Raw genomic sequence first — 72,089 nt, forward strand, 5'->3', positions numbered from 1 at the left:
CCACTCTTGGGGGAAGGATATTGCAAAATCTCCATTCCCACCCCACTCTGGGGCCAGCTAGAGGTGGTATTTGCCAGTTCTCCAAACTACTTAAAATTTCCATTACCGGTTCTCCAGAACCTGTCAGAACCAGCTGAATTTCACCCTTGTTTTAGTCTTTTAATTTAAGACAAAGACGATTCAGTGGTCCCATCCTATTACCAACTTGCTCTCAGACTAAAACTTCTGATTTTTTTTTCATTGATGGGGAGCCTTTTAAGAGGATTGCTCTTAATAGCTGACTGCCGTAAATAGCAACCTTGTGCAAATTGATCCAGTGTTTAGCTCAGTTTTCTCAAACAAACGAAGCTGAAATTGGTTGCATGAGAGTTAAAGGTTGTGAAGGCATTGAGAGTTTCAAACATATTCTAATAAATGGGCCCAATTGCTGATGGTTTTCTGGGATAACGTGAAGTTCTCATAGGGATTGTTTATCATGCATGAGAATATCATCATTTGCTACTAAGACATTTTCTGTAAATATAGCAAATATTTCATTCTTTCTCCATTATCGGCTTATTTCCAATACAGCATGATGGATTGCTCCAAATTAAAGATAATAAATAAAGGCGAAGAAGTAGAGTTTAACAATATGCTCTAAGTCAGCAATTAGGAAGGTGAACAATAATTGGAGCGGGGATTGTTTAATGTGTGGTTTTGTACTTTTTTTAAAAAGTGGTATATACTGACGTGGACTATATTAGAAAAAGCAAGCCACTTTTATAGAAAAAACTTGGAGTCAGCCTTTTTCTAACCCATACCTAGGAGATTTGTAGGTGATGATTATAGCATTCATGTGGAGATGGTCCACCCATCTTAAAATTGCCAAGTTTTTAAAACACTGCTCTGGAATATCCAGTTACATACCATATTTTTGGGAGTATAAGATGCTCCGAAGTATAAGACACACCTAGCTTTTGGGGAGGAAACCAAGGAAAAACAATCTGCCTCTGCCTCCCAGCAATTTGCCTCCTTGCAGCAAACAGTGAACAGCCTGTTTCAGTTTCAGCACAGCCTGATTAGCACAAGCAGCTGATCGTTGGGGCTCCCTATAATCAATTGTTTAAGACTGCAGGGATTGCTATAGCCTATTGCTGACTCCGTGCACCCCATTTTCAGCCTCCGCATGCCCCATTTTTGGTCTCTGCATGCCCCATTTTCTGCCTGTTCCAGACAGGGGAGATTGGAATGGGTGGAAAATTGAGGGTGCTGAGGCCAAAAACGGGGCGTGCAGAGGCAAAAAATGGGACGTGGAGGCCAAAAATGGGGTGCACGGAGGCGGCAATAGGCAATGGCAACCCCTGCAGCCTGAAACAGCTGGTGGTCAGTAGGCCAATCCAATCGACAATCAGCTGCTTGTGCTAATTTGGCTGTGCTGAAGCTGAAACTGAAACAGGCAGTTTGCAGTTTGCTGCAAGGAGGCAAATTGCTGGGAGGCAGAGGCCAAAGAGCGAGGGCTGGCGGGTGGGTGGGGCTACATTCAGTGTATGAGATGCACCCAAAGTTTCATCCCGCTTTGTGGGTGGGGAAGTGAATATTATACTCTGAAAAATATGTTATATCACTGTTAAACTAACTTGTTCTGTAACGTTCTGTAGAATTGTTTGTCTTTAATTCTCAGATTTTCCCAGCCTGACCTCCAGAAAAAGAAAGAAGGGTGAAGGCATGGAGATACTTAGTGCCCCAGAAGATCTGAAGAACTTCTGCTGGGCCAAAGCTCAGCAGAGGAATCCCGTTCTTATCATCTGGTTCTGTTCTCCCATAGCGGATGGGTGTTGTTAGAGCGGGTATTTGTCTGGTAGCTAAATAAGATCTAGATAAGGAAGACTCTGCTAGATGTGATCTACTCACCAACTGTAATTAATTAAGGTCCAAAAGGTTAAAGAAGAGCTGGAATGTGCATGTAATTGTACAGCTTTTTGCAGGTGTCAATGAAGCTCATTTCCTGTCATTCAAGATGCAGCTTATAAGCGCTGTGTGCTTAGAGCTCAAAGCATTGTTAGAGATCCCACACACCCATCTTACAGTCTGCTTCTGTTGCTCCCCTATGAGGGAAGGTTTCAAAGTATTTCTAGCAGGACGACCCGATTCTGTAATAGCTTTGTTCCCTAGGTCATCTGCCTGGTAAGAAGGAAGGAAGGACTGAAGAAGCAACTTGAATAAGGAGCAAAACATTTCAAACCAAAAAAAGACTCATGTTGACATGACTCAACTTCCAGACAGCTTTCTGTTGGGTTAACAATTCCATTCTAGGGTTTCTAGCAACCATTCCATTGTAGGGTATTAGGGTTTATGATTATAGATGAACAATTATTGCTTTCTGGTGATATTTAGCAATATTTCATTTACATATGTTTGCTAGTAACAAATGTTCAGTCTTAGCGCAGGGTAGAGATTAGATAGATACAGATTAACAGAGTTGGAAGGGACCTTGTAGGTCACCTAGTCCGACCCCACCCCCGCCCAAGCAGGAGATGCTATACCATTTCTGACAAATGGCAGTCCAGTCTCTTCTTGAAAGCTTCCAGTGATGAAGTTCCCACAACTTCCTAATGCAACTTCTGTTCCATTGATTAATTGTTCTCACTGTCAGAAAATTTCTTCTTATTTTCAGATTGAATCTCTTCTTGATCAGTTTCCATCCATTATTCCTTGTCTGGCCTTTGGGTGCTTTGGAAAATAGCTTGACCCCCCTCCTGTCTGTGGCAGCCCCTCAAATATTGGAAGACTGCTATCCTGTCTCCCCTGGTCCTTCTCTTCACTAAAGTAGCCATGCCCAGTTCCTGCAACCGTTCATCCTATGTTTTAGCCTTTCGGAAATAGGAAAACTTTTAGTTATTTAACCATCTAAACTCATCTGATTCCCTGCACACATAGACACCATGACTTCTCACCTTGGCTTGCAGCCAATAGGTCGTTGCCACTGAAAGAAGGCACCCATCCAAATGATAATGGTTGGGGGATTTACGTAAGATCTGAGATGAGATCACTGTTGAAAAATTATTGTGCTTCCTTTTGCAACTCCATCAAATTCAGGACTGATTTCATTGCCATCTGTCTTGGCAGTTATTGGACGGATGAATGGAGCTGGCAGGGGGTGGAGTGGGGTGAAGAGAGATGAAGGGACATATTTCTTACAGGAGCTGAACCAATGGTGGGTTTCAAAAATTTTTAGAACCTCTTCTGTAGGTGTGGCCTGCTTTGTGAGAGTGGCTTGCTGGTCATGTGACTGGGTGGGAGTGGCTTGCTGGCCATGTGACTGGGTGGGAGTGGATTGCCAGCCATGTGATTGGGTGGGTGTGGCCAACTTGTAAAATGTGGTGAAACTCTTAACAACGCTCTTGCTTAGCAACCAAAATGTTGGCTCAGAAATTCTGGCATTTGAAGCACGCAAGTCTTAAAGCTGTCCAGTTACAAGACCCTTGCACCCCTAACCCTTTAGAAAAAAAACCCCAGGAGAATTCAATCTTGACAGCTTTAAGACTTGTGGTCTTCAACTTCCAGAATTCCTCCTCTCGCTCTTCATCTTGATGATGTGCAGACGGGCAGGGGGAGGGAGCTGGAACCGGTTTTAAATGGCACTCTAGATTTGTGGAACCTCTTTTATAGAAGAGGTTAGAACTGGCAAGAACCCACCCCTGAGCTGAACTTAACCACTGAGCCACCATGTATTACAATTATGATTACTAACCAACAAATATAAGGTTTTTTAGACCAGGTATTGGCTAATAATTTTGGTCTTCACCAAGAACCTAGATGTCAGGGAAATGTTATGGTAGTGTGCAGGGGTGGGTTGCTGCTGGTTCGGCGCACAAAAATGGGCATGCACATTTGCACCCAAAAAGGCCTGCGCATGTGCAAAATGTTAGAAAAGGGGGGGGAGTACATTTCGGCAAAGAAAATTGTTCTGTACATGCTCAGAACCAAAAATCAAGATCACGGTGCTGTAGGAGAACTGGTTTGGGAGTGTGGCAGGCCTGGGTCGCTGCCGGTCCAGCGACCCAGGCCACCAAGTTACTACCGGTTCGGCTGAATCGGTCCAAACTGGTAGGAACTCACCTCTGGTAGTATGTAGAAAGTTCCAAGCAACTTGTGGGCTTTTCTTCCTTGCAAAGTCAGTGGTCCAGTAAAAATAATGAGAAAAATCAATAGCCATTTTTATTATTTATATGCTTTTACCCAGAGACCGTATAAAGCAAAGCAAACAGAAGAAAAATGTACATTATAATAACTACAAATCAAGCCAATAAAATGAGCTCAGAATGCCGCAAGGACATATTATCTTTAAAACAATCAACCTAGTAACACATTTAAAACAATGCCCTGGCATAGAACCAAATGCATATTCATCCATAATTGTTTTCTGGGGTTAACCTATTATAGGAAACCTCTGGCTTAGCCTACAGTTAGTCAAGAAATACTGTTTTCACTCAGGATTGCAATGATGTCAGTGCATAGCTGGTGTTGGTAGCTGACATGTCATTGCGGTATCGTCCCAAATGGTCTTAGATCATGGATGGCAAGGATCCATGGAAGATTGATTAAAAGAGAAATTCAATGCAAATGAAGCAAGAGCACTTGAAAGTGGACAGAATTTGAGAAAATATTGCCCGAATGAAGTGTAGCGGCATGATGGACCAGAGGTGACATCACTCACCTCCCACTCAAGAGGTTGAGAATTCAATCCTAGATAGCAACAGGTGTTTCTCTATTAGGTCACAAAGAGAAAATATCTGCTGTGAACTCTGCATAGGCATCAGGAAGGGAATCTGGCCAGTAAATGCTCAGTTAAATTGAATTGCCTTGACCCCACCATGAAACAGGATTGTAAAAAGAAAAAAAAGTATTAGAATTAAGTGTGTTTGGTTTTTCTGTTAGACTATTTGTGCTAGTCCCTGAATATGCTGGGTTTGGCTCCAGAATTGAAAGATAATGAGGTCTATGCCCCTGCTAAACCACTAATGTTTAATTCTTTTTTGCATGATGCTCTTCTTACCACTGTTTGTGTAAAAGCAGGACGTCCTCTGGTATAATCTCAGAATGTAAGGAATTCACACTTGGTTAGTCTTAACATAAAAGACTTACAAGAAAAGCTTCTTGGGCTATAGAATAGACTGGGAAATTGAAACTGCCCTCAAAGAAGTGAGAAATTGCAAAGGAAGGCAGACAGATGTGTCCCAGGCTAATGTTGCAGAATCCAATCTGAGTGAGTCACTGGGACCAAAGGTCTATTCTTCCTAGCTTTCAGACTCATCTTGGAGGCCATCCTCAGGGAATGTCTTTCTCCCTCCAGAATGTTCTGGAGAAAGTGAAGGGCTCATATTGGAGGCTATTCTCAGGGAATGTCTCTCTGTCTCCAGAATATTCTGGAGCCCAAAAGCTTGGAGTAGTTGATCCTGGTGGCCAACTCAGATTGGATCCTTCAAGTGAGAAAATACTTGTATCCTTTGGCCAAGAAAACTGTGCAAATGTCTCCAGAAAAAGTGTGTGTGTGGGGGGGGGTCAAAATTGTCTGAAAGGAGACTTAAGTTCATCTAGATGTTCGTCTTATGGCTATTTCTGAGGTCAGGTGAATGACCTTGATGTGACAAAAGTCATGGCAAGTCCTGAAGCTTGAAGGTTCCAACAAAATAGGACACTCAAAGGGTTCTCCTGCAACTATCTGCCTTCAGTATCAACTCTAATGGAAAATAACTGCATCTGCACACAAGTGGATATAGAGGTGAAATGGATCTGTAAAACATGAGGAATGGCATCCGCGGAGCTACATTTTTAGCAACACAGAAGAGGAATGATTGACAGAACAAAGCATATGGAAGCAGAGAAGAATCTAACCCACATTTAGATCTAAGAAAAAAATATTTGCCTAGAGGGAAAATATTAATTAGTTTGTCTACATGCAAGATAAAAGTCTGGGAGACATATCCATCAAAAGGCAACTGAATAAACAGTAAAATGGAAATTATTTGTAAATTGACAGTAAACTTGGCAAACATGGAAGGGGTAAACAACTTATCTGGCATGCAAATCACTCAGAAATCATAGGCTGTGTCAAGAGGCATCTGTGCATTTACTCACTGATTTGACAGAAATTAACATTTTTGCGAGCATCTCTATTGCATGCAAAGGTTTATGTTGCCATCCTTAAACATTTTAATTGCGGCTTCACAATGCTCAATATAAATATGAAAAAGACAATTGAATCAACAGCAGCCAAATCCAGATTATCAATAGTCCACTCCAGCACTGCACAGACGTTAAAATGTAGCCCCAAAGCATAATATTTGTACTTGGGAGAGCTGTTGGCTGGCAGAAACCCACAAATAATTAAACGTGCAGGACTTTTTGTCTCTATTCATGATAATATTAGGGGGAAAGCCTTCAGGTTCCCCAAATGTGTCTTCACCAGCTTTCTTTTTTTCAACCTCATTCTCTGGAACATTATCATTTCTTTTGGGAATAGATTGGTGGGAGAGTTGAGTTTATTTCATTGTAGTGTAGTAAAGTTGCTCTGGTTAAGAGTTAAGACTTAATTCTGGGAGGCAGAATTAAGTGCGTCAGTAGCTTAGAATTGTTACGTACCCACAAATGGTCCAATCCCCCTTGAATACCATTGGCCATTATCTGGTGCCAGATTAGTATTGAACTTCAGTTGACTAGATTCTTGAAAATAGGGTTGAGCCTAAGGTTTGAACCAGTGGTGGGTTGCAGGCGGTATGCCCCGGTATGGGCGTACCGGAGCCTATCCGGAGCACCAGATACCATTCCGGTACAATGCTCTGGAGGGCCCATCCTTCCGCCCGAGCTCCTTACCAGTCTTTTAAGTCTTTGGCACTTCTGCGCATGCGCACGGCGTGCACAGCACCTGCGTGATGCTCCACTGAGCAGCTGGAGCGTCGTGGAGGCTTGCAGAGGCACTAAAATCCATGCATGCACTGTGCGCATCCATGTGGATGCTGCCGGGCCCGTTCCAACTGTACTGGTTGGAACGGGATCCGGAACCTATCACTGGTTTGAACCGTCTGTACTGCAAATTAATATATGGTCCTGATCCTTTGCACCTTACCGATGCAGAAGCTCGGGTGTGCTGTTTTATTTTATTTTGGGGTGATTGCACCTAGAGGTACATAATTGACATCTGGATTCTTGCCCTTTTTGATTGGGATGGCATGCTTATTTCAGAGGAGGCCCATTGTGCACAAGTAGGCTTACTTTCTAATAAAGACCAGACACCTTTCAGTGTACCAATAAAAGAGAATATTTGTAGTTCAGGGTTGAAATGAGGAGTACTTGGTGTCCTCTGACTGGGTTCTTTTCTTGCAGACATTTCCTTACTCAAACTAGGTAACATTATCCAACATTAACCAACCTCAGAGAACACCAAGGACCCTACAGTCCTCCTCCTCCATCATCTCCTCCTCCTCTTTCTCTCCCACCCCCTTCTACCACTGAGGATGTTACCTAGTTTGTGATATGAAACATCTGCAAGGAAGCAACCAAGCTCAGAGAACACCAAGGAACCTCCTCCTCCTCCTCCTCCTCCTCCTCCTCCTCCTCCTCCTCCTCCTCCTCCTCCATCATCATCACCTCCTCCTCCTCCTCTTTCTCTCTCACTCCCTTCTAGCACTGATGATGTTACCTAGTTTGGGATATGAAACATCTGCAAGGAAGCAACTGAGCTCAGAGAACAGCAAGGAACCTCTTCCTCCTCCTCCATCTCCTCCTCCTCCATCACCTCCTCCTCCTCTTTCTCTCCCACTCCCTTCTACCACTGATGATGTTACCTAGGTTGAGATATGAAACATCTGCAAGGAAGCAACCGAGCTCAGAGAACAGCAAGAATCCCTTATTTCAACCCTGAGATACAAATATTCTCCTTTATTGGTAAACATCAAAACTTTTCCTTTTTGTTAAATTTCAAATTAATGATTAAATCCTGGATTCTTATTTTAGACTGGGATATATTTAAACCTCACCATTGAACTCTGCAATTAAAATACAGACACCCAAGATGACAAATTCTGGGTGTATCAGATACTAAACACTGCTGTTTATATCTAATATAGATGCGACACAGAAAATCTTATTCCCCTTAGCCGGGTTAATACTTTTGTTCTGAAACCAGGAGATCTCGTTCCTTTGTTAAAAGAGAAATATTGTAGGCAAACAGAACAATGAAGTCCCCAAGTTTCCCCATTCATTATACACACAACATGACTGGGTGTGTGCATGCATACAAACATATATATTTAGATATTCCATCCCCTTTGATTAAAACAGCGAAGGAAGAAAACTGAATTCAAACATAATTAAAGCTGTAACGAATCTCACGCAAGGCCATGTCAAAAGGCAACACACGCAAACACAAAGGTTAATAATGCAAAAAGGGTGTCTTTTTTTAATATGCTGTGTGATAAGCAAATCATATTATGGCTCAATACGATGGCCTGTTCACAACATGCTAAGACAGGGGATGAATCTACAATATGTCCTGTTCAACCCTATTTTAAACTGACCTAGCTTGTTAAAGGTAAATTTGAAGGTTCCCCTCGCACATATGTACTAGTCGTTCTCGACCCTATGGGGCAGTGCCCAGCTTCGTTTCAAAGCCGAAGAACCAGCGCTGTCCAAAGATGTCTCTGTGGTCATGTGGCCAGCATGACTAAACGCCAAAGGCGCACGGAACGCTGTTACCTTCCCACCAAAGATGGATCCTATTTTTTCTACTTGCATTTTTACATGCTTTCAAACTGCTAGGTTGGCAGAAGCTGGGACAAGTAACGGGAGCTCACTCCGTTATGGGCCGCTAAGGATTCGAACCGCCGAACTGCCAACCTTTCTGATCGACAAGCTCAGCATCTTAGCCACTGAGCGACTGCGTGCCCTGACCTAGCTTGCTATGCAAAGCCAAATTTTTTAAAAAGGCACGATCTTATTTCCAACACATATTAAAGTGCAATTCCTTCTTTTTGTTGTTGTTGAATTGAAAAGGTTTCTGATTTGAAACTCCTCTAACACCAAAATCTCATCCAAGATTTATTATTACTTAGGAAATAAATGATATAATTATTCAGATTTTATTGCGATCTGTGTTGAAAGTATCGTTGGAGTTTCAACAGACCCAGGGCCTCCTGGATTCATCCTCCTTTTTGGTTCTTTAAAATTCATTTGTATTTAAAATAATAATAATAATAATGAAAAAATGTCCAGGATTCTGCCAATCTTTAAATTGACTGGGCAGATGCTACTTGCCAATCAACAAGAAATAACTACTTCAGTGGCATACAGCAGGGATGTGTAGTTCTAATAATCTTATTGAGCATATATCATTGGCTGTGTCAGCAGCCAATCACTGCACCCCTTCTGCTTTCAACAGCCATTTGGCATAACTGTCATAACGCTCAGCTAAATTCCTAGGAGGTATCTTCTCCTCTATCCCAAGATGCAAATAATGGTTTGTTATTTTGGATGTCTGTCTGTCTGTCTGTTGGATCTATCACTAGCAATAGCAGACTTATATACCACTTCATAGTGCTTTTATCACCCTCTCTAAGCGTATTTTCCCCACAATAGGGGTCCTCATTTTACCTTGCTATTGCTATTGTATTTCATTGAGATATTTGAATATTTAATTGTCTCCACCAGAATGCACCTTGCTTTTACAAGAAAATGGAGGAAAATAAGGCCATTAGGATAAACACCAAGGAAACAGCTTTATTCCAGGGATTCCACATCTTTGCATCTGGAACTGAAGAATCTCCTGTTCTCTAACCGCTTTAGAAAGGTTCAGCTGCTGTAGACCTCAGCACAGGTGTTGGGTGCATAGAGTTAATGCGTGCCACTGTACCGCTTTATAAAGCCCACACTTGGAATACTGCATCCAGTTTGGGTCACCTTATAAAAAAAATGTGTTGAGACTCTGGAAAATGCAGAGAAGAGCAACCAAGATGATCAGGGGACATATGAAGAACATTTGCAGGAATTGGGTATGTCCAGTCACCTGAAAAGAAGGCTTAGGGGGGACATGATAGCAGTGTTCCAATATTTGAGGGGCTGCCACAAAAAAGAGGGGGCAACTTATTTCCCAAAGCTCCTGAAGGCAGGACAAGAAGCATTGGATGGGAACTAATCAAGGAGAGAAGCAACCTAGAACCAAGGAGAAATTTCCTGGCAATGAGAACAATTAACCAGTAGAATGGCTTGTCTCTAGAACTTGTGAGTGCTCCATCACTGGAGGGTTTTAAGAAGAGACTGGACAATCATTTGTCTGAAATGGTATAGGGCAGTGTTTCTCAACCTTGGCAACTTGAAGATGTCCAGACTTCAACTTCCAGAATTCCCCAGCCAGCGAATGCTGGCTGGGGAATTCTGGGAGTTGAAGTCCGGACATCTTCAAGTTGCCAAGGTTGAGAAACACTAGTATAGGGTCACCTCCTTGTGCAGGGGGTTGGACTAGAAGGCCTCCAAGATCCCTTCCAGCTCTGTTATTCTCTGATTCTGTTCATATAGGTGAAGTATCTGTTTCTAGGAGGGGAAGGGGAGGGGAGGAAGAGTGCCAGCGATCCACCTCCTGCAATTTTCAAAGAACAAACAAGAGAGAAAGGGCAACCCCATTTTTATGCAAATGTAACCAGCTGTTGGCTGATTCTGCCTTTGCCTTCGGATGTGAGGTCTGCATATAGACTGGAGCAGAGATAGAGAGAAGGGGGGGGGGAGGATGCACCACAAAAATAAAAAGCTAACAATGACATGCAAATCAAAATCAGACACTGGAGAACAGTGGGCTCCTTGTCATCAAAGGAATTAGGTACAGAGGAGAACAAAGCCGGCCTGAGAATGATAAAAGTCATCGTGACAAAAAAGCAAGGTTTTTTTTCCCCCTTCTTCTTCTTTTTTCTTTTCTGGAGCACATCAAGGCAGACGAAATTCACTCTTTCTCCAGAGCACTGGCTTTTCATCTTTTCTTTTCTTTTCAAAGCTTTCTCTTCTTTCCCCCTCTGAGCTGATTTTGGCTAAAGGTAAAGGTTCCCCTTGCACATATGTGCTAGTCGTTCCCGACTCTAGGGGGTGGTGCTCATCTCCGTTTCAAAGCTGAAGAGCCAGCACTGTCCGAAGACGTCTCCGTGGTCACGTGGCCGGCATGGCTAAATGCTGAAGGTGCACGGGACGCTGCTACCTTCCCACCAATGTGGTCCCTATTTTTCTCCTTGCATTTTTTAACATGCTTTTGAGCTGCTAGGATGGCAGAAGCTGGGACAAGTAATGGGAGCTCACTCCGTTATGCTATGCTAGGGATTCGAACTGCGGAACTGCCAACCTTTCTGATTGACAAGCTCAGTGTCTTAGTCCCTGAGCCACCACAGCCCTCTGTTTTTAGCTTATTGCTTTGTAATTAATGGGTCCTTCCTTTGGCATTATTATTTTTTAAGTATGAACATTTTTTAATGACGAAAGGAAGAAGTAATAATTGCACATCTGTTAGAGTGAAAAGTCCTAGGAGGGATAATCAGTGAAGTGTCGCTGAGCTTCAGCAGTATGATCTCAGGGGCTAGGCTCTGGAGATTGCTGAAAAGGGATTAGGAGAATGGATGTAGCCCATGTGCCAAAGATTACTCATCTTTGCTTGAAAAGGCCAAAATCAATGAAAAGTAGAGATGCATGGCAAGCATTTCGCATGTTTTGAGTTGTGAATCTAGACAGCAAATAGGATGAGAATACTGAGTTCTTTGTAACTGAATCTTTGCTAGTTTTAAAGTTCTTTGCTTTCCATGTCATCTCCTAAGACTTTAAAAGATCTTAATCTGTATGAAAGGGGAGAAAACCCCACACCCACTAGCCCTGATGATGTTAACTAGTCAGGTAATGAAATGTCTGCAAGCAAACAACGAAGCTCAGAAAGCACTAAGAGCTCCCCAGTTCAACCCTGAGCTACAAATATTCTCTTCTTATTGGAAGGTCTTCATAATCACCCAGAATATTTCATTTGCTCCCTATCATGTCCTGTTTAGTGCAATAATGACAATGTTTTCGTACATTGTACATGAGCCACCATGGCACAGTGGTTAGAGTGCAGTACTGCAGGCTACTTCTGCTGCCTGATGGCTGCCTGCAATTTGGCAATTTTAGGCTCAAGGTTGGCTCAGACTTCCGTCCTTCCAAGGTGGGTAAAATGAGGACCCAGATTGTTGAGGGGCAATATGCTGACTCTCTAAACCATTTAGAGAGGGCTGTAAAGCACTGTGAAGTGGTATATAAGTCTAAGTGCTATTGCTATCTCTGTCCCTCCCTCTTCCCTTCCTTCCTTTTCTCTCTCTCCCTCCCTCCCTCCTTCCTTCCTTCCTTCCTTCCTTCCTTCCTTCCTTCCTTCCTTCCTTCCTTCCTTCCTTCCTTCCTTCCTTCCTTCCTTCCTTCCTTATCTCTCTCCTCCCTCCCTTCCCAGTGATTAGAATGTAGCATTTCAGGCAGTGGTGGGTTTCAAAAATTGTTTGAACCTACTCTGTGGGTGTGGCCTCCTTTGTGGGAGTGGCTTGCCACCCATGTGACCAGATGGGAGTGGCTTGCTGCCCATGTGACCGGATATGAAGATGCCGACGACACTTGTCAGAACCACCTTAAATTACCTCACACACAGCACTGGCATGCATAAGAATATGATGTAAACTTGTTTTTTAAAAGGCATCTTTGGTTTGCGTTAAAACAACTTCAACACACGCAATGTTCTGATTGCACCACAAACGCAGTAGTCATCCTTACCTTTCACAGAGGCACTGAGTTTTATAAATATGAGCATGATAGTGTAGAATAATCATATCCAAGGACCAGTGGTGGGTTTCAAAAAATTTTGGAACCTCTTCTGTAGGTGTGGCCTGCTTTCCGGGTCCACTGGTGGAACCTCTTCTAACCGGTTCGGTAGATTTGACGAACCGGTTCTACTGAATAGGTGCGAACTGGTAGGAACCCACCTCTGATTTCAGGCTAACTCTGCCCACTGCCAGTGGTTCAATCCTGATCGGCTCAAGATTAACTCAGCTTTCCATCCTTTCGAGGTGGGTAAAATGAGGACCTAAATTGCTTGGGGGCAATAGGCTGACTCTATAATCTGCTTAGAGAGGGCTATAAAGCACTGTGAAGCATACATGTCTAAATGCTATTGCTATTGGTATCTTCTGAACTTCCCAACATGACCCTAATTTCTTCAACTGCAGTCAAAGTATGACTGTGGCCATTTTGAGCTGCAAAATCCAGCTGTTGCTTTGCTTTAGCCTCTTCCCAATGCTGTTCCCCACCTCCAGCATTAAAACAAGAGCTTAGTGCATTTCTGCATGTTTGAGTCTCCTGCACAAACCCTATTATGTTTGAGAATATATATACTGGTATATTTTTAAAAAGCTATTTTAAGGCCTCTCTAGCAGGATGAAAAGGTGGAAAGTCAGGATATTCAACTTCTTTCTCCAGAAGGCAAGCTAGCATGACTCGGGATTGTTACTAATACTTTGGGGAAATAAAACTTGCGCAAAGATTTGCCTCCATTCCTCTGCTTCTCACCCCACCCTTAACAGTATAATTTAAATTTAAATCCTTCGCAAACCGAATGCTTTGTGCTTGTAATATGGGAACAGCGGGCAGCCATGCCCTTGACTAGGGGGCATGTCATCCACTTCTCTCGTTCCTTGCGAAACCATCAGGATGGCAATGGTGACAGATGATCAGCTGAACATTAATTTCTTGGCTTTCATGCCTTCCGTCCAAATGGCACACATGCTCAGCAGGAGGGAGCATCAAGGTCTTTGCCTTGAATTCTCTTGCACGGCTCGCACAGACTTATAAATCAAGGGCCGATAAGAACAGAGAGCCGAGATCAATCTCTCCACCTCTGGCTTCATTATTATTATTATTCATCGCACAGTCAGCCAGATGTTCAGTCTGGGTTTGGCATTTTTGCCTACCTATCGACTCCTTACCAAGGACCTGGGATAGGCAGATGTGGATGTTTGATGCAGGGATGGGTTCCGGGTTCTGTTACTGCTGGTTCACTCAGGGATGTGCTTGATGTGCATTGTACGCGCATTCACAGTAGAAGCAAAAAACAAGATGGTGGTGCCTATAGCGCTGCTGATAAAACTGATTCGGTGGCGTGGCTGGCTGAGTTACTACCTACTCAGCCGAACTGGTCTGAACTGGTAGGAACCCACCCCTGGTTTGATTACGTTACAGATATCGTCGCAGGATAGAAACAGTTCCAAGTAAAGCCGCCTTCTGCAATTGACTGATGGGAAATTTGTCAATGCCCATGGTGTTCAAGTGGCGCTCCAGTTGTTTTGGGACTGCACCCAAGGTGGCCATTACTATTGGTGCTACCCTTGCTTGCCTTTGCCATAGTCGTTCTATTTCTATTTGTAGGTCTTTGTATTTTGCTATCTTCTCCAATTCTTTCTCTTCTATTCTGCTGTCTCTAGGCACTGCCACATCTAATATCCAGACTTTTTTGTCTGTCTTATCGACAACTGTTAAGTCCGGGGTGTTATGTGGCAGGTGCCTGTCTGTCTGGATTCTGAAGTCCCAGAGCAATTTAACTTCTTCATTTTCTATGACATTTTGTCTATTTTATGGTCCCACCAGTTCTTGCTTACAGACAAATGATATTTCTTGCTGATCTTCCAATACAGCACTATTATTATTATATACTTTATTCCTTAAACATGAAACTCAGTCAACTGAACATTCAAAAGTGCATCACAAATACCATTAACTGGTGCTAATGGTTTATACAGGTTGCTGCCAGCGTCCCAGGTATCAGCCAAATACCTTCTTAAAATATACGATGTTCCGAGTAGTGCAGTTTTTTGCAGTTCCGCTGGTGTTATTGCAGGAAGCTAAAATTTGTGGATGTATCTTGTAAAACTCTTGGACATGGTGCCAAGTGCCCCAATGACAATGGGTATCATTGTTACATGTTTCATCCATAATCGGGTAGTTTCAATAGCCAGGTTGCGATATTTTGTGATTTTTTTCCCCAGTTCTTTTTCTTTGACTCTCGCATCTCCTGGTACCACGCTGTCAATAAATTGTACGTTTTGGTTTCCAACAACTGTGATATCTGGCATGTTATGTTCCAAATGATGATTCATCTGTATTCGAAGGTTCCACAAGATCTTAACCTTCTCATTTTTGATAACTTTTTCCACTTTATGTTCCCATGACTTTCTGGATAAAGGTAAATCGTATTTTTTATATAATGACCAGTGGATTAATTTAGCAACTCGGTCTTGTCGAGCTTTGTAATCAGTTTGTACAATTTTGCTGCATTCACATATTAAATGTGAAACAGTTTCGACTTTGTCCTTGCAAAGTTGGCAGTTTGGATTGTCGGTAGAGTTTTGTATCTTTGCTTTCGTGGCATTAGTTTGCAGTTCTTTTCTTGAGCAGTGAGTATTAAACCTTCTGTTTCTTTCTTGATGGTTCCCATATTAAGTCAGATATTCCAATGCAGCAGTATTATTATTGTTGTTGTTGTTGTGGTGATAGTTTGTTGCACAGTCAGCCAGATGCTCAAGCTGGATTTGGCATTTTTATCCACCTATCGAGTCCCTCCCAAGGACCTGGGATAAGTAGATGAAATTCAGATGGTGTTAGAGATATTGTGGCAGGATGTTAGTTGTTCCGGGTAAAGCTGCCTTTTGAAATTGATTGATGGCGAATTTGTCAATGCCAGTTGTGTTCAAGTGGTATTCCAGTTGTTTTGGGGTTGCACCCAAGGTGTCTTATTATTCTTGGGGCTCTCTGAGCTTGCTTGTTTCCTGTTCACTCTTTCCATGCTGTTCATGATTTCTTACACCTTGATGATGTTTTATCTCCAGTTGCTATGTTTGTAAGACAAATCATAGTTCCTTGGTAAAATGTTTCATTTTGGCTGGGTTGCAATATGGTTCTAAAATGGACCAGAGGTGGGTTGCTCCCGGTTCAGATCGGATTGGGCGAACTGGTAGTAGCAGTGGCAGGAGGCTCCACCACGTGCGAACCAGGGTAAAAAAATTGGAAACCCACCACTGAGATGGACTAATAGGTTTTAAGCAAGCTACGTAGACTAATAAGATTGCCTACTTTCATTAGGTCAAACAGTCTAACTTTCAGGAAATCTTAATGTGATTAACAAACATCTTCTGGAGTACAGAATACAGAAAGTTGGAAGGGACCTTGGAGGTCTTCAAATCCAACTCCCTGCTCAGTCAGGAGACCATATACCATTCAGGAGAAATGGCTGTCCAATCTCTTCTTAAAAACCTCCAGTGATGGAGTACTCATAGCTACGGAAGGAAAGCAGTTCCATTAATTAATTGTTCAGGACATTTTGCCTTAGTTCTATGGTAGGTCAGATCTCTCTAATGATCTTCCATCCGTTACTTCTTCTTGTAACCTCAGGTGATTTGGAGAATAAGATTAGATTAGATTAGATTAGATTAACAGGGTTGGAAGGGACCTTGTAGGTCATATAGTCCAATTCCCCACCCAAGCAGGAGACCCTACACCATTTCTGACAAATGGCAGTCCAATCTCTTCTTGAAAGTCTCAGGTCATGAAGCTCCCACATCTTCCAAAGGCAACTTCTGTTCCATTGGTTAATTGTTCTCACTGTCAGAAAACTTCTCCTTATTTCTAGGTTGAATCTCTCCTTGATCAGTTTTCATCCATTATTCCTTGTCTGGCCTTCAGGTGCCTTGGAAAATAGCTTGACCCCCTCTTCTCTGTGGCAGCCCCTCAAATATTGGAAGACTGCTCTCATGTCTCACCTGGTCCTTCTCTTCACTAGATTACCCATGCCCAGTTCCTGTAAATGTTCTTCATATGTTTTAGTCTCCAGTCCCCAATCATCCTGGTTGCTCTTCTCTGCACTTTTTCTAGAGTCTCAACATCTTTTTTTATAGTGTGGTGACCAAAACTGGATGCAGTATTTTAGGTGTGGGCTTACCATGGCTTTATAGAGTGGAATTAGTACCTCTAGAAGTTGACCCCCTCCTGTCTATGACAGCCTCTCAAATACTGGAAGACTGAAATCATATGACTTTTAATTCTTCACTTCATTAGACTAGACATATTGAGTTCCCACAACCATTCATGGTATGGTTTAACCTTCAAAACCCTAATCATAAAGTGGTCATAATGGACCTCCTTCTCTCTCTCTCCCTTCATCCCAAGAATTCTGGCTTTTCAAAGCTCTTTCTTAGAGAGCAATTGTTCCTCAAACGGCGCGCATTGATTTGGTGTGAATGCCACGCATAAAATCATTTGTTGGAGATGCCACAACATTATTACCTCTCAAGGAGAGAGGGAGGGGAGAGGAAAATCCATATTATGATAGTTGTGGACAAACGGTTGGATTTCTTTCCTGCTGAGCAAGGGGAGTTTAAAAATCGCTAAAGAGCTGGAAATGCTGGCATCTGGATAAGGCTCCTGGACATTTGCAGAGGGACCCATCTTGGGACGTAGGGAAGACAGTTCGTTTTCTACATTTTTGTCAAGGCTTTTGGGGTTCCCCCCTCCATAAATTACAACTGAGGACAAAAGTAGGAGCTAACAGTGGAAAATTAGGCCCCCAGGCGAAATAATTACACATACAGCCTTTAGCAATGAGGAAGAGAGCCATCAATCAGTACCCAATTATTCACTAGTTAATCAGCTCTGCCCTTCCTTTATTGAAGGGTTACAGTATAATTAAGTTGGCAGGATCCTTTTAATTCATCAAACATACAACACATGGCAGTATTTGCTACAGTCAGGGGATAGCACCTTTGTGCCTCTGACCCTGAGCACTGCTGTAGGAAACGGAGGAAAAACTTCAGAGGTAGAGGAGAATATTTATGCAAAGGCATGCGACAGCGCACAGAATCTTTGGAGGCACCATTCGGAGTTTCCTTATTATTATTATTATCATTATTATTTTTTTATAAAGAGGCTGGCTGGGGGAGAGATGTGCCTGGCATACTGACAATGGAGCTGGGGGATTGGGTTAAAAAGAATAAGCTATGCAAATGCATCAACAAAATGTGAATGTGTGTGTGTGTGCATGTGCCAGATTACTCAGCAAATTACTCTTCTGTGATTTGAAAAGATAGTTTTGGGGTGAGAGGACTAAAGCCAGAAAGCACCACCCCAAAAGCAGATCATCATCCTCCACTTACAAAAAAAAACATTTAAAAAAAACTAGGCATGGTTCATTTCAGAGGTGGTATTCAGCCAGTTCTGACTGGTTCTGGAAAACCGGTAGCGGAAATTTTTAGTAGTTCGGAGAACCAGCAAATACCACCACTGACTGCCCCCGCTTCTATTCTCTGCCTCCTGAGTCCCAGCTGATTGGCTGGGTCTCCTTCTGTTGCCCTGCAAAGGAGAATGGAGCTAGAAAGCAGGTTAGTGGGGTGGGAAGGAAATGGAAATTTTCAGTATCCTTGCCATGGAGTGGGGTGGAAATGAAGATTTTGCAGTATCCTTGCCCTGGAGTGTGTTTGTGTGTGTGTGTGGGGAGAATGGGGATTTTGCAGTATCCTTTCGCCACCATGCCCACCAAGCCAAGCCACACCCACCAGGCCAAGCCACGCCCACCAAAGCACGCCCACAGAACTGGCAGTACATTTTTTAAAATCCCACCGCTGAAACATTGAATAGGCACCATCCTAAACCGAAGATTGGAATAAATTGACCTTGCCTCATATATTTCAAGGGAAGCCCATGTATAAATTGTGTCTTTAATTTAAAGCAAACACTGTTAAATGTTCAGGCATTGGCTCTCGTGAAGGAATTGGGAATCCACTGATACACCTTTTAGGGACCCTTCTTTTTCTCAGCTTTGCTTATCTTGCACAGAGGATAATCTCACCCATTGTAAGCAGAGGGTGACTGGCCCAAGCTAGTTTCCCTGCCTAAGGAACTCCCAGTCTCCTGGTGATTGGCCCTAAATTATCCACCTAGCATGTGTGCCTAAGGCAGGCCTAGAACTCCCAGTGTCTTGATGATTGGCCCTAAGTCAACCAGCTGGCTTTCATGTCTAAGGCAAGTCTAGAGCTCCCAGTTTCCTGGTGATTGGCCCAAAGTCACTGAGCTGGCTTTCCTACCTAAGGCAAGACTAGAACTCTTAGTCTCTTGATGATTGGCCCCAAAGGTACCCAAGTGGCTTGTGTACCTAAAGCAGGACTAGAACTCCCAGTCTCCTGGTGATTGGCCCTAAGTCAACCAGCTGGCTTTCCTACCTAAGGCAAGACTAGAACTCCCAGTCTCCTGGTGGTTGGCCCAAGGTCAATCAGGCAAGACTAAAACTCCCAGTCTCCTGGTGGTTGGCCCAAGGTCAATCACCAATCTAAGCTGGGACTAGAACTCACAGACTCCTGCTGATTGGCCCTAAATCACTCAGCTGGCTTTCATGGCTAGGGCAGGAATAGAACTCCTAGTCTCCCGGTAATTGGTCCAAAGTCACCCAGGTGGCTTGTGTACCTAAAGCAGGGCTAGAACTCCCAGTCTCATGGTGATTTGCTCAAGGTCAATCACCAAGTTAAGGCAGGACTAAAACTCACAGTCTCCTGCTGATTGGCCCTAAGTCACCCTGCTGGCTTTCATAGCTAAACAGGACTAGAATTCACATTCTCCTGCTTTCTAGCCTGGTATCTTAACCCAGTGGTGGGATTCAAATAATCTAACAACCGGTTCTCTGCCCTAATGATTTCTTCCAACAACCAGTACACCAAACTGCTCAGAAAGTTAGCCACCAGTTCTCCCTGAAGTGGTGCGAACTGGCTGAATCCCACCACTGCTTTAACCACTGGATTAAGCAGTTACCTATCCTTATCCTTGGATGTTCTCCAATAATTGCTAATGGCGATTTTGTCATTTTGTCAGCTGCTGCATGCTTGCATTTTGTTTTTTTACATATTTGTTTTTTATTTAGTGATTAAAATCATAGTGCATTTGGGAAGCCGTATCAAACTGTTGAGTAAAATAAATAAAATAGCAGAGTTTGCTGAGATTAGTGCTTGGAATGTATTAGAAAATTGGGAGCTACCATGTGAAATTGGAAAACGTTTTGGAAAAGGAGATGTCAAATAATGCCCACATTATTGCAGGATGGCGGCATCAAAAGCAGATACAGTCATTGAGGGTCAAGCTTGAGTTGAAGGAATCCTGATGTCAGGTCTGCATTTATATTCCTTTTAGAATTTTGGCCTGCCACACTTTCTCTTATTTCATTATGCTGTTTCTTTAAGTATAGTCAATGGGAGAGGGGATTAGAAGGAGTAGGATTTTGGAATGTATTGTTTTTCATTCTTCGCTAGAAGTCAAGGTCATCCTTTGTCTCCGCACTTTCACACCTGACCGGAAGAAGCTGGGCATGGACTCCAGCATGGAAAGAGAAGATTGGGCCATGTGATGGACTGTGGGTGTGGGGACAAGATCATGAACTTTTAACTGGGTGGGATTCTGATGTAACTTCCAGAGTTGGGATCCCACAGCTATGTGCCAACATGCCTGCTTTATTAAATTGGAACTTTAAGCATAGTTTTGCCTTCGATTCTGATTTGATTCTACATGGTATTTGGAACGCTGACACCTGACTTTACAAAATTTCACCCAAACAGGAATACTTTCTGGATATTGAAATGACTGTAAAATGAATGCCAGCAAATCTTTCTCTGCTGCTTGCTATCATAGAAAAGATCCTTTTTGGGGGGGGTGGGGGGGGTGGGGGAGCCAACCTGTGAATATCCCTCAAAGATGATCCAAATGGGAAGAGACAACTCGTTTCCAAGCTATTAAGGTGGTTGAAGGTCAAATCCAGCGCTTTGGAATTAAATACATTCAGCTCAACAGCTCAGTTTTCAGTAAACACTTGGCCAACGAGTTGTGTTCCGTTTGATCTTCTTTAAACAAATTGATGTGGAATATGGTCAGTGGCAGAGAACCTCCTGCTTTCTCTACAAAAAAAATATCAGAATTGTTGCATGTATTCCCAATGTACCTTTTAACGGGCTCCAATGATCAAATGCACGGTGCATCTGACAGGCAACATCAAAAGGAACCTGAGAGCATGATGCTAATAATCAATTTATTGACAGTAAGTTAATTAAAAGCAGGAATTTAAAACGGACATTCTAACCCACCAGAAAATCTTTTCATTTTTTCCCCTGCCGAACAGCTACTTTTGTTTGCAATTTACAACGATCCCAGAAAAATTTCAGGGCCCGTAATAAGAGCTCATATTTGGGGGTACAGAAAATGGGAATATCGCAAACATTTCCAGCCCAACAAATTGAAGATGGTACTCTTCAACATTACATGCCTATGCTTAGAAAGAGAAAGAAGTAGGCAGTGCCCCTTCCTGTTGCTGTCTCCATATTCCATGGACAACAGATTGATTCAGGGGTGGGCTGCTAGGGGCTTGGAGGGTTTCGGGGGAACCTCTAGCTAAGATTCTGTGTAGTTCAGAGAATCCCCAAATCCCACTCCTGGCTGGCCACACCCACCCTGTCCCACCCCTTCCAGGAGTCCCCACGCAGCCAATTTTGGATGCAGGTAAGTGCAGGGCATGCATGGAGGCTGGGGGAGGGCCCGTTTCCCACCCTCCAGAGCCTGGGGAGGCCATTTTTGCACTCTTGGAGGCTCAAGGAAAGCCACCAGGGCCCAAGGAGGGCATAAATGCCCCCCTGTCATGGAACAGGAGGCTGACATGGTCGCGCCCACCATGGCCATGCCCACCCAGCAACCAGGCAGAGTATCCCTTGCTAAAAATTTTGAAGCTCACCCCTGCATTGATTGATTGATTGATTGATTTTCAATGTCTATGTGGCCACCCAGCTCAAACAACATGACTTTCGATGGTGTACAAAACCATTAAACAAACATACAAAAAGGGGGGGGGAGTAACCCACACCACTGAAGCCGACTAAAATAATTAAATGGCAACCAGCACTAAAAGATATTATGATATACCAACTGGGAACTTTTATCTTCCCGATACAAGTGCCAGGGGGAAAAATTAGAGCTTAACTGCCCTTTTAATGGTCTGCAAGGTCAGGGCCAGCCAAGAGGTCATTCCAAAAGACAGGAGCTTCCCTGGAGAAGACATGCCTCCCTGCTGGAGTGGGTGGGAAGGGGAGACATCACCGGGAGAAGAAGAAAATGCCACCATTTGCAGTTCTTGCAAATTCTCAGGCTCAAAATTTTGGGCTTTGACAACCTGGAACAGACTATGGTCTGACCTAAGCATAGTACACAAAATTGTCTGCTACAATGTTCTACTTGTCAAAGACTACTTCAGCGTCAACCTCACTAATACATGGGCAAACAATTGATACAAACTCAAGGTAAACCTCTCCAAACTCGATTGCAGAAAATACGACTTCAGCAACAGAGTGGTCACCGCCTGGAATGCATTACCTGACTCTGTGGTTTCATTCACAAACCCCCAAAACTTTAACCTTAAACTGTCTACCGTGGACCTCACCCCATTCCTAAGAGGTCCGTAAAGGGGCATGCATAAGCTAAGGTGACCAGACGTCCCGCTTTTGGTGGGACAGTCACGATTTTTAATAATTTGTCCCGTGTCCCGCAGCGTGTTCAAAAAGTCCTGATTTTCCAAAAGAAAGAAAACAATTTTAAAAAGGACGCCATTAAAAAAAATCTTTTATTTCTCTGAAGTGTCGTTCCTGATGTGGCCTTTAGAGGGCAGTGGTTTCCCTCTCTCCACTCAGCTCGCTCGCAGGGCCCAATGAGGGGCGAAGCTCCCTCCCCTCCTGTGCATGCGCGCGCAGACGCACGCCGCTTTTCTGCAGGGAGAGCGACGGTTTTCTGGCAGCGTGGCAAGGAGAAGGCTCGGTCCTGAGCCAAGTGGCTCAGCCGTCGGAAGGTTTTTATTTTCTTTTTTTTGCCTGCTTCTCTCGGGCGCCGCTCTCCCTGTAGCCATTTCTCCCTCTTTCTCCTTTTTGTCCTTTCTCTTCCTTCCCCACAAAAAGAGAACGAGAGGGAGAAAGAGGAGGTTTTCTGAACTTGGTGAGCAAGGATCCCCCACCCAACTTCCTCTTTCAGAAGGAGGAGGTGTGGGGGAGATGTTGGGATCTCGGCTTTCTGAACTTGGTGAGCAAGGATCCCCCACCCCACCTCCTCTTTCAGAAGGAGGAGGTGTGGGGGGAGAGTGGGATCGCTGCTTTCTGAGCTTGGTGCAGCAAGGATCCCACTATCCTACTATTTTATTTTTCTTTATGTACACTGAGAGCATATTCACCAAAGACAAATTCCTTGTGTGTCCAATCACACTTGGCTAATAAACTATTCTATTCTACTTTACTCTATTCATTTCTATTTCAATTCTAACAAGGAGTTTCTCTCTCTTGAAAAAGTAAGCTAGCATAAGGCATTGTAATGCAAGCTAGCCTTAACTTTCAAACAGTTCATTTAGTGACCAAAGTTACAATGGCATTGAAAAAAGTGACTGATGACAATTTTTCACACTTAGCGACCATTTTCACACTTAGCGACCGTTGCAGCATCCTCATGGTCATGTGATCAAAATTTTGATGTTTGGCAACAGATTCATATTTATGATGGTTTCAGTGTCCTGGGGTCATGTTTGACAAAATATAAAATTTTTAATCAACCCCCCCCCCCCCCCCCGGTCAATGGTGTCCCTCTTTACCAATCTGAAAATCTGGTCAACTTAGCATAAGCGCACCAGTGTGTCTTCCATCCCTGTCCCCATTTATTTGTACTTATTTCCTTTGTTCATATCCAAGTTTGTACTTATACCTGTTATCTTGTACGTTTGACAAACTAAATAAATAAAATAAAATAAATAAATAAATAGGACAACCTATTGGTTGGGGCAGTGGTTAGAGTGCTGTACTGCAGCCACTTCAGCTGACTGTTATCTGCAGTTCGATGGTTCAAATCTCACCGGCTCAAGGTTGACTCAGCCTTCCATCCTTCCGAGGTGGGTGAAATGAGGACCCAGACTGTGGGGGCGATATGCTGACTCTGTAAACAGCTTAGAGAGGGCTGAAAGCCCTATGAAGCGGTATATAAGTCTAACTGCTATTGCTAATCTCTCAAGGATGACCAAATTGTTCTGTTTCCTTTCTCTCTCTGCAACCTACAGCCATAGGTCTGGCTTCAAAGAGGAACATTTATCGCAGGACCATGCTTCCAAGTCAACTTTCACAACTGCCTTTTTGCACAGTTGAGAATCTTGACCCTTGGATGCGTCCAGGGTTAAGCTGAAAATCTGGAGCGCTTGCTAGACCAAAATCACCCATTCAACCCATTGGAAAGAATGTTAAAAAAGGAAGAAAGATGAATGGTGGGTTGTCATAACCAGAGCTTTTAGAAGTGCCTTAATGCTGCTGCCCATTAATAAGCCTTTGTGTTTTTTAGAAATTCCTTCTTTTTTTAAAAAAAAAAAACCCCACCAAAGAAGAGGTTTATTGAGGGAGCCAGAAAAATGCAACTTATTCATCAAGGGGGAATTGCAAGGCGGAATTGGTCACGAGCACCAGCACTGGTGGTGTTGGATTCCCACCGCTGGGTGGCGCCAGCAACATTCAGCTCTTGCTGGGACCAAGCTCTGCTGTGCAGGTATATTTTTCCCAGTCCCAATCCTTCCTCCTGCTCAGCTGTGCTCTCCATGTGGCCCCCCGATGCAATGAATTAAGCATTCATAATGCAAACCATCATAAAACTAAACTGTCGGATCAGCAGGAAATGAAACAACCACGGATTAGAGCAAATAAAAATAATACAGTTACTGTCATAGTTTCAAAGTCTTTCAAAAAAGAACTTTGCTTCATTCTGGAAACAATGTGGAAAGCGAAGGTGCCAAGGAGGGAAACCTCCTTCCCCCCCCCACACAAACATGTCTGCTAGAAAAGTTATCTTCACCTCACTAAAGAAGAGCCCGCCTGAATTAAGACTGAGGATTTGTCTAATCCAGCATTCTGTTTCAGTGTGTGGATATCTTAAAAGCCCCATCTTCTTTTTTTTTTTTTTTTAAATTATTTTTATTTTTTGGTTACATAGACAACAATGGGAAAGGGAGAGGATGGAGAGAAAAAAAAGGGGGGGGGAGGGAAAGCCCATCTTCACATACAATATGTCGTTTAATCACAGGTGCATCCCTACTAAGTTTATACATCCCGTATCTCTCTATTGTATATTTAATAAGCACCACAATAAGCTAGGGTTTAAAAAACAAAAAACAACAAAGTAAAACAAGGGAGAGAGGAAGAGGAAAAAAAAAAATAAAGGGTGAGGGAAGGGGGGGAGGCCAAGAAAGGACAAGAAAAAAAAAAGTTCAAAAAGAGAAGGGGAAAAGAAAAAAAAAAGGGTGGGGGGAGGGGGGAAGGCCAAAAAGGACAAAAAAGGTCCAAAAAGGAAGGGGAAAAAAAGACAAAAAAAAAAAAAAAAAAAAACCATCATCACATGCAGCATGTCGTTTGATTACTGTTGTTTTAACATCTACATCTTCAAATAATGTTTACCATCTCAGATATTTCCTCTAATGTAACTAAAGGTCTCATTTTCCTTCTACCATATATATTCAGTTAACATTAGCATTGTTTTCCCCCAGAGAATATACTTCTATTCATTGTTAACCTTGCATTTCATACCTTCAAACAGAGATCTTATTCCTTCATTGTTCAACAAGGCATCGCTGCCTATATATACCAGTTTTCATTTGTTCCCCTACTAGAATTACCTTATCAGCAGCGAAATATCATTATAGTAAGTTCTTAACCTTATACATTATATCACCAGACCTTATATTAGTACTTCCTTATATCATTGTTGAATTATTTCACAGCATAATTATATCATCATTTACTTTTTCCAATTAAAGCATAAGTATATCATTTTTCATTTCCAAAATTTTGTTCTTTTTCCCTTAGCCATTGATAAAACAAGTCCCATATCTTATAAAATTGTTCATCCTCTTGCTCTCTAATTTCAAATGTCAATTTACTCATTTCGGCACAGTCCATTATTTTTCGAATGATTTCTTCCTCTTTTGGTATTGTTTCATTTTTCCAGTTTTTTGCAAATACAATTCTGGCTGCTGTTATAACATTTACAATCAAATATTTTAAGTCTTTGTTGTAGGTTTCTGGTAAAATTCCCAATAAAAAGACCTCTGGTTTAAAGTCTATTTGTTTATGTATCATTTTCTCCAACCACATGTGGATTTTAGTCCAGTATCTTTTGGCTTCAGTGCAAGTCCACCACATGTGGTAGTATGAGCCAGGTATCCCATCTTCTAAGAAGTTCTTACGGTTCTGTCTAAGTGTGAAAGTAATGTTACCTGAAATAAAAGCAAGGACGTAAAAAAAGTTGTGCAGGATCAGGCCAAACTTCTATCTAGTCCAAATTTTGATAAAGAGCCGAGGTGGCGCAGTGGTTAAATGCAGCACTGCAGGCTACTTCAGCTGACTGCAGTTCTGCAGTTCAGCGGTTCAAATCTCACTGGCTCAGGGTTGACTCAGCCTTCCATCCTTCCGAGGTGGGTAAAATGAGGACCCAGATTGTTGTTGGGGGCAATATGCTGACTCTGTAAACCGCTTAGAGAGGGCTGAAAGCCCTATGAAGCGGTATATAAGTCTAACTGCTATTGCTATTGCTATTGCTATTGATCTAGTCCAAACCTCGATCTAGTCCAGTGGTTCTCAACCTGTGGGTCGGGACCCCTTTGGGGGTCGAACGACCCTTTCGCAGAGGTGACCTAAGACCATCGGAAAACACATATTTTCGATGGTCTTAGGAACCGAGACACCAATTTTATGGTTGGGGGTCACCACAACATGAGGAACTGTATTAAAGGGTCGCGGCATTGGGAAGGTTGAGAACCACTGATCGAGTCACTCTAGCACTGCAAGAGTGATTAAGGTTGATTATGTACCATCTAATAGTGGTTTAGAGTAGAGCAGAGCAGAAGCACCAACACCAATACGAACACTGATATAAATGCTATGCTATGCTGTGCTGTGCTATGCTATGCTATGCTATGCTATGCTATGCTATGCTATGCTATGCTATGCTATGCTATGCTACGCTATATTATACTTGGTCAAGTGTGGTTAGCCACACTATGAATTATTCTTCAGTACAGAAGCACTCAGTATATTTGCTAAATAGATTTTCTGTATTTATTAAATTTAAATATAAATATATAAATATACAAATGATGATTTATCCCTAACCCGGTCCTTTAGGTCTTCCAAAGAATTGAATTGAATTGAATTTATTACATTTATATGCCGCCCTTTTCCCCAAAGGGGACTCAGGACGGCTCACAATCCAAGTCAAGGGAAGGGGTACAGAAAAGGAATAAAAAAGACGAACAGAACAATACACCATTTAAAAGCACACAACAACCATACCATTCGAGGGGGGGGGGGCAAAGCTCTTTAGCCCCAGGCCTGTCGGAACAGCCAGGTTTTAAGGGCTTTGCGGAAGGCCTGGAGGGTGGTGAGGGTTCGAATCTCCACGGGGAGCTCGTTCCAGAGAGCCAGAGCAGCCACAGAGAAGGCTCTCCTCCGGGTGGTCGCCAGTCGGCATTGGCCGGCGGATGGAATTCGGAGGAGGCCTAATCTGTGGGATCTAATCGGTCTAGTGGAGATAATTGGCAGCAGGCGGTCTCTAATTTGAACCTCGTCACTTAGGGCTACATTATGAAGACTACAGTAAACTAGATGACCAATAGATGACAGTAAATAGTTCTCGTTTACATTGCTGCTGTCTATTGGTCTGGATTTTTGTATTCCATATATGGTGGCCTTCAAATGCCTCTGAGATGGCTACAAGCAAGATATGAACAAAACAGTATTTCTCACTGATATTGCAAAGGGAGCTTGTTGGTTATCAGACACTTATCAACCCCATTACTAGTAGATTCCAGACTTGGAGAAAAGCTATCTTAACTAAATGTCACCCATAGTATTTTGAATTGTGCTCATAGGTAGACCACTAGATATTGATGTTATGTCAGTAACTGGCAACTACCCGGAGGAGAGCCTTCTCGGTGGCTGCTCCGACCCTCTGGAACGAACTCCCCGTGGAGATTCGGACCCTCACCACCCTCCAGACCTTCCGCGCCGCCCTTAAAATCTGGCTGTCCCGGCTGGCCTGGGGTTAAAGACTCCAACCCCACTCGAATTGGTATGACTGTTGTGTTCTTAAATGATGTAGTGTCTTCATGTTGTAACTTGTTTGTCCTTCCTCCCCCCTTGAACTGTGAGCCGTCCTGAGTCCCCTCAGGGAAAAGGGTGGCATACAAATAAAGTGAAAACTGAAACTGAAAACTGAAACAGTATCAGAGGTGGTATTTATCAGATTCTGACCAGTTCTGGAGAACCAGTAGTGGAAATTTTGAGTAGTTCAGAGAACCAGTAAATACCACCTCTGACTGGCCCCACCCCAATCTATTCTCTGCCTCCTGAGTCCCAGCTGATCAGGAGGGAATAGAGATTTCACAGGATCCTTCCCCTGACATGCCCATCAAGCCATGCTCACCAAGCCACGCCCACAGAACTGGTAGTAAAAAAAAATTGAATCCCACCACTGGTCATTATGAGTAAATTGTGTTTCTCTGCATAGCCCAGTTAAATTTTTTTAGCTTGCAGGCTTTATGATTTCATTGGAGAAGGAATCTTAAGTTATGGAGTAACTTCTATAAGTGGTAGTGGTATCCATTATTTCAAAGCCTAGTTTGGGGAATGGCTAAGGCATCAGGCTAGAAATCAGGAGAGTGGATTACAGTTCTGTTTTAGACACAAAGCCACCTTGGGCCAATCACTTTCTTTCAACCCTAGGAAGGCGGCAATGGCAAACCATAAGAGCCGAGTGGTTAAATGCAGCACTGCAGGCTACTTCAGCTGACTGCAGTTCTGCAGTTCGGCTGTTCAAATCTCACCGGCTCAGGGTTGACTCAGCCTTCCATCCTTCCGAGGTGGGTAAAATGAGGACCCGGATTGTTGGGGGGCAATATGCTGACTTTGTAAACCGCTTAGAGAGGGCTGAAAGCCCTATGAAGCGGTATATAAGTCTAACTGCTATTGCTATTGCTAAACCTCTTCTGAAAAACCTTGCTAATAAAACTGCAGAGACTTCTCCAAGGATTAGACACAAATGAATGGAAGGGGAAAAAAACCCAGTGTTTCACTTTGTTCTTTATTGTGGCTATGCAACCTATTCTTGTTCATTCTGGATACATAGACATTTGCACCTAAATCTTATTGTAAAGGTGCCATTGAGTAGCCACAGCAATGGTGGGATTCCAATATTTTTACTACCGATTCCGTGGGCGTGGCTTGGTTGGAAAGGTGTGGCTTTGTGGGCGTGGCAGGGGAAGGATACTGCAAAATCCCCATTCCCTCCTCACCCCACTAACCTGCTTTTCAGCTCTGTTCTCCTGTTCAGGGCAACAAAAGAAGATTAGTTGGGAGGCTGGGAGGCAGCAGGGGCGGAGCAAGCCTATCTGCCGGTTCACCGAACTACTCAAAATTTCTCCTATTGGTTCTCCAGAACCTGTCAGAACTGGCTGAATGCCACCTGTGAGGTATGATAAAATTACAAAATAGTATTTTAGGATACCCAGGATGTGCAGCTCACTTGCTGTGCAAATCTTGGTTGGAATGATGTGATTCAATCTAATCAAATCACCTTCTTGGAGCCGAGGTGGCGCAGTGGTTAGGGTGCAGTACTGCAAGCCACTTCAGCTGACTGTTATCTGCAGTTCAGTGGTTCTAATCTCACCAGCTCAAGGTTGACTCAGCCTTCCATCCTTCCAAGGTGGGTGAAATGAGGACCCAGACTGTGGGGGCAATATGTTGACTCTGTAAACCGCTTAGAGAGGGCTGAAAGCCCTATGAAGCGGAATATAAGTCTAATTGCTATTAATTGCTATTCTTGGAACAATTCCCCCAATTCTTTGCTTTGAAAGGCAACATGATTTACTCACCAAAAAGTTTTCCAACCAACCAACAAGAGGAAATTTCAGAAGAGGCTTCCTTCCATATGTATCTTCCAGTCAAAGCTTCAGTTGGAACTCAAGTCAAAATTGAGATGTGAAAAGAAGGGTTGCATTGAAATTTCCCCATCCCTCCACCTTATGGGGGTAAATCTAAGCTCCTTTACAGTACTTCAAGTAAGCACAAGAGAGAGCTTATAGCAAAACAAGAGTACCAGGACGTAAGAAGGAGAGGGGTAAGATGGCCCAGCGGTTAAAGATGCTGATGTCAGGGTTCCAAGTAAAACCCCTAACAAAAGAAGACTCCAAGGTGTGAGTTTCCTCAAAGTTCCATTTTATCAGAGATGTCATATTGGCACATCTGGGAAAACCCAAATCTGAACGTTTCCAGGTTTTCCCCACCCAAATGAAAGTCCAAGCCCCTGCCCAGCACCCACATGTCTCATGGCCCAATCAGGCACCCTCCAAAACTGAAGATGCCTCCCAGTCACACCATCAGCAGCTGCCAGGCAAGATGTCCTTGACTCTTTGAGAAAAGAATGTTATTTTGACTATATATCTCCCATACTCCATATAATCCTCCATCCCAGTTTCCCACAGTAGAAAATGTGGCATACCTGAAGGCCCAATGCAAACGATGGCTTCCAGGTCTGACAGCTGAGCTTATCAGCTGGAAAGCTGACAGCCTGAGTTTGAGACCTGAGCACTGGGTGATGGGGTGAGTTCCTGTTCCTTGCCCCAGTTCCTGCCCACCTAGCGGTTTGAAAGCATGCAAATGCAAGTAGATAAATAGGTACCACTTCGGTGGGAAGGTAGCAGCATTCCTTCCACCTTTGGTGTATAGCCATGCTAGCCACATGACCATGGAAGTGTCTTCAGACAATGCTGGATCCCTCGGCTGAGAAATGGAGATGAGCACCATTCCCTAGGGGTGGGCATGAATAGACAGGGGGAACTTTTAATTTTTTTTCTAACAAAAGTACTCATTTAGAGGTGGGCTGTTGGGAGTTCACAGGAGTTTGGGAGAATCTCTAGCTAAGATTTTGTGCAGTTCTGAAAACCCCCCCAAATCCCACTCCTGGCTGGCCATGCCCACCCCACCCCAACCTTCCCAGAAGTCCCCACATAGCCCATTTTTGATGCAGGTAAGTGCAGGGCATGCATGGAGGCTCAGGAAGGGCAAAAACACGCCCACTTGAAGTTTGGGAAGTGGTCCATAGGGCCTTTGGAGCCCAGGGAGCAGGGTTGGTTCCTGCCAGTTCTAACCTCTTCTATAGAAAAGGTTCCACAAATCTACAGTGCTGTTTAGAACCAGTTCCAACTCCCTTCCCGCCTGTCTGCACATCATCAAGATGAAGAGCGAGAGGAGGAATTCTGGGAGTTGAAGTCCACAAGTCTTAAAGCTGTTAAGTTTGAAAACCCCTGGGTTTTTTACCCTAAAGGGTTAGGGGTGGAAGGGTCTTGTAACTTTACAGTTTAAGACTTGTGTGCTTCAAATGCCAGAGTTTCTGAGCCAACATTTTGGTTGCTAAGCAAGAGCGTTGTTAAGTGAATTTCACCATATTTTACAAGTTGGCCATGCCCACCCAGTCACATGACTGGCAAGCCACTCCCACCCAGTCACATGGCCAACAAGTCACTCCCTCCCAGTCACATGGCCAGCAAGCCACTCCCGCAAAGCAGGCCACAGCTACAGAAGAGGTTCTAAAAAAAATTGAAACCCACCACTGCCGGGTGTAGGACAAAAATGCCCCCCTGCCATGGTGCAGGAAGTCACCTAGGCCACACCCTCCATCACCACATCCACCCAGCAACCGGGCAGAGAACTCCTTGCTAAAATTTTTGAAGCCCACCCCTGTTCTCATTTATTACCTCCCTAGGCAACACAAATCCACCTACTCCTGTTTCCCACTCCCTCATTTCTTTCTTTCCTTTTTTTTTCTACTTTGCAGCCTGCGTAGAAAAAGATACTTCTCCATGCTTGGTCTTAATTGTTTTAGCAGCCCTGGATCATGCCTCTCTTTTTCCTCCCTACCCTTCCCTGAGGAGATTGACAAGGGGAGAAAAAGAAGAGGGAGGGAGATGACACAGGCAAATGATTTCCTACTGCCTGAGCTTTGTACGGGGGATATTACCATAGCCAAGGTCAAACATTACAAAAGAGGAAGTTGAGCGAGAGGAAGAAAAGGTTGGGCGTTTGGGGCACCAAAGCAAGACGGGAATCTCAGCAGGAGATCTGGCTTTATTAAAACGGAATACGGAATGACTCGCAGCCGTGCGACTCTGCGCGCATCCCTAACTAGTTTGTTCATTTGGGTGCCTCTGGCTTCTCTTCTGCAGGAAAGGTGAGGGTGAAGCCTTTTGAAATGAGGAAGCTGCCTCGTACCCGATTTCTCATTTGCGGTGGGTGCATCTGGGGTGATGGATACTGAAATATGTATGTGAGAAGAGGAATTTCAATAATTAATTGGATGGGGTTTCTTTTTTTTTTCTTTTCATGCCAAAGAAGGGGATGAGAGAAGAGAATAAAACATATCTCCGTGGGTGAAGGAAGATGTAGCAGAGTCAACAAAAATAATAATAATAATAGGAGTGGTTTAAGAAGACAAAAGTTCTGCATTTGGATCTTTCACCTTTCCCTAGAAATGTGAAGGCTTTCAAGACAAATGGACAGCCATTTGTCTGTAATGTTATAGAGTCTCTTGCTTGAGCAGGGTGTTGGACTAGAAGACCTTCAAGGTCCCTTCCCAACCCTATGATTCCATTCCATGTTCTGTTCTAAAATTGCTAATGCCCTAATTATAACCCTGCAGGACAAAGCGATATCTTTAGTGTCAAAATGTCTATGGAGGACTGAATAGAGTAGAGTAGAGTAGAGTAGAGTAGAGTAGAGTAGAGTAGAGTAGAGTAGAGTAGAGTAGAGTAGAGTAGAGTAGAGTAGAGTAGAATGGGAATAGGGAATAGGGAATAGGGAATAGGGAATAGGGAATAGGGAATAGGGAATAGGGAATAGGGAATAGGGAATAGGGAATAGGGAATAGGGAATAGAATAGTATAGAATAGTATAGAATAGGGAATGGGAATAGGGAATAGAATAGAATAGAATAGGGAATAGGGAATAGGGAATAGGGAATAGGGAATAGGGAATAGGGAATAGGGAATAGGGAATAGGGAATAGGGAATAGGGAATAGGGAATAGTATAGAATAGTATAGAATAGAATAGTATAGAATAGGGAATGGGAATGGGAATGGGGAATAGGGAATAGAATAGAATAGGGAATGGGAATAGGGAATAGGGAATAGGGAATAGAATAGTATAGAATAGAACAGTATAGAATAGAATAGTATAGAATAGAATAGGGAATGGGAATAGGGAATAGGGAATATGGAATATGGAATAGGGAATAGGGAATAGAGAATAGAGAATAGAGAATAGAGAATAGAGAATAGAGAATAGAATAGAATAGGGAATGGGAATAGGGAATAGGGAATAGGGAATAGGGAATAGGGTATATGGAATAGGGAATATGGAATAGGGAATAGGGAATAGGGAATAGAGAATAGAGAATAGAGAATAGAGAATAGAGAATAGAGAATAGAAAATAGAATAGAATAGGGAATGGGAATAGGGAATAGGGAATAGGGAATAGGGAATAGGGAATAGGGAATAGGGAATAGGGAATAGGGAATAGGGAATAGGGAATAGGGAATAGGGAATAGGGAATAGGGAATAGAATAGTATAGAATAGTATAGTATAGAATAGAATAGGGAATGGGAATAGGGAATAGGGAATAGGGAATAGGGAATAGGGAATAGGGAATAGGGAATAGGGAATAGGGAATAGGGAATAGAATAGAATAGAATAGAATAACAGAGTTGGAAGGGACCTTGGAGGTCTTCTAGTCCAACCCCCTGCTTAGACATAAAACCCTACACCACTTCAGACAAATGGTTATCCAATCTATTCTTGAAAACCTCCAGTGTTGGAGCATTCACACCTTCTGGAGGCAGGTTGTTCCCCTGATTAATTGTTCTGTCAGGCTACTTCTCCATTGTTCTAAGTTGTTTCTCTCCTTGATTAGTTTCCACCCATTGCTTCTTGTCCTGCCTTCAGGTGCCTTTTGAGAATAGCTTGACTCCCTCTTCTTTGTAGCAACCCCTGAGATATTGGAACACTGCTATCCTGTCTCCCCTAGTCCTTCTTTTCATTAAACTAGACATACCCAATTCCTGAGTATCAGGTCTACAAATATCAAGATGGCAAACGAGAGCAGCCATCCAAAGTCCTGCCCCCTTCCTACACGTATTGCCACAGGTGTAAAAAGGGGAGGGGCTTGGATTATTTGGTCACAGCTGCCATCTTGCCATGTTTGACCCACTCTTCCGGAGGCCCCCGAATACCGAGTTTTCATAAGAAAAAGAGGATTTTGAAATGATAATAGCTATCTCCATGGTAATTGCTGTATTATATAGGCAAAGACATTTCCCTCCCAGGATAATAACCTCATTAGTCTATAGCTGCAACATCTAGGAAAGTTTTTGTTTAGATTTATCTTATGCCTTTCATCCAGGAAATTAGAACAAATAAAATTAGTTCTCTCCCCACGCATGTTGTTTAAGTCTCATAACAATCCTGTTAAAGATTAGCTCAAAGTGTATTTTAACAGACAATACTTTAAAATGGTTAATTAAAAACATAATGGTTTCATTGGCGCAATGAATAAGCTTGATTATTTTGAACACCATGGGGTTTTTTTGCGGGGGGGGGGGGAGTGATGGTGGCTTAGCATTTGTGTGAAAGCAGCCCAGTTGTTTCCTTGGTATTTAGGATATTGTGTGAACTTAGGAAAATGGACTCATTCTATAACTAAGTTACATGTGTAGAGTTGGGTTAGCAGATAATTCATTAATTAAAAAAGAAAATACGAGTTTGCTCATTTTAATTTTCATCTGACTGCATTCTAAGATACTGCGTCTAATATTGTGCCTCTGTCTATTGTAGAAAGTTATCACCCACCCATCCCTTAGAAAAATGAAATATTTTAGGAAATATTAAAAGGGCAGAATATTTCCCCTAAAAGGGAGGCAGAATCTCAGTCCCCACCTGCTTTGTCAATGGGCCATTAAGGCCTGACCCAGTCTATTCTACATAACAAAGATCTGCCTCCTTCAGGCAGAGCCCTAATAGGAATCCCAAAGCCCTTTAATTACATCATCACCCTGGATAAATTGACCAAGCAAATTCAAGGAAAGGAGGAAACAAAGTACTATTTAATTTGGGAAAAATGGTATAAGTGGCTAGATGATAGAAATAGGGAATAAGACCTTGGAAAATGTACAGTAGTTTGTATTATAGAAGAAGTAGGAATTAGTGATAAGAATGTGTGGAAAGTAGGATGTATAAAAGTAGGAAAAGTTATATATTAGTAGAAGAACAACAAAGACTGTCTGATACAAATAACCAAACATAGACTGATAAGCAAAAGAGTAAGGAATAATAGGATTATAAGTGTAAATGTCAGCGTTCCAAGTATCATGTAGAATTAAATCAGAGTCCAAGGCAAATTGATCCTTAAAGTTCCAATTTAATAAATCAGACATCTTAGCACATCTGTGGAATCCCAATTCTGGATGTTACATCCGATTCCCACCCAGTTGAAAGTTCATGATCTTGTCCCCACACTCACAAATCCATCACATGGTCCAATCGTCATCTTCCACACTGACATCTCCACCTAGCTGGTTCCAGTCAGATGCAGAGGTGCAGAGACAAAAGATGACCTTGGGCTTCTAGAAAGGAATGACAACAACACATTCCACAATCCTTCTCCGTTCTATTCCCCCCTCCCAACTACTACACTAATGAAACAGCATAATGAAATAAAAGAGAGTGTGGCAGGCCAAAGATCCTAAAAGGGATATAACTGCAGACCTGACAGTAAAATTACTTAGAGATGTATTGAGAGGGAAATAGTGTTTATAAAGATGTACCGATAGATATCTGTTGTAAGAAGGAACATGCACTTTTGATGTTATTTGTAAGTGTCGTGTATGTTTTCGTTAATGTATATAAGTGTAAAATATTTTTTTTAAAAAAATTAAAAATAATAATTACGCCATCACCCAGCAAGAGTCAATCAAGCTTGGGACTCAGGACAGCCTACATATTTGCCCCTGCATGGCCCCTGACAACCAATCAGAATACAAGCTCAAATTCAAAGCCCAACACAGGGTATAAATCTACCTCTATCTCTTCAAGCCATGTGCCGAGGTGGCACAGTGGTTAGGGTGCAGTGCTGCAGGCCACTTCAGCTGACTGTTATCTGCAGTTCAGCGGTTGTAATCTCACCGGCTCAAGGTTGACTCAGCCTTCCATCCTTCCAAGGTGGATGAAATGAGGACCCAGACTGTGGGGGCGATATGCTGACTCTGTAAACTGCTTAGAGAGGGCTGAAAGCCCTATGAAGCGGTATATAAGTCTAACTGCTATTGCTATTGCCATGTTTATACGCAGTTCTATTTTTTCTTAAAAGCTCATAACTTAAAAGTTATGGATGTTTAGCTAAAACAGGATATGAGGATTTAATGTTAATGGAGGATTTTACAAATAGGTAAATGAAATGCCAGCATGTGGTTATGTATTGAATCTTGGTATATTTAAGGATGAAGGATGTTTAAATAACTACAGCCAAATAAAAGTGGAGGTATGATGATGCTAATATAGTAAATATTTGAGTTAAGATATTTGAATTAATATGAATTATATTTGATGACGGTGGAAGAGATGCACAAAAGCCTTTTGTAACCAGCTGATACACTTTCTACAATATGTAAAGAAGGAGGATGTTTGTTTTGAAAATAAATAAATAATTTTTTTTAAGTGTGTATAGTCAAGGCTATGGTTTTCCCAGTTGCAATGGATGGCTGTGAAAGTTGGACCATAAGGAAGGCTGAGTGCCAAAGAATGGAGGCCTTTGTATTATGGTGCTGGAGAAGACTCCTGCGAGTCCCTTGGACTGCAAGGCCATCCAACCAGTCAATCCTAGAGAAGATCAACCCTGACTGCTCTTTAGAAGGCCAGATCCTGAAGAGGAAACTCCAATACTTTGGCCACCTAATGAGAAGGACTCACTGGAGAACAGCCTAATGCTGGAAACGATTGAAGGCAAAAGAAGAAGGGAACGACAGAGAAGGAGGTGGCTGGATGGAGTCACAGAAGCAGTAGGCATGAGCTTAAATGGACTCCAGAGGATAGTAGAGGACAGGGAGGCCTGGAGGAATGTTGTCCATGGGGTCACAATAGGTCAGAAACAACTTTGCAACTAACAACAACAACAAGTCAAGGACTACCTATAAATTAAACCGATTACCCTCCAAAAGATTCCCTAGCTTTGTTTCTTAACTTTTCGCTGCAGGTTTTCAAAAAATAATAATAATCCAAAATAGCTTTTCTCTTATTGTTATGACAAGGTGACATTTACCACAACTATCTCAATTCCCAAATGCTGATACTTCTTGCAATGAAGTTTATTAAAATAAACAAAATAAAAAAAAGATAGGGCTGAAAATCAGCATTAAGAAGTGGTTTAACAATCAGTGTAGAATTTCTCAATCCCTGCATGGAAGGTTTTTGTTTTTTTTAAGGGCTTCTATTGGGCAGGAATTCAAATCTCTGATTTGAAAATAAAGATTGTGTTTATTTCCCTCTTTTGTTTCTAGAGAGCCCTTTCCAAATAGTTATCCCCACAATATGGAGAGCAGCTGATGCTTAGATGAGTCGTGAGCGGTAGGTGGCCTAATTTGTATGCCAACATGGCTTGCATTGTCATATCTGCTGCATAAAAATGAATTTGAAAAGCGCTCTAGAAAAATCACTATTGTAAACTCATTCCTAGCCTTGACTGCATCCATCCAAAGGAGGGAACAAGATCGGAGCCAATTCTGGACTGTCAGAACTGCATTTTTGAATCTCTTGAAGCTTGACCCGCCCATCATACAGACTCTTGACAACTCAGGAAGTTGTAGAGCTTTGCAATGCATAGAAAGAATAGAATAGAATAGAAGAAGGAATAGAATAGAATAGAATTCTTTATTGGCCAAGTGTGATTGGACACACAAGGAATTTGTCTTCGGTGCATATGCTCTCAGTGTACATAAGAGAATAAAATACATTCATCAAGAATAAAAGGATACAACACTTAGTGATAGTCATACATTACTAACAAGCTATCAAATCATACTAGGAAATAAATAAAAAGAATATAAATTGAAAGATACAAGCAACATGGGTATAATAATAAGTGTTGAGAGATAGATACTAAGAAGGAAGAGAAGCATAATAGTAATACATTCTTAGTAAATTATGGACAGTGTTGAGGGAATTATTGGTTTAGCAGAGTGATGGCATACGGGGAAAAACTGTTCTTGTGTCTAGTTGTTCTGCAGTGCCCTATAGCGTCGTTTTGAGGGTAGAAGTTGAAACAATTTATGTCCAGGATGTGAAGGGTCTGTAGATGCACAAAGCCCCTCATTAAACCAGCCGTGTCTTTTTCCAAAGCGTGTCTGTTTTAAAAGAGGATCCTGGTTATGTAGTTTATTTGAATGACCATCTTTTCCCAGTTATATCTATCCAACCCACCAGAACATTGAATAATAGGAGACCTTGGAGATCTTCTAGTGTAACCCTTGGCCATTGTAGGAGTTCCTATACCATTCTGGGCTGTCCAGTCCCTATTTCAAAACCTCCAGTGATGGAGCACCCACAACCTCTGAAGGCAAGTTCTTCCACTGATTAATCATTCTCACTGTCAGGAAAATTTTCCTTCATTCTAGATTGAATGTCTCTTTAATGAACTTCCATCCATTATTTCTTCTCCCGTCCTCAGTTGCTTTGGGGAATAAGTTGGCCCTTTCTTCTCTGTGACAGCCCCTAAAGAACTGGAAGATAGTTCTATCCCTCCTAGTCCTTCTTTTTGCTAAACTAGACACATCTAGTTCCTTCAGTCATTCATCATACGGTTTAGCTTCTAAATCTCTTATCATCTTTGTTGGATCTCCTCTGCACTCGTTCTTGGGTCTCAACATCTTTTTTTTTTGGGTCATGTTTATCACCCACAACATGTCAGGCAATACAAAACAGTATAGAGAAAATAGAATAGGCTCTTAAGACCACTGCAAGGAGCAGCCAATACTGCTTAGAAGCGTGATGGCAAACTTATGACACACGTGCTAGAAGTGTCATGCGGAACCATCTCTCCGGGCATGCGAGCTGTCGCCTGTTGCTCTTCTGGGTTCTGGCGCACTGGCCAGCTGGTCTTTGTGCGCACATGTGTGCCAGGAACTGGAAGCCTAGGTGGCCGGTGCAGACACCAGAAGCTGGAAGATCGTCTTCCCGGTGCATGCTTGTGCACTGCTCTTCTTGTTTCCAGCAGACACATGTGCATCAGCCGGCTGGTCTTTGCATGTGCATGCACACCAGAAACTGGAAGACCAGGGAGCCACTGCACATGCTCTTTCAGTTTCCGGCATGCACATGCACGCACAGGCATGCTCCCGTTTTGGCACTTGGTGCCGAAAAGGTTCACCAACACTCCCTTACAAGGCTCTCAGTGAAGGCACTTTTAGAAAATGCTTCAACTTTAAAAAGAAAAATCTGATAAAAGCCAGGTGCAAACCTTCTGGGAACTGGACTGAGCCAAAGAGCCTAAGGATGTATTCTTTAAAAAAAAAAACGCCATGAATTTTTACAGGAATTCATTTGCAAGGTCAGCTAAAGCAGCTTCTTCGTGGCATTAGATGGTGATGCTGAAGAACGTGGAGGCAACTCAACAGAAAATCCAGATCAGGTTGTGAAAAATGACCGTCCAATAAATGCAGTTTCTTTTTTATTTTTTAATTTGGATTGGGGCAGAGTAGAAATGAAACGCATAAATAAAAGTTATTTTTTTAAAAAAGAGCTTACGTTGGAGCAATGTAGAGTTTAGAGTCTCATAAGGACCATGTACAAAGACAAAGACTGAGGCAATTTGCATTTAAGTAAAAGCCTGGGGAGATTCCAGTCAATAGCTCTGTTCTGTATTTTAGGGGAATTTGGTACAGAAGCTCCAGAAATTAAGGAAACTGCAAATGTAACTTCTTAGTTAGACGATTCTGTTCAAAATATTGGACAACAATAGTCCTCTATTAAAGCAGACAAGAAAGTCAATCGTGTCTCTGTTGCTAAATGGACCACTGTTTTATCACCACCTTAATTGTGTTGCTACTTATTTTCACCACTGTTTTATCACCACCTAAATTGTGTTGCTACTTATTTTCAAATGCAATGGTTGTGGGTCCTTTTTCCTATGCATGTTCACATGAGACTTTCTTAGCAAGTGTTATATGTAGGGCTAGCTCTGAACATTTTAGTCCTTGTAGCCACCAAAGTTGTCCTGATCACTTTCCCTTCCTCTTCCCTTCCCTAATTTCTTTCCTTCCCCTCACTTTTCTTCCTTCAAATTTCCTTTCTGTCCCCTCACTTTTCTTCCTTCCCTTCCCGTTCCCTAATTTCTTTCCTTCCCCTCACTTTTTTTCCTTCAAATTTCCTTTCTGTCCCCTCACTTTTCTTCCTTCCCTCACTTTTCTTCCTTCCCTTCCCCAATTTTCTTTCCTTCCCCTCACTTTTCTCTCTTCAAATTTCCTTTCCATCGCTTCATTTTTCTTCCTTCTCCTTCCCCTTCCTTAATTTTCTTTCCTTCCCCTCACTTTCCTTCCTTTCCTTTCCTTTCCTCCCCTTCCCTTCCAAAACCCATTTCAGACAAATAGTTATCCAATCTGTTCTTAAAAATCTCCAGCGTTGCAGCACCCATAACTTCTGGAGGCAAATCATTCCACTGATTAGTTGTTCTCACCCTCAGGAAATTTCTCTTTAGTTCTAGGTTGATCCTCTCCTTGGTTACTTTCTATTTATTGCTTCTTGTTCTGCCCTCAGATGCTTTGATAAATAGGTTGGGCCTTGTGGGTATGGTACAATTTTCATTGTAGGTTGTTGGGGTCATAAGTCGAGTTGGATCTAATTTTGCAAACATGGTTAAAATGGTTGTTAGTTAAACCGGTTCATAATTCTCTTGGGCCACTTTCTGTGATTTCTCCTTAATCATTTCCTTTCTATCAATTTTTTCCCCTCAGTGACTTCCCTTGATTCCAGGGTATCTTAGCCTTCCCTTTCTTCAAATGAAATAAAATAAAATAAAATTTCTCCATCCCTTTCCACCAGCTTTGTTTTCTCAGCCAAAAGAAGAAAAGGGGGACAAAACACCCTCAGAAATGTTATTTTAGCAAAAGGAAAACAAAGAAGGGGTTTTGATCAGCTAGCTGAGTCAACGCGTCTCAGAGTTGGTCTTGAGTACGCTTTACATAAATGTTTCTTTTGAACCTGGAAGTTGAAGGAAATGAAAGAGAACGCGCTTCCAAAGAAAAAAGAAAAAGAAAGAAAGAAAGAAGCATAATAATAACGGTCTGAGCCTTTTTACATATCTGGCTGAGCATACAGGTGGCCAAGCACGCAGAGTTCCTGCCAATTTCTAAAGTTACACTTTTATCCACTAAACAAGCATCCTGATCCGAATTCCTGAACGGGACACTCAATGGGAGATTTCAAAAAGTCCAGATTGAATATCAGTTGTCCCACAACTCCCAGATTCTACTTGGCTGGGGCTTGATCTAACACCGCTTCACCCTTCTTCCTGTGCTCCTCAGCTTTGGGTCTAATGGTCCTTCTCTGGAGATTTAACTTAGAAAGAATCTTCTTGTCCAAGAAGTCACCCCAGATGCTTTGGTTCCTCCCCCCCTCTCTCTCTTCCTCCCTCTCCCTCCTCTCCAATGTTTCTTCCGAAGCCACATGTTCAGCACATTTCACTTTTTTTTTGGTGAAAGGGAATATGGTTTAAGTTTGCTTCAATCAGAGAAGGGTGGGGAAAACATTGGGGGGGGGGTTGGAGAGAGATTTTGTTTTCCGTTGAAAGAAGTTGATGTCAAAGAGCAAAAGGTTTTATACACAGTGAATAGATCTCTCTCCACTTCAACCCCTCCCCATCGCTATGGCCAAGCCTGTCTGGAGAAGCAGTCTAAGACAATCCAAGCAAAAAAAAAAATCTGTGATACACACCAAAGGGTTTTTTTTTCCATGAAAGGGCCCCTGAATCACCTTCCTTTTAGCTGTTTGGAATCAGGCTTGACTGATTGTAAGAGGCACATCAAAAAGACTTCCCTACCTAATCAAGAAAGAGAGTAAACATTTGCAGGAGAGACAGTTTGGTGGCCCTTCTTGAGAAAGTTGCATGTAAAGAGAAAGAAAGAAGCTTTATGGAGTCCCGGGACCAGAGGTGGGTTCCTACCAGTTCGCACCTATTCGGTAGAACCGGTTCATCAAATCTACGGAACCAGTTAGAAGAGGTTCCACCAGTGGACCCGGAAAGCAGGCCACACCTACAGAAGAGGTTCCAAATTTTTTTGAAACCCACCACTGGTCCTTGGATATGATTATTCTACACTATCATGCTCATATTTATAAAACTCAGTGCCTCTGTGAAAGGTAAGGATGACTACTGCGTTTGTGGTGCAATCAGAACATTGCGTGTGTTGAAGTTGTTTTAACGCAAACCAAAGATGCCTTTTAAAAAACAAGTTTACATCCTATTCTTATGCATGCCAGTGCTGTGTGTGAGGTAATTTAAGGTGGTTCTGACAAGTGTCGTCGGCATCTTCATATCCGGTCACATGGGCAGCAAGCCACTCCCATCCGGTCACATGGGCGGCAAGCCACTCCCACAAAGGAGGCCACAACCACAGAGTAGGTTTGAACAATTTTTGAAACCCACCACTGCCCGGGACCACCTTTTTTTCAATTCTGGCCTTGAGGGACTGCAGCTTTGGCTGTCATTTACAGTTTTATTTTGTCACTGCAAAGAGAGTGATAGAAAGGTGGTGAAGTTTCTGGATCACACAAGATTGTTCTGACCAAGGCCTCCCAAGATCATGAAGCAGACTCCTCGTCCTCATTAAACCTCTTTTATTTTGGTTAAAGTGAATTCCTCTCCAGCAAAGTCCCAGCCAACAGTCTTTCAAGAAATGTCACAACTACAGACCTTTATCAGGCTTGGAGAGCTGCCAGGCCGATATCTTCCAAACACCATGCTATAGCAGCAATTACTTGGCAAGAAGTCAGGAACAGATCTTCACCCTAATGAATTGAACCAATTGTCTCCTGCAAACTCCACTCCCCTTTTGCTCCTCTTTATTCCCGATGGGAGGGGCCATTCACCATCCACTTGTGGCTTTACTCCCGGTCAATCCTTGTTCCTTAGCTGTTCTGCGCATGTGCACATAGGGAACACGCTCCAGCTGTTCTTCTGCCCCACTTATATCTGACTCTGAAGGCAGCTGATAACTGTCGGATGGCCCTGGCCCTGTCACTTCTGATGTAGAGCACTCATCAGAGCCTGTCTCAGACTCCAGGACTGGCCCATGTCCACCACCACCCCGCCACAACCTCCTTGCTGTCTGAGTCAGCCACCAGCTCCACTGGCTGCTGGCAGGCCACAACAAAAGTCTCTGTTTTCAGATTCATATTTTTATTATTTTTAGGATATGTCCCTAGGAAAGGAAGGGAAGGAAGGGAAGGAAAGAAAGGAGGGAGTGAGGGAAAGAAGGAGTGAGAGAAGGCATGAGAGAGGAAGGAAAAGAAAGAAGGAAGAAGAGAATGAGGGAGGAAAGGAAGGAGAGTAAGAAAAACAAGGATGGAGGGAAGGTGTGAGAAAGGAAGGAAAGAAAGGAAGGATAGGAGGGAGGGAGGGAGGGACGGGAGGGGAGGGACGGGAGGGAGGGGAGGGAAGGATGAATGAAAGGAGGGAGGGAGGAAGGAAGGAATAAAGGAAAGAAGGGAGGTTGGGGAAAGGAAGGAAAATAAAGGGAGGGAGGGAAGGGGAAGGAAGGGAAAGGAGGAAAGAAAGAAGGAAGGAAGGAAGGAAGGAAGGAAGGAAGGAAGGAAGGAAGGAAGGAAGGAAGGAAGGAAGGAAGGAAGGTAGGTTAATGAAAACTATAGTTCCAATCCTTGGCACATTGAAACAGAAAGGGAAATCTTCAAATTAAAATTCAACACCTAATGACTTCGTCTTTCCCCAAGAACAAGGCTGATATAATTTGCCATTGCCTCTTCCTGGGATATATTTTCACTTTCTCAGTCTAGCCTTCGAATTTCAAGATAATTTGCAACTGTCTCCTCTAACTGTCCTTACCTTCCAAATTTGGGCTGTCAGTTGGATGAGAGGATTATGAATAAAGGCATACGAAACTTCACATCTCTCATCAGAATTTGCCAACATTAATTTTACTTTAAAAAACAACAACAAATCTTTTCACCAAGCTAGATATTCAGACCTGGTTACTTCTTTCTATAGCAGATTCTTTAAAATTTCTTGGGATCAACCTAAGCATCTGACAAGATTATCTGCATGCTGTTCTTACTGGACTTCGACAGAAAAATCCTTCTAGTTTTTAATCAGCGTTGGAGTGAATAAATATCCTTTGGACTGTAGAGCAAGGGTGTCAAACTCAATTTCATTGAGGGCCACGTCAGGGTTGTATTTGATCTTGGGGGGGGGGCAAGGTGGGCATGGTCAGCTCGACGTCACTCATGTTGGGGATACCTGTGGTGGCCAAGTGCTAAGGCAGGACTTTCCTGAGACCCCCCCCCTCACTCTCATTATAACCTCCTTTCTTCTCTCCCTCCCTCCCTCTCTCCCTCCCTCCCTCCTTCCTTCTTTTTCCTTCCCCTTTCCTTCCCCTTTCTTCTTCCTTCCCCTCTTTCCTTCTTCCTTGCTCTCTTCCCATCTCCCTTTCTTTTTTTGATTTTCCTCTTTCCCTTTCTCCTTTCGTGTCCCTTCTCGCACACTCAAATGCAAAAGGGGAAACACTTCTCCTTTTGTTTTGTTTTTAGTTTGTTTTGCTAGCCCTCTGACAGTGAAAACGGAGTTCGGTGTGTGTGCCCCGTTTTCAGCTGCGACAGCCTCCTGCAGCCCTTTGCCAGCAAAAGTGAGCTCCATTTTCACTGGTAGAGGACGGCAGGAGGCAGTCGCAGCTGAAAATGGAGCCGGGGGGTGGGGCTGTATGTGCCCTCCCAAACTCCATTTTCGCTGACAGAGGCACTGGGTCCAGCCCGCGTGTGACTTGAATCTGACACTACTGGTATAGAGAAACATTGTTCTTTGTGAAGCTATGGTTAAAATCAGACAGAATAATGTATAGGGATCTAATTTGCCACGGAATTAATTTAACTTGATTATTTAACTGTTGTGCAACCTGCAGTGACCTTTGGTTTTAAGCAAATAACAATTATACTGGATTGGATTACGCTGCCACTTACTTTACTATATTTATAGAGTGTTTTTTCAGACATGATGACTCCCGGGACAGTTTACAATGAAATCAAATTAAAATAATTCATGTGTCAGAAAAAAAAAATAGCAACAGCCATCATGGAGCAATCAAAACAAAGCTGAGCATTCAAATAAATAAGACAGCCACGAGAAATAAATAAGCAGCTTGTTTTATTTCAATTTCTATAATCATGGGGAGAAAGGGAGACAATTTTCACTCTTTCAAAAAAAAGAAAATTACGGATTTCAAATACCGTATATATATATTGTACGCATAGGCATAGATTTCAAAAACCAAACAACATTTCTGTTCTCCCAGGATGTTGAAAAATGAGAGGCAGGTAGGTTTAAATGTGTTGTGTTGTGTGTAATCATGTAGAATTTAACGATCATCAGTAGAATTTAGCATACATCCAGTTGTATTGTGGTGATATAGAATAGAGTAGAATAAAGCTAGAGGAGACCTTGGAGGTCTTCTAATCCAGCCCTCTGCTCAAGCAGGAGAACCTATAATATTTCAGATAAGTAGCTGTCCAGTCTCTTCTTCAAAACCTCCAATGATGATGCACCTACAATTTCTGGAGGCAAACTTTTCCACTGTATTGTATTGTATTGTATTGTATTGATTTTATTTGTATGGCGCCCTTTTCCCCTGAAGGGGACTCAGGGAGGCTCACAACTCGACCAGGGAAGGGGGATACAAACAAGAATTTAAAAACGACATTAAAAAAATGCATGATTAAAACACAACAGTCATACCAATTCGAGACGGGGAGGGGGGGCAACAGTTCTTTAGCCCCAGGCCTGTCGGAACAGCCAGGTTTTAAGGGCTTTGCGGAAGGCCTGGAGGGTGGTGAGGGTTCGAATCTCCACAGGGAGTTCGTTCCAGAGAGTCGGAGCAGCCACAGAGAAGGCTCTCCTCCGGGTGGTTGCCAGTCGACACTGGCCGGCGGATGTAATTCGGAGGAGGCCTAATCTGTGGGATCTAATCGGTCTAGTGGAGATAATTGGCAGCAGGCGGTCTCTCAAGTACCCAGGTCCAATACCATGAAGGGCTTTATAACTGGTTAATTGTCCTCACTATTAGGAAGTTTGTCCTTAATTTCAGGTTGCTTCTCTCTTTGATCAGTTTCCAACCATTGTTTCTTGTTCTACCCTCTGGTGCTTTGGAGAATAATTTGATCCCTTCTTCTTTGTGGCAGCTCCTCAAATATTGGAATACTGCTATCATGTCACCCCTAATTCTTCTTTTCTTTAAACTAACCAAACCCAAATCTTGCGGCCATTCTTCAAATGGTTTAATCTCTAGGCTTTTGATCATCTTAGTTGCTCTTCTCTGAAAGTCTCAACATCTTTTTTGTAGCATGGGGACCAAAATTGGTTGTGGTATTCTAGGTATGGTCTTACTAGATTTTTGTAAAGAGGCACTAATACTTCATGTGAGCTTGATTCTATGCCTCTGTTTATACAATACACGATTGTATTAGCTTTTTTGGCTGCTGCTGCACATGGCTGGCTCATAGTCAAATGATCATCAACTGGGAGTCCAAATGTCTTTCCCATTGGTTTTTTAAATCTGTCTTTTCAATTGTCCCCCTCCCCATTCTGATCTTCCATCAGACACTTTCTACTATGTGTTGTTTTAGTGTTGCCATAAAGGTGCTAAATGTGAGACAATCAAATCTGTCAAAGATTTTTAAGATGGTCCATTTTTAAATACCACCTTTGAACCAGCCAGATGACCACTAGATGGCAGGAAAGAGACAAGGATAACTCTTTGCTGACCTCTAGTGATCATATGGAAAACTATGATAGCTCCAACTTTTTGAAGCAGGATGCCAGCTTGGTCCATCTCACTATATCATCTGTGATTTTTAATGTTCCCGATACCATGTATCCTGGCTACTTTGAAATCATAAATAGGGAATGATTTATAGCTGTAGGATTTTGTTTTAAGATGCATTCCAAGTACTTCTAAAAATGCCAGGAAGACATCTACCTAAAAACCTGGAGAGCTGTTGTCAGTGCAGTAGCATGATATGGCTAGATGCTAACCATGCATAACTCAGCATCTTATAAAGCTGTGTTTCAGTGGATTGAACTGAACTGGATTCAATCCAGCTGGATTATTATTGGCAGGGCATCAGAACTGAAATACATTTGCCTTTTCCTTTGGAATAAGGCTAAAATACGTTAGAGAATTGTTTGCCATTCCTAAGGAGACCCAAGGAGGTGGGATAGGGGAAAGGGAAGAAAGAAGAGGTCATTTAATTGGCAGTACCATTTCTTGGAAGGGAAAAGTAAAATATTGAAGCTAAGATGACATTGACAAATCACCCCTATTTATTTAAATGGGGTAATGTAATCTACCAGAGTTCAGCAGTCTGTGTTTGAAGCAGTTGACCCATTCTGCTAATATAAACAAATTAGCCTTCTGCGTATTGGGCTACATCCTATCTGCAATTAAAAGGAAGAAGCTACTGTTATTTAATACTATAAAAAGCCTGCCATTTGTGTGTTTCTCTCTCTGTGCCTAAGTGTGTATTGATGTATATTAAAATATACATTGTACTGCTATGAGCTATTTAGAATATCAGGTTAGTGGGGAAAGTCTCCAACTTTTTATTTCTCTTTTTACTCTTTTAACTAATTAACTTTTTATTTCTCTGAAATACATCAGGATAGTTTTTGCCATTGGAATAGTCTCAGAAGTGTTTGGCTGTAGGATAGCAATACCAATAGCACTTAGACTTATATACCGCTTCGTAGTGCTTTGACAACCCACTCTAAGCGGTTTACAGAGTCGTCATATTGCCCCCAACAATCTGGGTCCTCATTTGACCCACCTCGGAAGGATGGAAGACAGGGGTGGGTTGCTGCTGAATTTACTATCGGTTTGCAATCTGCATGTGCCCCAGACGTGCGCTGTTCAATGTAAATGTTTCTTTGTGCATGCACAGAACAGTTCACAGTGAACTACGCATGCACAGTCACTAAAAACCAAAATGGCGGCAGTCCAGAGATAGGGAGGGAACCGGTTTAGGGGCTTGGCAGGGTTGATTCTGCAACCCAGGCCTGAATTCCACTACCGGTTCAGCTGAACCGGGCCAAACCGGGAGCAACCCACCTCTGATGGAAGGCTGAGTCCACCTTGAGCCAGTGAGAGTTGAACTGCTGAATTGCAGCTAGCACTCAGCTAAAGTAGCCTGCAGTACTGCACTCTAACCACTGTGCCACCTCAGCTCTCTAAGGATATAAGTCCAATAACACATCCGGGATCTTAGCTGAGGAACGGGCCAAAGTTGAAATCGAGGCACAATCTAGAACAGTGGTTCTCAACTTTTTCTTGACCATAGACCATCTTTAAATATCTTTTGTGGCCATGGACCACCAAGACGTAACTCAAGATTTAAAGCACTAGAACTTCATCAAGCCTTTGTGGACCCATTGTGATGACATTGAGCCTCCAAGGAGTCCTTGAGAACCACTGATCTAGAAGATTAAACAAAGATGAAGCAATTGATTAGAAATTGGTGTTTACAAAAATATCAGATTTCTTTTGCTCCACCAGGATATACTTTTATAATTCATTCCTGCAAAGGGGGTTTAATATATGGGTCAAATTAGAAATCGGAAAGAACTAAAAGACAGGTTAAATGGCTGCTTCCAAAATCTATGATTCAGCACTGATGTTACTGGAAAAGTTCTGGAGATCTTCCTTTGGGATTGAATGACAACCAGGAAGGCTGGTTGAGGGACAATCATATAATGAAAGACAGGATATCCTTACACAGATATATATCCCTTGGCAAGACAGCCAGTTTGGTTTTGTGGTGAAGGTCCTAGGCTAGAAACCAGGAGACAGTAAATTCTAGTCCCGCCTTTGGCATGAAAGCTGGTTGGGTGATTTTTGGTCAATAACCAGGAGATGGTGAATTCTAGTCCTGCCTTAGGCATGAAAGCCAGGTGGGTGACTTTGGGCCAGTCACCAGGAGATGGTGAATTCTAGTCCTGCCTTAAGTATGAAAGTGATTGGGTGACCAGGAGACTGGGAGTTCTAGTCTTACCTTAGGCATGAAAGCCAGGTGGGTGACTTTGGCCCAGTCACCAGGAGATGGTGAATTCTAGTCCTGCCTTAAGCATGAAAGTCAGTTGAGTGACTTTGGGCCAATCACCAGGAGACTGGGAGTTCTAGTCCTGCCTTAGGCATGAAAGCCAGGTGGGTGATTTTGGCCCAGTGACCAGGAGATGGTGAATTCTAGTCCTGCCTTAAGTATGAAAGTGACTGGGTGACTTTGGACCAAGCATCAGGAGACTGGGAGTTCTAGTCCTGCCTTAGGCATGAAAGCCTGGTGGGTGACTTTGGCCCAGTCACCAGGAGATGGTGAATTCTAGTCCTGCCTTAAGCATGAAAGTCAGTTGAGTGACTTTGGGCCAATCACCAGGAGACTGGGAGTTCTAGTCCTATTTTAGGTATGAAAGCCAGATGGGTGACTTTGGCTAAGTCACCAGGAGATGGTGAATTCTATTCCTGCCTCAAGTATGAAAGTGACTGGGTGACCAGGAGACTGGGCGTTCTAGTCTTACCTTAGACATGAAAGCCAGGTGGGTGACTTTGGCCCAGTCCTTTTCTCTCAGCCCACAAGGTCAGGCTTGGGCAACAAGCCTGTTGCTTAATCCCTTTCACCACCAACTAGCTCGATGCTGCTCTTGTGGGAAGAATTGCTAGGAAGAAAAAGAAAATCATATCTATCTTGACCCTGACATTGCCAAGAGTGCAAGAACATTCCACTTCAACCATGAGAATATCTCCAGGATTCCCTTCCCCTTTGAAGGACCCTTTCAAAGCAACTTCCTTTTCATCCGAATCAAGTGAGGGAGGCCTTTCTTGCTGAAAGAAAGACGCTGAAGATTTTTCTCTGCCTGTTACTCGAGCCAATGGGTGCCTGGGAAAATGCCTCAAAGTGGCGGGTGCCGCTTGAACTGACAAATGGCACAACACAAAACACATTTGTGGCAGAGGAAAATAAAACAAACTTGCATTAGTGTGAGTGATAACATGGGAGGTGTGTTTAAATGAACTTTTAATTAAAACTTAGTAGGATGATAATGTTAATTAAATATCAATTGTTTGCACAGGGCCACTTATTGAGTTTAATAAGTATGTAAGAGATATTAATCTAATTGTCATGCAATTACCTCTTTCGGGTTCAGGGAAGGAGAATGTGGAATAGGAAGGGCTGGTGGTTTTTTTCCCCCCAGACCAGAGTTGAGACTGCGACAAAGGCTAGGGAGGGTTTCATTTGTGTGTATTCCTTTTTCACCATTAAGTGTTCAATAATCCCCATTAATATAGCCAGGTGAATAATAAAAACAAAGAAAGGATGCATTTAAGTAAAATGAAGAAGAAAAGGCAAGGAATGATCAACTTTTCTCAATGCCATTACAACTTCAAATGGTCACTTAGCAAACTGTTTAGAGGTGGTATATTCTGCTGGTTTGCCCCGGTTTGGGCAAAGTGATAGCAGTGGCAGTGGAAGGCTCCACCCACACATCATTGTGGATGCTCTGCGCATGCGCAAAAGGTTCTGCGCATGCACAGAAGCACCGCACACGGTTTCAAACCAGTAGCGAAGGTAGTTAGTTAGCTAGTTTACTTTATTGTCATTGCACCTTGTGCAACGAAATTAAATGCGATCTTCTGTGTACAATGACAATTCAGGTTGTGGTTGTTAAGGAATCATGTGCAGTCATTAAGCACAACATCAGGGGGTGGCTGGTTTCCTCATTGACTTGACTTATTGGAAGCTGGCAGTGAAGATCACAAGTGAGGATGACGTGACTGTGGGAAGCTGTGACCATTGCAACTGTGTGCCGGTTGCCAAGTGCCCCAATCATGATCCTGTGACTATGGGGACACTGCGACAGCCACAACTTCAAGGACTGGCCATAAGTCTTCTTGTGAAGCACTGTTGTAACTTTGAATGGTTGCTGAACAAGAAGTCACTAAGTGGGGACTACCTGTATCGTCAAAAGCCCTTCCCTTTCTTTCATGGTTGACAAAGCATCATGATACCCCTGATGGCAACAATCGGACCAAGCACTTGGTGGGCTCTGTAGTCCTCTGGGATCTCTGGCCTGCTGGCAAAACCATCTCTTTATGCTTTTTGAAAGAATGTTGGGGGGGGGGCTTATTATTTCTGCAAGGATGATGTTCCACATATATCTAGGTAAGAGGCAGGGGTGGGTTCCTGCCAGTTCTAACCTCTTCTATAGAAGAGGTTCCACAAATCTACAGTGCCATTTAGAACCAGTTCCAGCTCCCTCCCCCTCCCCGTCCGCACATCATCAAGATGAAGAGCGAGAGGAGGAATTCTGGGAGTTGAAGTCCACAAGGCTTAAAGCTGTCAAGTTTGAACACCCCTGGGGGTTTTTTTCTAAAGGGTTAGGGGTGGAAGGGTCTTGTAACTTGATAGTTTTAAGACTTGTGTGCTTCAAGTTAGAGCCGAGGTGGCGCAGTGGGTAGAGTGCAGTACTGCAGGCCACTTCAGCTGACTGTTATCTGCAGTTCAGCGGTTCAAATCTCACCGGCTCAGGGTTGACTCAGCCTTCATCCTTCCGAGGTGGGTAAAATGAGGACCCAGATTGTGGGGGCGATATGCTGACTCTGAAAAACAACTTAGAGAGGGCTGAAAGCCCTATGAAGCAGTATATAAGTCTAACTGCTATTGCTATTGCTAAATGCCAGAATGTCTGAGCCAACATTTTGGTTGCTAAGCAAGAGCATTGTTAAGTGAGTTTCACCATATTTTACAAGTTGGCCACGCCCACCCAGTTGCATGACTGCCAAGCCACTCCCACTCAGTCACATGGCTGGCAAGCCACTCCCACCCAGTCACATGGCCGGCAAGCCACTCCCACAAAGCAGGCCACACCTACAGAAGAGGTTCTAAAAAAATTTGAAACCCACCACTGGTAAGAGGATATCATGCCTGAAACTGTTGTAAGTCGAGGGCTACCTGTATGTATCTCGCCCTATTTCATAACAAAGTGAAATTGGTCTCTTTCAGTTATTATGCCAAGTACCCAGATCCATAATAGAGGGAGTTATGGAGTTGCCTCTGCAGTGAAGCATAGCAAATGCGCCTTTATAATTAATACTTTGAAAGTTTAAAGAATGCCTTTGCATTTATTAAGAGTGCTTTAGCAAGTTAGATATCAATTACCACACTTATAAACATCTCTTAGCACTTTAAAGAATTATTTGATATTTAACTTGCCACTGGCAATTGTGTTCATTAAGTGCCTTACTTAAAAAGAAAATCTTTGGGCAATTCTGAGGGATTTACACATTAATGAAAGGCATTTTCGGCTGTGTTTTGTTTTGGGGAAAGAAAGTTGCTTTAAAAAGCCTGCTTTTCTTTGCTTCTGATGCTACCTTTTTGTTTAGAATTCATGCAGAGTGTACATTCTGAAAATGAAACTTGGGATCAAAAGAAGGCTTTAACTCTTTCTCTCTGAACTACCTATGTGGAAAGCTAATCTGTGAAATTGGGTGTCATTTTAAGTCTAACTCCCAAGCTATGATTAGAGCTGCATCTATAGGAGACAACCAAGCTGAGCCTGAGGGTGGGATCAAATGCTGTTAGAAATTCTGGTTATATACAGCACCACAGAGTGAATAAAGCACAGTAACCATGCACTTTACTGCTCAACTGTTTAACTGTAACAGGAAACAGGAAACTGTACTTAGAACAAAAGAGCATAGAGTATATACCATAGATCCAAACTTGTAAACACTGCCATCTATTGGCTGAATACTACTGCGTTGTTGTGTAAAAATATATTCCAACCATGAATTCCAACCCAACCCACACATCATCAGTCTGGAAGTCCCTACAGAGAGACCTAAATCCAGCTCCCCTTGAAGTCTGTCGATTCTTATCTGGCACCAATTCACATTGACCATTAGTAGTTCAGATTCTTGTGTATAGGTTGCATGGAATAAACTGGTAGCACTTTTGAAGTCTGTCCTGACTATTGGTTTCTTTTGCCTGACAATAATTTTCTGATCTCTATGCATCTCTAGAGCCGTGGTGGTTAGAATGCATTACTGCAGGCTATTTCTGCTGCCTGCTGGCTGCCTGCAATTTGGCAGTTTGAATCTCATCAGGCTCAGGGTTGACTCAGCCTCAATAGTAATGTGCTATTGCTATTGCCCTTCCTTCCTTCCTTCCTTCCTTCCTTCCTTCCTTCCTTCCTTCCTTCCTTCCTTCCTTCCCTCCCTCCCTCCCTCCCTCCTTCCTTCCTTTCCTCCCTCCCTCCCTCCCTCCCTCCCTCCCTGTGGTTAGAATGCAGTATTGTAGGCTGACTCTGCCCACTGCTAGCAGTTCGATCCTGACTGGCTCAAGGTTGACTCAACCTCCCTCCTTCCAAGATCGGTAAAATGAGGACCCAGAATGTTGAGGGGCAATAGGCTGACTATTCAGTTTTAAAGATTGCATTTTCCAATCTGAATTTAGAGACCTTCTAAAAGAAGGTAAAACTAGGAAAAATCTATATAGAAAAATCTATATGAGCCGCAGTGGCGCAGTGGTTAGAGTGCAGTACTGCAGGCTACTTCTGTTGACTGCCGGCTGTCTGCAATTTGGCAGTTCAAATCTCACCAGGCTCAAGGTTGACTCAGCCTATCATCCTTCCGAGGTCAGTAAAATGAGGACCCAGATTGTTGGGAGGAAGATGCTGACTCTGCAAACTGCTTCAAGAGGGTTATAAAGCACTATAAAGTGGTATATGTGTAAGTGTTCTTCCTTCCTTCCTTCCTTCCTTCCTTCCTTCCTTCCTTCCTTCCTTCCTTCCTTCCTTCCTTCTTTCTTTCTTTCTTTCTTTCTTTCTTTCTTTCCTGTTAGAATGCAGTGTTGCAAGTTAATTCTGCCCCCTGCCAGCAGTTCAATCTTGAATGGCTCAAAGTTGACTCAGCCTTCTGTCCTTCCAAGGTTGGTAAAATGGGGACCCATATTGTTGGGGGCAATAGGCTGCTTAGAGAGGGCTGTAAAGCACTGCAAAGCGGTATGTAAGTCTTAAGTGCTATTGCTTTCAACCAAAGACTTGAAGAGACACTAACTAAACTCTAACGAACATTAGCAATTATAGCAATTAGACTTATATACCGCTTCATAGGGCTTTCAGCCCTCTCTAAGCGGTTTTACAGAGTCAGCATATTGCCCCCAACAACAATCCGGGTCCTCATTTTACCCACCTCGGAAGGATGGAAGGCTGAGTCAACCTTGAGCCGGTGAGATTTGAACAGCCAAACTGCAGAACTGCAGTCAGCTGAAGTAGCCTGCAGTGCTGCATTTAACCACTGCGCCACCTCGGCTCACATTCCATGCGACCAATTATTAGAAAAATGGGCAAGTATAGATTGGAAGAACAGACATGAGCAATACACCTGAGTCCTAAAAATATTACAGATTTCTCTTGATCTAGAAGATATGACACAACAGGGGGGAAAGAAAATATCCTGGATATGCAGAATGAGGTAAATGGCAAAGACAAACACATGCTCCTACTTATGAATTTTATATAAGTGTTGTTTTTGGCAGAGAAAGAGGAAGCAAACCACTTTTATCAGGAACTCTGGGACCGAGTTTTTGAAGATGATTTTAGGCTTCAGATAAGAACTTTTGAGTAAAGACTTTCAAGTGAGTCCCGGATCATTTGGCTTTCACAATTTCTTTAATGTGGTTGCTGCACTAACTGAAATCTGTCATTGACTGTTTCTTGGATTTATCGAACAGTAAGTTGCATATAAGATTAAATTAAAAATGCTAACCTTGACTGCCAAATGCTTTATGTACTGCTGTGCTATTTTATTTTTAAACAAATGAAGTTTAATTTGATGTTTAGGTTATGAACCACAAATCTTTTTTTTTTTTTGTGGCTGTTGATAGTCTTGCCGATTTCCAATTCTTGTGTATCATATGTTAATCGTAAAAACAAAGTCCATTCGACTCAGGGTTGCTGGTTGAGAGTCGCTGTCTTGAAAAATACATTTCTCTCTCCACAGAGAGAGAACTTTTTGTGCCGTAATGAAAATGAAGTCAAAACAAAACAAAGTATGAAATCTCTCATTTCCATCTGGAAAACCCAAAGAATTATGCTTTGGAAAAACATAGAAAGTGGGGCAGGGCAAATGAGATTTTTCCAGCTCCGGTATGTTTTTCCTTTTGATCTGTCACTTCTTGTTTTTATCACAATTTTATTACCATTTGGGGAGAAAGCTCGGCAAGGTAAGGCATCCTGCTTCACTCAATATCAGACCTGGTTTCCCCAAGTAGGGATGCAAACAAATCAGAGAGAAGCAAGAGGTCAATGATTAAGTGGTTTGAAAATCCAGGAGGACCCATTGGCTCTGATCCCATCAAAGGTCAAGGAGACAGTAGAACACACGTATATATATATATATATCTACAACTCTACTCTTTGCTGTAATATATTGGTTTCTCTTCTCTTCTCTGCTTTCCTCTTCTCTCCTCTTCTCTCCTCCCCTCTTCCTTCCCTTCCCCTCTCCCCTCCTCCCCCTCCCCTCTCCCTCTCCCTTTCCCTCCCCTCCCCCTTCCCTCTCCCCTCTCCCTCTCCCTTTCCTCACCCTTCCTCCCATCTCCTCCCTTCTCCTCTCCCCTCCCTTCCTTCCCCCCTCCTTTCTCTTCTACCTTCCCATCTCCTTCCCTACATACTTTGTAATTCTGCCAAAAAAAAAACTCTCTCCTATCTGAAAATATTTAGATTGTCATTATGGGAAGTTATGATTTTAACACAAAGGAATAATGTGGGTTTAAAAAAAAAACCACACTGGTGGCTAGATGCCTCTCTCTGTTTTGGGGCTTAGGTTCTGCATCCTCTTGGCTGAAGCCGGTTTACTTAAACCAGAGGTGAACAACTTCAGTTCAGCTTAAGAACCATGCCAAACTTTGCACTGTATGGCAGCCAGGTACCATGGTCTAAAAATGTACATTAGGTGGGCCTCACGTTATAAAAGGGCTTGATGGGGAGACCGTCAAGATGAAAAGGGGCTTCAAATCCTCAATCCTCTCCAAATAGAAAAAGGGCCAGTTTTGATCATTCCCATTCCAAGATCCTTCAAGAGGGGCTGAAAGGCTGAGAGTGTTTGCATAGATGGTAGCCAGTGGTGGGATTCAGCCGGTTCGCACCTATTCAGGAAAACCCTTTGTTAACTTTGTAAGCAGTTCGGAGAACCGGTTGTTGAAAGAAATCTCCTTTTGTTTTTCCCCACTTTATAGGACTAATCCTGTAAGGAAGGCAGGAAGGAGACATTCTGGTGTTTTTTCTAGCCTCATCTTTGTTGCCCTGCTTACAGAATCTGCCTCTCCGGTTAACCCTTATTACATTGTAACAACTAAGGCGAAGCGCCCATCGACCTGAGTGATGTTGAGTTGGCCATGCCCACCCAGTCACATGACCATTGGGCCACACCTACCCAGCTGGTCATTAGGGCAAAGAACCAGTTGTTTTTAAATTATTTGAATCACACTACTGATGGCAGCTTTATACCCCTTTCAGGGAAGGCCAAAAGCAAATAATTTTTCTATGAGGATTACAGAGGACAGCCAGTCCTGTTAATGCATCATGATCATAATTGTTTTGGGATTTTTTTTTACTATACGTTTTAATTGCAACTTTTAAAAAAGAAGGTAAGATCTGTTATAAGCTAATCTAAAGTAAGAAAAGGAAAGCAAACATAAAGGAAAAAGTGCAAGAAAAGAAAAGAAAAAAAACAGAAAAAGAAAAAAGACAGCAAGAAGTGGTTTCTAATATTCTTCACAGCATTATAAATAGAATGATATTTAAACCCCGTCTCTAAATTACATCATAATAGTCTTCTTTCCACAATCTATCCTGTCCAATCACCAAAGCCATAAATCACAAATTCATTATATGACATCAGCTTTGGAAGGTATTCCAATATGCAAATCATAGGGGAAAAATCATGCCTCCAATGATACACACCTAAGTTTCTATGCCAGCTAAGGAAATCACGAGGCTTCGATTCAATCCACATCTGACTTGAAGAAAAATAAAATAAAGACAGCTATGAGATCAAATACGAAAGAATGTCAAGAATTCATACAACAGCAATGTGGAATGGGAAAACCAAGATAATAAACGAATCTGATAAAACTGATTATCTTACACAGAAAGTATTGATCCAGCTGATGTTTTCAAATACTGAATTTTTATTTATTGGGTTTATTGAAATATTGAATCTTTTTCCTGTCTCAACTCTTGAAAATGGAGTTGCATTACTGTGAGTTCTTATTCCCCCTGGCATTCTGTGCTCCAAAATGAGACTTGAATCAACAAGCTGTAGAGGCTGAATCAGAAAAATGTACTTTCCGTCCTTCCCCAACTATTGAAATGGTGTTTTTAAAAACCCAAATCCATTTCTTTCCAGCTTGTTGTAGAAAGATCAAGCTTGGGCTGAACAGATCTCCAACCTTGTTCCCTATGTAAAGGTTGAAGTGGAAAGAGAGAAGAGGAGGATACACAACTGGAAAGAGATCAGATTTCTTCCATTTCTCTCTTTAAAAAATGGTCACTGGCAACACACTGGAAGGTGTTGCATATGCAACTTATTTTATACATGAAAATGGGAGAAACTTCAAAAGGGTAAATGTTTATGGAGATTTTCAATCAACCAGTTCATGGTTGTCCCCCAAGACGGTTTTTTCTTTTTTGCAAAAGGCAATTGAACTTTCTTGTCCCCCACCCCACTTGAAAACATTTTGCTTCACATCTAAGAAACTTCTCCAGTTCCAAGTAGAAGGGAAGGAAAAGATTTAACTCAAAAGGGCAAGTGACCATCTTATCTCAATTTACTTGTAGATTACTTTGGCTTCCCACAAAACTAGCAAAAAATGCCTCCTTCTTCCTGAAATAGTAAGACTTCAGTTTACTTGACAGATTAACAGAGTTGGAAGGGACCTTGTGGGTCATCTAGTCCAACCCACCCCCAAGCAGGAGACCTTATCCCATTTCTGACAAATGACAGTCTAGTCTCACCTTGAAAGCTTCCAGTGATGAAGCTCTCACAACTTCTGAAGGAAAGCTGTTCTATTGGTTGATTATTCTCACTGTCAGAAAATGTCTCCTTATTTCCAGGTTGAATCTCTCCTTGGTCAGTTTCCATCCATTATTCCTTGTCTGGCCTTCCGGTGCTATGGAAAATAGCTTGACCCCCTCCTCTCTGTAGCAGCCCCTCAAATATTGGAAGATGTTATCATGTCTCCCCTGGTCCTTCTCTTCACTAGACTAGCCATGCCCAGTTCCTGCAACCATTCATCGTACGTTTAAGCCTCCAGTCCCCTAATCCTCTTGGTTGCTCTTCTCTGCACTCTTTCTAGAGTCTCAACATCTTTTTTATAGTATGGTGACCAAAACTGGATGCAGTGTGTTAGGTGTGGTCTTACTAAGGCTTTATAGAGTGGTATTAGTACTTCCCTTGATCTTGATTGCATCCCTCTGTTAATGTAGCTTAGGATTGCAGTGGATGCAAGGATCCCAGTTTTCTGTGAATGAGTAAAAAGATGCCTCAATTATTTCAACATGGAATGAAGAACTGAAGACATTTCTTGGATGAGAAGCAAAACATCCTTAAGGAAAAGTGAGGAAAGAAAGGAAAATCAAAAGAATCACAGTTGTAAAAGCACTGTCGGTCCAACATGGCACAATTCTTCTTTCACACACACCCTTCTTCTTTCACACCCAACGGGCAATGACCTTTTCTTCTAGAAGTTATTTCCTCCAAAGTTTTTTTTGCAGCAAGTGAAGGGAAGGAATCCTTTTTCAATGCAAACTCTGTATGTTTCTTCCTATTGCCACCCTTTTTGAACAAACGTCCAGGCCATTAGGACGCTGAAACGAGATCTCATTTCCCATCTATTTTCCTGATGAAGGAAGCAGATTTCTCTCCCAGTAGATTCGGGCTCTTTGCTGCACCCCATGTGTCTCCTTCCAAGGTCAAGGCACATCCAGGTTCTCATTTCCAGATGTTTATGGATTCCCTCCCTCACTCTCTCCTTGAAAGGGTTCTTAGTGAACACCAGTCAATAAGGCCACCCACATGGCCACATCCCCATTGTAACATGGGTCATCTATGAGAAATCCACAATTAGTTAAAGAGGGTCGCTGTGGAATTTGCAGATTTTAAAACTTTTAAAATATGAAAACTAAAATGTATGAAGAATGGTTGCAGGAATTGGATACAGCGAGTCTGGAGAAAAGGAAAAAGGGGGTGACATGATAGCTGCATTCTAGCATTTGACGTGGTGGCTCACTGGCTAAGTGGCTTTTCGATCAGAAAGGTTCGGCAGTTCGACCCCCTAGTGCTGCAAAATGGAGTGAGCTTCCGTTACTCGTCCCAGCTTCTGCCAATCTAGCAGTTCAAAAGCATGTAAAAATGCAAGTAGAAAAAATAGGAACCACCTTGCGTTCCGTGTGCCTTCAGCATTTAGTCATGCCGGCCCCGACATGATCATGGAGACGTCTTCGGACAGTGCTGGCTCTTTGACTTTGAAATGGAAATGAGCAACCCCCCCCCCTCCAGAGTCGGGAATGACTAAACACCGAAGGCGCATGGAACATTGTTACCTGCCCATCAAAAGTGGTTCTATTTTTCTACTTGCATTTTAATGTGTTTTCGAACTGCTAGGTTGGCAGAAGCTGGGACAAGGAATGGGAGCTCACTCTGTTATGCGGCGCTAGGGATTCGAACCACTGAACCTCCAACCTTCTAATCAATGACGTCAGCATCTTAGCCACTGAGCCACCGCGTCCCTGGCTTACTGAGTATTGTTGTGTTTTTCAAGCCTTGTGTATTGTTCAAATGTTTATCATGTTGATTAGTTGTTGCTGCACAGCATGTTTTTAATGTTTCAACACCAATTTTGTTGGAAGTGCCAATAAAATAAGTATATGTTTATTTTTTATTTTTTTTATTTACAAACAGGTAAAATACACACACACAAAAGTTAGACGTACATCACATTTACACAGTACAATGCGAACAGGAGCTTCCTATTCTTTCTAATAGCAATTATTAATCGATACCTTATATTATTTCCTCTTCTATTATATTTCATTTGGATTTCACCATTCTTAACCCTCTTATTTTACTCATGAATTTTGAGTTTTGTTGTAGTCCTTCATTGATTCTTGTTTCTTTCCTCCATCCACCTATACCATTTATCCCATATCTGGTAGAATTCTGATTCTTCTTTTCCCTGGATTTGTTTAGTTAGTTTGTCCATTTCAGCACAATCCATTACCTTTCTTATTATTTCATCTTCGCTTGCAGTTAATTTGTTTTTCCATTTCTGAGCAAAGGCAATCCTTGCCGCCATAATTGTATGTAGTATTAAATGCTGGATTTCTTTTTTGTATTTCGCAGACATTATTCTTAATAAAAAAAATTTCAGGTTTCCATTCTATTTTAACCCCCCGTTATTGCCTCCAGCCAATTTTCATCCTTTTCCAAAAAAATTTAGCCTCCTCACAGGTCCACCATAAATGGTAATATGTTCCATGTATTGATTCGCATTTCCAACATTTTGGGGAGGTATTTGTTAGGATTTTAGCTAACCTTGTTGGTGCCAGGTGCCATCTGTGAAACATTTTGTACCGGTTTTCCTTGTATGCAACTGATAGTGTCATTTTTAAGTTTGTTCCCCAAAATTTTTACCATTTGTCTAATTCAATATTATACCCAAAGTTCTGCACCCATTTTATCATTTGTTCTTTCACAATTTCCTCTTCTATTTTATACTTCAGGAGGAATTTATATATTCTCCCTATCATCTTTCTATCTGAGCTTTGAATAATTTTATCCAATTCGTGTGGTTCTGTTTCGATGTCATATAATTTAGTATCATTATTGTATTTAGTTTTGATTTGGAGGTAAGTTAGCCAGTCAATCTTCATGTTCTGTTCTGCCAATTCTTCAACTGTTTTTAAACTTCCCTGTCTATCAAGTAAGTCTCTGTATCTTACCATTTTGTTCATATCTATAAAATTTGGATGGGTCGTCCTTTCTGTCGGTGATAGCCAATTCGGGATTTTCACATAGTGGATTTTTTTTTGATTTTGAGCCAATTTTTCAATAACGCTCTTCTAATTAAATGATTTTGAAAGTATTTGTGCGTTTTAAATATATGTTTAATTTTATCGATCATTTACATTTTGATTCCTGTGAGTAGTTGTCGTAGGGGCCCCTTGTACACTTCTTTGCCCATAATGGGCCCATAATGCTGTTAAGATGGCCCTGCCCTCAAGGTCCCTTCCAGATCTATTCTGATTGATTGATTGATTGATTGATTGATCCTGCGGCATCACAGTAGATTCCCATTAGCTTTTCCCCTCTTTCTGTTGGGCAAAATGTCTTTATTTTGCCAAATAGATGCTTCGTATTTTGTATGACTCAGATGATTCATGTCTGCTAGCCACACTGCAGCCTCCAAAACAAAACACATTTTCCTTCTGATGTTTGCAGAATTGGATCTTTGGGACTTCAGCTGCCGATTGAGTGGGACAGAACCTCCTGCGCTGAGAGGTGGACCAGAATGCAAATTATGCTTCCATTTTTGCAGATGTCTTGAATTATCCAATGCAGGGTTTTCGGGCCTTGAAATAGGAAGTGCGTTTATCAAAGGCTGTGCATATTTTATCCTGATATGCATTTAGGAACGGAAGCAGAGAACTTCTATCTAATAAAGGTGTAAAATGTATTATTTGTTAAGGAAAACATTTAGAAATGATATTCAGCCTGTACTTACATGCAGTTATATCCCATAGATTCTGCAAAATGTAGGTATTAATGCAGAAGTGGGTTGGAACGGAAGACTGAATGTGAGAGAAATAATTAAAGACCGATTTGACCATTTCTACTATTTAAAAAAACTGCCTTTGCATATTCCTAGGTTTCTGACTCAACTATATGATCATTCCAAATGCAGTCTCAAAGATATTCAAATATTTATCCATTCAATCAGATCTTCTGATAATTCTTTTTTCCCCATCTACATTTCCTATCTTTAGCAAGTAGCCCACTTATCCTAAATACATGCATTTTGTAGACTATTGTGCTTTTGGCTTTCCTCATGTATACATTATTTTCGCAAATATATGCATCCTTTGCAAATACTGTATATAGTCTGTGGATTAAAGAAATGCACATAAAGCAATTCTAATGGGTGAACAAATGAAAACTGGTATATATAGGCAGCGACGCCTTGTTGAAAAATGAAGGAATAAGATCTCTGTTTGAAGGTATGAAATGCAAGGTTAACAATGAATAGAAGTATACTTTCTGGGGGAAAACAATGCTAATGTTAACTGAATATATATTGTAGAATGAAAATGAGGCCTTTAGTTATATTAGATGAAATATCTGAGACGGTAAATATTATTTGAAGATGTAGATGTTAAAACAACTGTAACCAAACGACATGCTGCATGTGATGATGGTTTTTTTTTTCCTTCTTTTTTGGACTTTTTTGTCCTTTTTGTCTTTTTTGTCCTTTTTGTCTTCCCCCTCCCTTCCCCCCCCCCTTTTTTAAAAAAAACCCTAGCTTATTATGGTGTTTATTAAATATACAACAGAGAGATATGGGATGTATAAACGTAGTAGGGATGCACCTGTGATCAAATGACATATTGTATGTGATGATGGGGTTTCCCCCCTTTTTTTTCCTCCTTTTCCCATTGTTGTCTATGTAATAAAAAATAAAAAATAAACATGCAAAAAAAAAAAGAAATGCACATTTTTTAAACCTGAGAAATCTTTAGAGCTAGATGCAGGCAGAAACTATAAATTACGTGCCTTGTCATGATAAATTCTGTCTTGGTGGATTGCCCTGCACGTCTTAGCTCTGTCTGATCAAACCAATTCACCTAACAGCTCCTGCATTCCATCTTAGAATTATAGGATTCTGTAAATATACTATTTGAACCTTTGGTCTTTCTCCTGCATCTTCTCCCCTGAAAGAAAAATTATTTGAACTGGGAATACAGTCCCATGTGTTTTCAAAACGTTAATTGTCATAAAGATATTTGGGTAGGTGTCTACAGAAAAAGTCAAGGTGGTTGCAATGATGGCCTGATGGAATCTCCACCTGATTTTAATGTTTGTATCATTGCAATTGACCATCTTGACTTTTTTTTAAAAATCTCGGTTTGGACAACTTTTTTGATCCAGGTTATTTAGAATAGATCAGGGATAGCTTTAGGGAGAAGCCTTCAAATCTATTACCAAGCAATAAATTGCAAGCTCAGGACTAGATAATAATCCTAGTAAGTAATCACTTCATTTAAACTGTACATGAAATCAATTTTTGCCCTGGTTCTATAATTTACCTTTTTTGGAACCTATAAAGGTAAAGGTTCCCCTCGCACATATGTGCTAGTCATTCCTGACTCTAGGAGGCGGTGCTCATCTCCATTTCAAAGCCGAAGAGCCAGCACTGTCCAAAGACGTCTCCGTGGTCATGTGGCCAGCATGACTAAACGCCAAAGGCGCATGGAACAATTAGCTTTCCACCAAAGGTGGCTCCTATTTTTCTACTTGCATTTTCTACGTGCTTTCGAACTGCTAGGTTGGCAGAAGCTGGGACAAGTAACAGGAGCTCACTCCGTTATGCAGCGCTAGGGATTTGAACCACCGAACTGCTGACCTTTCTAATCGACAAGCTCAGCACCTTAGCCACTGAGCCACCGCGTCCCTCTATATCTTTCAAGAATCAAGGGTGGCCCACAGCTGGATAAAGGGGGACATCCCCGATCTGTCCATGAGATTAGAATAGTCCAGGATGGCCTATATCACTGGAGATTATCTTCAGAAGCAAAGCGATCTCCAAATGGGTACCAGTAAATCTTCTGTATTAACCAGATGATTCCTCTTAATAGTATTATAGCCTTAGAAGCAAAGCGGAGCTTTATAAGTGATGTTGACTCATTATACCCAAAGTAAAGATTGCTCTCTGAGAATTGACAGCATAACAATAACTTCATCAGCCACGATGCACTAATCAAATCATAAAATCCTCGTCATTAGAGGACTATTTCTAACCAAATAAGTGGCTGTGTTTAATTTGGACAGTAATTGGCAAGACCTTCTCTGTATGATACAGGCATTCACATTTCAATCGCCTTCCTTTTCCCTGGGGTGACTTGTGTCATGTTCTATGGGTGCTCCAGATGTTTAACTCATAAGATTGTCCCTGGAGCTGCAATTGCTGTAGTATTTTTTTAAATTTTATTTTCAGCTTACTGTCAACTCTGAAGTGAATCTGGTTGAAGCCACCCTGTGCTACCTCATAGCAATAGTAATAGCACTTAGACTTATATACTGCTTTCCAGTGCTTTCCAGCCCTCTCTAAGCAGTTTACAGAGTCAATATATTACCCACAACAATTTGGGTCCTCATTTTACCCACCTTGGAAGGATGAAAGGCTGAGTCAAACTTGAGCCTGGTAGGATTTGAACTGCCAAACTGCAGGCAGCTGGCAGTCAGCATATGTTGCCTGCACTCTAACCACTGCACTACTAAGGTTCATGGTTGCCATGAAGCCTGAGAGAGAGAATGGAGGGGGGGGAGTACATAGCCCAATTAAAGGTGAAAACAAAAAGTTTTCCTGTGGGAGCCAAGCTCATCGTAACAGGGTGTTGAAGAAGGAGAGAAACCTGGTAGCTATATTCATTGGACAATGTGACCAGTGACACCTGGGAGGCGGGGACTTTTACTCTTTTAGTTAGGTGAAAACCACGGCAACTTTTAGAGTTGGTTTTCACTGGCTGTGTCGATATGATGTATCCAATAAACAAGTTCTTTGAGGAATCTACCTGCCTCGGAGTTCTGCTTTCAATGCTCAGAATGCTGACACTTACTTAATCACTATTCTCAGATTTTTAAAGATTGGGTGATGTCAATCAAACCCAATTCTTTACCACATGTAAAGCATTAGCTTACAAGTAATGGACAGAATCTTGCCGTATTAAAGTCATACTTTTCACCTACTAGATATATCTTGAGAGATGATGATGTTGTCCATACAGTCATGTTCAACTCTTGGTGATTCTATGGGCCGAGTCCTTTCACATCGTCCAATCTTGCACTATTTCTTTTAGCTTTTCTATGCTCTGGCTGGTGTTAGCTTTGATGTTGTCCAGTCATAGTGTTCTTTGGTGGCCTAGTTTTCTTTTATAGCAATAGCAGTTAGACTTATATATCGCTTCACAGGGATTCTCTAAGTGGTTTACAGAGTCAGCATATTGCCCCCACAGTCTGGGTCCTCATTTCACCCACCTCGGAAGGATGGAAGGCTGAGTCAACCTTGAGCCGGTGAGATTTGAACCGCTGAACTGCAGATAGCAGTCAGCTGAAGTGACCTGCAGTACTGCACTCTAACCACTGCGCCACCTCGGCTCTTACTCTTTCAAACATAAATTGCTTTTTCCAGTGAATTCCCCAGCATGACATAGCCAAAATAAGGGAGATCTTGTTTTATGATTTTGTCTGAGAGATTCTAGGGTATTGCTACCCTGAATCTCTTCCCTGCTCCCCCATTGTCAAGCTCCAGGAAAATCAGGAAATTCAGGCAGTTCAAATGAGTATAAAGATTTATTACAAGCTTAAGGTCTGTACAAGAATCAGAACTACTAACAGTCAAAGGAAACAAGCGGGAGATAAGAAAGGAATTCAAGGCATGGAGGGATTCATAACTGATGATACATTTGACCTGTCCCTCCCTTACACCCATCTAGTTCAAGACTGTGCAGTCTCTTTATCTGGGCCTCTTTCTGTGAATGTTCTATGTTACCAAAAAGTCTTCCATTGCTCCATATAGGTGCACAATCCAACATAGGTAAATGACATGGTGAATAGCCGACTTTAAGGGTCTGGTAAATTATTTCTTTTATACATAGAATACATGTATGCATACATCTGTTGTGGGACTTTCTTGACCTTCAACTAATACAAAATCTAGGACACATGGATGACGTTATTTGTCAGTTTGGCATTTCCAGTTTCTCACTGCGGATTTGTTCCTTCCGTATCTGGATTGAGTAGCCCTGTTAGCATTGAAAATCAGGACTCTGGCTTAGGGTCCAAGAGCCTAGTGCCATGGTGGCGAACCTATGGCATGTTTGCCAGAAGTGGCACGCAGAGCCATCTCTCCGGGCATGCCAGCCATTGCTCTTACGTGTTCTGGTGCACACATGAGCACGGGGCAGATGGTCTTCCTGAATGAATGCATACCAGAAACCGAAAGACCAGGTGACAGGCATGTATGCACATGTTGGAAACTGGAAGCTCAGCTTCCTGATGCACACATATGCACCAGGAAACTGCTCTTCCGTTTTCCGGCACTCCCACGCTTGTGCACTGGGGAGCTGCGCTTCCGATTTCTGGTGCTCCTATGCACGCACGTGCTCGGGGTTTTGGCACTCGGTGCTGAAAGTATTCACCAACCTAGTGGAATTCTAAATTCAGTTTGCTCCTTTGCAGATTCAGTCTAACATTTCCTCCTCGGTGAAGAGCCGAGGTGGTGCAATGGTTAGGGTGCAGTACTGCAGGCCACTTCAGCTGACTGTTATCTGCAGTTCAGCGGTTCGAATCTCACCGGCTCAAGGTTGACTCAGCCTTCCATCCTTCCGAGGTGGGTGAAATGAGGACCCAGACTGTGGGGGCGATATGCTGACTCTGTAAACCGCTTAGAGAGGGCTGAAAGCCCTATGAAGCGGTATATAAGTCTAACTGCTATTGCTATTGCTCTCCATGCGAGCTGGAAAACAGATGCTGATGCTTGAAGAGCTCAACTCATTTAAACAGCTGTGTCTTTAATGTGCCATCTCTTCATAAGCTCCAGGGAAAGCCTGAAATCTCACCCCAAAAGGATCCTGCTTGCTTTAAAGGATCCCCAGGCATTGCAAAATCCCCCTTTTTGTTTTGTATCCTTGTGACCTTGTGTTCAGTGCCATTGATTCTGGCCTCTTATTTTGAAACGAAATTGATTTTGGCATCTTCTCGGAGAGATCAATCCAGAAGGTAGCAAAAACATTGACTCAAATTAAAGCCAGGCTTTTGCATTCAAAATGCATTACAAAATGCATCATTGCCAATAACATCAGGATCATCCTGCAAAGCACCTTTTGGAACTTTCTGTGCCCGTAGCCTGTAAAATGAGCATCTCTTTCCTCCGAATTTCTTAAATCCTCTTCTTTAACCCGCTCAACTCAACAAGCCAGACAGAAGTCCTGCTTCCCCCCCCACCCCCCCAATCTGCAGGCAATTCTCTCTACAGTGCTAAGATCTTTCAAGACAAGATCTCAAATATTTATCTAGTGATGAAAACAAAGCGGCAATTGAATGAAAATCAACATTTCCACCTCTTGCATTTAATCCCTACTTTTAAATATATATATATATATATATATATATATATATATATATATATAAAACCCTCTTCCTTTTGTTTTCCCTTCTGTTTGAAGAATAAGAGCACGTTGCCGTAGGAGTCTGTGAAAAAGGAAATAAAATAAAGAGACATGGAAAGCTGTAACAAAGGTTCCATTAAATTAGAGAGTCATAAACAAACACAGCCAATTTATGCATCAGAGTCATTAAATGGGGATGCTTGCTGCCTCCGCCGCCCCCCCACCCTTGCAGATAGTACTTAGGCCTGATGCAATTGATCCTCCGGGAAGAATTGCCTTAATTATGAAATGAAACACCTCTGCTAATGTAGCATCAGAATCTTGTTAGTCCATATCCTAGTTGTGCAGCTCAGAATGGCCTGCAGATGTGAAGATGGAAGCTGTCGGACTCCTTGTCTGTCTAGTCTAAGGAAGAGAAGGACTAGGGGGTGACATGATAGCAGTCTTCCAATATTTGAGGGGCTGCCACAAAGAGGAGGGGGTGTGTGACCTATTCTCCAAAGCACTTGAGGGTAGGACAAGAAGCAACGGATGGAAACTAATCTAGGAGAGACGCAACCTAGACGTAAGGAAAAATTTCCTCTTAGTGAAAACAATTAGTCAGTGGAACGACTTGCCTCCAGAAGTTGTGGGTTCTCCATCATTGGAGGTTTTTAAGAAGAAATTGGACAGCCAGCTGCTTGAAATGGCATAAGGCAGTGATGGCAAACTTTTTAAGCCCTGAGTGTCCAAACCAGAACAGGTATACATGGTTGTGTGCCAGAGTTCCAGTAACCTGAATACCAGCTGGTTGGTGAGCATGTGCGTGCCAGCCAGCTGGTCTTTGTGCACACTGGACAACCAGAAACCCAAAGACCACCTGGCCAGCACATGCATGCCTGTTTTTTGGCTGATTTTGACCATTTTTCAGGGTGTTTTCAGGCCATTTTCCACTGCTCCAGTGCCTGCAAAAAACTAGCTGGCTGGCACATGTGCACCAGAAATCAGAAGACCAGCTGGCGATGGCACACATGCCCACAGAGAGGGCGCCGCATGCCACCTCTGGCACGTGTGCCATAGGTTTGCCATCACAGGCATAAGGTCTCCTGCTTGAGCAGGGGGTTGGACTAGAAGACTTCCAAGGTCCCTTCCAACTCTGTTATTCTGCAATTCTTTAATTCTGTAATACCTTCATTCCAGTTTGAACCCTTCTCTCTTTCTCACCCCCCCTCCCCCAGGACAAAGTTGCATGCACAACCCAGATTGACACAATTCTGCCAAACTTTCTTCAATCCAGTTCACAACATGATTTCCTAAATTCTTACCTGCGGTAGCCAAGTCCAAATGGAAAATGCATATGCCCATATATGTCTATATTTCAGCTGATGACCTGCCCTTGTGTTTGAAGGGATGCATCCACCCCTTTATACGATGAGCCTTGCAGGGAAAATTAAAGAAGATGTAAACAGTAAATGCAGAGATTTTGCAACATAGCTAAAAATAAATGGCACTACAGGCAATTATGCAAGTTTTACTGGTTACATTAAAAAGACATTAAATGCACAGCTGTTTTAAGTGTCTTTTAAGCTGATAAATTAACTGTCTAATAAATTGTAAGATTTGTCAGCTAATAATGCTATTTTATCTGCTTTAACATATGCCTTCCTAGTTCATGAAGCATTATTGTAAGCGCCAAAAGGAGATAATGTGCATTTTACAGTGTTATGTCTTAAGTGGAATGGATCATTGGCCATGAAGAAGTGTGTTAATAAATCTCCCAGGCTTTGTTAATTGCACCCAATGAAGTGTCACTGTTAAAACACAAAAGATGTGATAGAGAAAGCCGAACATAATGTCTTTCAGTTTTACAATTAACAGTTCACTAGGCAAATCGACCAAAAAGACCATAATTTGTTGAAGCTTTATTAACTTACATTTTCATAGTCAAGGTCATAATTGGGAAATGGCTTAAAGCAATCTTTTTAATGCTCACCCCAAAGAATAACCTTGTTGAAGTGGGCAAAGTTTTCAAGAGTCTTAAAGCTGAATTCTTGGCGACCCATCACTGAAAAATTGCCCTCAATCAGATCAAGAGCATCTCTTTCAGGTTAACAGTCACGGCTAATCTCTTGTTCAGAAAGATGGCCCCACTCGTTCTAAACTCTAGGAGAAATTGGGGACATGCAAGGAGGGAGACAAAACTGGTCCAAATCAATATTTTCACAACTTTAAGATGAATGGATTTGAAATCTCAGATTGGCTCGGGAATTCTGGAAGTTGAAGTCCATCCATCTTACAGCTACCAAGTTTGAGAACCATTGGTCTAAAAAGGGGAAAGATATGCACCCTATTATGCATGGCAGAAAAATATGGAGATTGTCAATGCTGCTTCACTTATTAACCAAGAAAGAAACCACTCAACTCCATTTTGCAGAATTAAGAGTACTTTTACTGATTATAAGTAAATAGAAGCTAAGCAAAGCTGGATCTGAGCAAAAGCGCGTGAAAGCATTAGATATCAATACATGACCCATTCCCCTCCCCTTGGTAACCCCAGTCCATAGTCCAATCCATATCTCCACAGCTGTCAGGTGGGATGTGGCGTTGTTGCCACACTGGAGGGCTGCTCATGTGTTCTTGGCCAAATTGAAAGGAAAACACCAGGCAAAATTCCTCGGGATGAGCGAGCTTCGAATGAACATCGAAGGTCTCTTTTATTAGAAAAGTTAGTTACAGCGTCATCAAAAGAAGCGTATCAGAAGGCATATATAATCACACATGATACAAGTAAACTAATGAAAAATCACAGCATTCTACAAATAAACCAATAGAAAATCACATCATGGCAAAGGGTGGGCAAAGGGGGAATAGAAAGTTACAACCTAGCAGAGGGAGGGGAAACGGGGAATCGAAAGTTACAAACTGCATGGCATAGGGGGGAGAAGGGGCAGGTGTGGGAGTAACTGGCTCACATAGTTCATGAGGCTGCATAGTGAGTCCTGACCGTCTAGGCCGGAAAGATGTTTCTGGTACGATTTCTTTGCATCCCTGTGTGTGTGTGTTTCAGACAGCCAGAAACTGCCCTGCACACACATACCCGGAATGGATTCCAACAGTGGGAGACAACTTCAAAAAGCATCATCAGGTTGGTATGCCGGACAGTTGGCCTTGGCGGGAAACTCCCTTCCTTGCCACATGCGCAGAAGATGGTGAGAACAACTCCCAATTAACAGTCCTCCTGTACAGATTATTTCATGAAAGCCCTTCATGATATTGGATCTGGGTACTTGAGAGACCGCCTGCTGCCAATTACCTCCCACAGACCCATTAGATCTCACAGGGTTGGCCTCCTCCAGGTTCCATCTACTAGCCAATGCCATCTGGCTACTACCCAGGGGAGGGCCTTCTCTGTGGCAGCTCCGGCCCTCTGGAATGAACTCCCCGCAGGGATTAGGACCCTCACCTCTCTCCAGGCCTTCTGAAAAGCCGTCAAAACCTGGCTTTGCCAGCAGGCCTGGGGGTGATGAGTTCCCTCCCCTCTCAACTTGTATGGTTGTGTGACTCTTGCTTATTTTAATTATCTGTATTTAGTTTTATGTTCCCCCTTTTCCCCTTTTGAATTGTTCGCCGCCCTGAGTCCTCCTGGAGAAGGGCGGCATACAAATAATAAAATTCTATTCTATTCTATTCTATTCTATTCTATTTCCCTCACCCAAATACCATGCCCTCCCTCCCCATTTCAATGGTAGACAAAAAGCAAGCAGCAAAACAGAGGCTGAGAGAGATTTTCGTTCATCCAGGTCATGGTGGTCCCAAAGGTGCCTTTTCAAGAGGCAACTGGACTTTCTGTTTTTTCTTTGAAGACATTTTGCTTCTCATCCAAGAACTGTCTTCAGCTCTGACTAGATGGTGGGGAATGGAAGGATTTATACTCCTCACAGACAGCTGGTCATTTGCATCTGTTTAGAGAGTTGTTGAGGCCACCTGGATGTTTATCTGTGTCATCAGGGTCATCTGAGTGGTGCAAATGGGTGTGGAGCCTTCTTGGAACTGCTGAAAGCATTTGTGTTGTACATTGGAGATAGATGTTGTTGTATCCCTCCTCCTCTGTTGAGAGAGGACCGTTCAATTTTGACACAGATGGCCTCCTTGACCCTT

Source organism: Thamnophis sirtalis, unplaced genomic scaffold, assembly GCF_051295495.1.
Source record: "Thamnophis sirtalis isolate CommonGarterSnake01/CBP01778 unplaced genomic scaffold, rThaSir2_p1.2 scaffold_13, whole genome shotgun sequence".
NCBI classification, from domain to species: Eukaryota; Metazoa; Chordata; class Lepidosauria; order Squamata; family Natricidae; genus Thamnophis; species Thamnophis sirtalis.